The 60,948-nt window shown below is 38.0% G+C and overlaps 5 protein-coding genes across 7 annotated transcripts; 2 read left to right on the top strand and 3 right to left on the bottom strand.

The window, feature by feature from the left end:
• Positions 1–4,463: 4,463 nt before the first annotated feature.
• Positions 4,464–7,833, bottom strand: apip (APAF1 interacting protein). Of its 2 annotated transcripts, none has more exons than XM_057345012.1 (8): positions 7,601–7,833; positions 6,795–6,849; positions 6,480–6,574; positions 6,314–6,362; positions 6,102–6,219; positions 5,714–5,849; positions 5,405–5,572; positions 4,464–5,320 (listed from the first exon to the last, which is right to left on the bottom strand). In XM_057345012.1, the coding sequence occupies exons 2-8, from the start codon at positions 6,846–6,848 to the stop codon at positions 5,221–5,223; spliced, it is 720 nt and encodes a 239-aa protein (XP_057200995.1). In that variant the 5' UTR covers position 6,849; positions 7,601–7,833; the 3' UTR covers positions 4,464–5,220. The 2 variants fall into 2 exon arrangements, with proteins under 2 accessions (XP_057200995.1, XP_057200986.1); XM_057345003.1 differs by having other exon boundaries at positions 4,465–5,320; positions 6,480–6,580; positions 7,601–7,832.
• Positions 7,834–8,341: 508 nt separating this feature from the next.
• Positions 8,342–11,922, top strand: cd44a (CD44 molecule (Indian blood group) a). Its single transcript, XM_057344988.1, has 8 exons — positions 8,342–8,528; positions 9,332–9,497; positions 9,617–9,756; positions 9,840–9,914; positions 10,423–10,746; positions 10,943–11,029; positions 11,121–11,199; positions 11,294–11,922. The coding sequence occupies exons 1-8, from the start codon at positions 8,459–8,461 to the stop codon at positions 11,475–11,477; spliced, it is 1,125 nt and encodes a 374-aa protein (XP_057200971.1). The 5' UTR covers positions 8,342–8,458; the 3' UTR covers positions 11,478–11,922.
• Positions 11,678–26,098, bottom strand: slc1a2a (solute carrier family 1 member 2a). Its single transcript, XM_057344964.1, has 10 exons — positions 25,832–26,098; positions 19,296–19,431; positions 18,266–18,419; positions 17,644–17,894; positions 17,265–17,397; positions 17,054–17,180; positions 16,556–16,789; positions 16,229–16,423; positions 15,279–15,413; positions 11,678–15,034 (listed from the first exon to the last, which is right to left on the bottom strand). The coding sequence occupies exons 2-10, from the start codon at positions 19,419–19,421 to the stop codon at positions 14,776–14,778; spliced, it is 1,614 nt and encodes a 537-aa protein (XP_057200947.1). The 5' UTR covers positions 19,422–19,431; positions 25,832–26,098; the 3' UTR covers positions 11,678–14,775.
• Positions 26,099–26,644: 546 nt separating this feature from the next.
• On the bottom strand, positions 26,645–32,751 carry pamr1a (peptidase domain containing associated with muscle regeneration 1a). Of its 2 annotated transcripts, XM_057344924.1 has the most exons (11): positions 32,445–32,751; positions 31,257–31,433; positions 30,975–31,100; positions 30,748–30,862; positions 30,381–30,598; positions 29,389–29,577; positions 28,983–29,174; positions 28,832–28,898; positions 28,511–28,740; positions 27,929–28,263; positions 26,646–27,792 (listed from the first exon to the last, which is right to left on the bottom strand). In XM_057344924.1, exons 1-11 carry the CDS (start codon positions 32,575–32,577, stop codon positions 27,208–27,210), a joined length of 2,367 nt encoding a protein of 788 aa, XP_057200907.1. In that variant the 5' UTR covers positions 32,578–32,751; the 3' UTR covers positions 26,646–27,207. The 2 variants fall into 2 exon arrangements, with proteins under 2 accessions (XP_057200911.1, XP_057200907.1); XM_057344928.1 differs by lacking the exon at positions 32,445–32,751 and having other exon boundaries at positions 26,645–27,792; positions 30,941–31,100; positions 31,257–31,400.
• Positions 32,752–40,535: 7,784 nt separating this feature from the next.
• On the top strand, positions 40,536–42,411 carry fjx1 (four-jointed box kinase 1). Its single transcript, XM_057344973.1, is given in 1 exon segment — positions 40,536–42,411. A coding segment is annotated over 1 exon segment (1,221 nt). The 5' UTR covers positions 40,536–40,666; the 3' UTR covers positions 41,888–42,411.
• Positions 42,412–60,948: the final 18,537 nt, after the last annotated feature.

The following is a 60,948-nucleotide window of genomic DNA, read 5'->3' as shown; positions in this document are numbered from 1 at the left end:
CACAACTAGTTTGCCTCTCTCAAAGGATTCTGGGTAAAGGGCGTCCACCTTAAGAAAACAACGACCACTTGTATTCTGGTATTGGTTGAAAACACGCTGTTTGTGTGTTTCGTTAATAGACTGTCTCACAAAACCTACATGAAAATCCCCCTAAGCACTTTTCATACAGAGGGAATCTGCTCATTAATGGTATCGAATTGAATTTCAGTCAGGGCACCTGCGTCCTTGTTAAGAAGCGAATAGCAAAACTAAGAGAACATCATGAACAACAAATTGGAAGGCAGGCACAGACCGAGAGACTGCAAGACTTATTTGTCTCATGTTATGTAACACAGGGTTTATTTCAATCCTGGTTTATTTCTGTGTCTCGAAAAAGTCTTCGCTAAATGAGAGTAGCATTCTATCTCTCCCTTGCCGCATAGCAGAACTCAAACTACGATGATGCAAAAACTCTTTATTGAATAACATAACGAATAATAAAAATGCGTTCACAGAAATACTGAGTTCTGTGACAAAACATTAAATGCAAAGATTAGCTAAAGACATTATCTTTCCCCATACGGATATTAGAAATTTAAACATCCAAGATGCTACTCATTTTCTACTCTCTGATGGACAAACCTGTCTAGATGCCTTTTATTAATAACTTCAAAATCAAACGGATGATATCCGTGCTGACAGATGCTGAAGAAACCAATGGCAAGACCATTCCTGTGACTCTTTCAATAAGTTAATATTAGAGCTGGAACCAAAGCCTCATTGTCATTCTAGGAGTGCTCAGTGTCTCCCCTCAGTTGAAAACCTGTTCCGATAGGAATCTCCCAGCAATAGCCAGCTATTTCTAAGAAATACAAAGGGAGCGGTGAGAGGTGCAGTGGGCAGGCAGAAGACAGGGGATAAAAGAGAAGAAGAAAGAAAGAACAGTCACCTTAAACACACCGTTTACTTGCCAAAGCGAATATAACATTTTGTAGTTAATTATTATTTTTACTTGGTGCGTTATTTATTTTTTAATAGTACAAAGCTATCTTGACCGGTCAACGTTTCACATGTTGCATGGTTATGGTTTTTATGCAATGACTCATCAGATATACGAAGATCGAATTTGGATTCAGAAAGTCAACCATTTGCAAAGCTTGAACTAATCTAAAGATGATTCTGTTGTTTGTTCCGTCTCCTGACAAAATTGTTTCTCCTCACAATAAACACTCCATATGATGTGATAATGCACTGGAACAGACCCTGATTTCTTTGCTATTTTCCTGACCAGGTGAAAACCTCACATAAATGCCAGGATGTCAAAAAAATCTCAGCTGTTGTTTACTTGTGTATTTGTACTTGTATTTGTGTAGGTTTAAACTGTTTTATTGCTATGCAGGTCTGAGTCATTGTTCACCCAAATACATATTTTTCACTCAATGTACTCTGTTGCTATGGCTGCCTTTACGAAGCAATGCGAATATTACATACAATTGAACTACACTGAGAGTCATGGGATTGAAATCTCAAAATACTTCGACAAGAAATCATTACACTTTCATTTGCACACTCCCAGAGAATTTTTTTTAGCTTATTTGGTGTCTGTTTTAAATAAAAACACAAATCTTGAGCACACAAATGATTTCAGACCGTTAATTCACACATTTGTCCCGATGGCTTTAATGGTCAGTGCTGTATAGCTTGTTTTACTTAAGTGATGTTTGGGATAAAAGATGTTAGTCTTGTAATTGTGAGAACATAGCTGGTTGATTCAAGGCTTTGAATCGATGGAACCTAAATCAATCAGCAATTGAGCATGTGTGCAAAACAAGCAAAGCCAGTGAAAGAACCTGGGATGATCGATGTCTCTAGAGACGCCGCTCAGTGAGAGCTGAATACTCCGATTTTCCACTGCTAGGCATTGACGAGGCATAGCTGAAAAAGTATTGTGATTACCCCCTTAATGTATCCCAGTGCCCTTATCCAATCCACTAGATTTCATTTTTTTTCCTTATTTCTTTTTCAGCAAACCAAGCAATGACCTTATCAGAACTTTATAGCAAAAAAAGCATATCCATGTTGCCTACCTTGTGACTTGGGTGACTCAGATATTTCACACTTCAACGTGGCTGACACATCAAAAAAGTCCAGTCTGGAAAAAAGTTATAATCTATAAGAATCTCTCATTGTCATTCAGACATGACCACCTACTTCTACATATACAGCCTAAAGATAAAGGAACAATTCACAAAAAAAAGTGAAAATTCTGTCTTCATTTAATCACCCTCAATTTGTTCCGAATCTGTCTAAACCCTAAATGTCTTTGTTCTTGTGAACACAGAGCAAGATATTTGGAAGAATGCATGTAACCAAACAGCTCTTGGCCACCATTAACTATTTTTTTTGTAAATTTCTTTGTTCTGTTAAACACAAAAGAAGATATTTTGAAGAATGTAGGAAAGCAAATAGTTCACTTTTGACTACCATTGTAATTTTTCCTACTATGGTAGGCAATGGAGGCCAAGAACTGTTTGGTTACAAGCATTCTTTCAAATATCTTCTCTGTGTTCATCAGAACAAAGAAATCTATACAGTAAATGACAGAATTTTTATTTTTGTGTGAACTGTTCCTTTAAGCAGCTACATTTACAATTATTCATTTAACACAAGCAGAGCAATAAGCAGTATGTAATAATAACAATAACTTTATTATAGCACCTTTTAATGAGCTTCTCAAAGCGCTTTACAAAGTAAAAATCTAAGCATGTACATATGAAACTTAAAAGAAAACAAAAATAGATGCTGTATATCAACAAGAGGGGAAAAAACACTCAACAATGCAAGAATTAAAACACTCAACAATAAGCTTGCAATAAAATAAAATATGTTTTTAAAGACATTTTAAAAATGCCAATTTCAACTGGAAGTAATAAAGTTAACTATTTAAAAGTTTACTCAGACTATTCAACAATGTTTAAAGGAGTCTTAAACAATACACTCAAAACTGAACACATGCGAGATATATCCCTGCTTGTTTTTCTACCATGCCTTACCTGGCTCTCTATACAACTGCACTCTACATCTTATAAAAACTGTCAGAGAAGGTCATGTGTCTCAAATCAATAAGAGCAACTTACCTACATGCTGTATACGCACAGTCAAGTTGGAAAAAATACTGGAATTTGGGTGACTCTGGGTCACTGTGGCCATGTTCACCATTTTCATTTCAGCCCACAGCAGACGCTTTTAGTCTTTTGATAAACAGGTTTGGTGGTCTCATAACCTTCTGGCCAGGATATTCAGGTCATTAGACACATTCCGCTCGCTTGGATCCATTGAACAGTGCAATTTTCCCTCAGAGAAAAACATATATATATATATACACACACACAAAGAGAGAGAGAGAATTAGTCGTCCATCTAGATGGTGGTCACTGGGAGTTACGCACAAAGATAGCAAATTACGCTTGACCCCCGATTGTCTGCAATACGTCCCTGCTGTTTTCAACAAGTGCCCAAAAATGTCCTTCATTTCTACAGTATGGAAGCGCTATGTACAGTAGCTCCAAGCATCAAATCATATTTTTAGCTCGGAATCAAACATATGAATGCGCCTAAGATGTAATCCATTTTTTTCATATTGACACTGATGTATAGCTTTTGAGTTTGACTTGCTCGGAGATCATTCTGATTCTGGTTATAATTGGAGCCTTTTCAACATGTTTTGTTTGTCTCAAATGATCTGGTGTTACTTTGTTTCCAATGAGCAATCCAGTATGATTGAACTTTTCATATCATATCCGATGGCTGTACTGGTCATTGATATTCTGTCAATCATACTTTGATAGCTGCACCAAAAGTGTCAATTAGATCTGTGATAGCCTGCAGCAGCACTGCAAGATGGGTCCTACAAATTTCATCACATTTGGATTATATTGACAAAGCTCATGTGTGACTGATCAAACGTGTTCAATAACAACAGGCACTCCTTTAGTGATGTTAACTGCAGCAGCAGCATATGGAGGACACCTGCCACTGAGTGGGCCTAAAACATCCAAGCGGAGTTGAGACCTAACTGGCTTCAAGCAAATGCTGGCAGCTTGCGTGTTACAGGACCCTTGAGAATAATGTTCATGCAAATGGATGGGCAGAAGCACATCAGAAAATGAAAGGAAATAACATGGTTGCGTGGGCTCCCTCACACTAACTTATAGGAGCCATTTTTTGTGTGCCTATGCTACAGCATAGTTTGTCCCATATTCCTCTGACACTCATGCCATTAAATGTACATTTAGTAAAATATTCAAATATGTTTGAATTGCAGTGTGTGCCAGAATTCTTAAAGGTAAAACAAGTAAACTGGGACAACACTGCCACCTTCTGGATATTCTAAATTTAAATAATCCTATCTTTTGCTTCCTCAAATAATGTGCGTAGTAAACTCTGCTCCTGCCACAAGGTACAACAAACCAAATTTACATTAAAAATACTTAAACAACAATTGTTTATTTATTAAATAAATCACCACATATACAGTCTTTGTTTGTGTAGGATCAGTTTAGCCATTCATATGATCATACAGACAGAGCAGGCAAACAATGCTACTTATGTGGAACATATGTTGAAACGTGAAGAGTTCATTTGCAAAAACAGATAACTCAGTTAAAAAAAAAAAGTAATATCAATCATACTGTAGTTGGGTTGTTACACGATAAAACATGTTAACGTCACAAAAATGTGACATTTTTAAAAATGGAGTTATCTGTTTTTGCGAATAAACTCGTGTTTTAAACTTAAACTTTACGTTTTTTATGCCTTATGTTCAAATATTATTTTCATTTCTTAATGCAGAATTGCTGTGGACTTGCATTGTAGCCATAAGCCAGGTGACCAATTTTGTTTGCAGGTAACTGTTCTTTACCTCCACATGATAAATTGTTGTAAAGGTCATTAAAGACAACATCATTTAACTGGTTTGTGAATGTTTTCTCTCAAATGACAACCCCCCTTTTTCAAAAAGAAGGTATTTTGGTAGTAAAAAAAAAAGCAGATAACAAATTTTGCAAACGGTAACAGAACTTTCCCCTTTGCACGCATCTGCACATTGCAATACTGCTGTACATATGTTTTTTAAACAGTCTGTGTCCAGATGTGGTTCGTTTTGTGTGTAGTGTGTACTGTAAGATTATGTTACCGAAGCAACACTGTTTACTTTATTCTGTTGATTGCAGTGGTTTTAATGTCAAACAATGCCTTTAGCTTCAGTAGGAGGAGCTGAAGGGTCCAGACCACACCGTTTCATTTGAACAGCTATGTCAAATAAGTAGTCATAACATTCACACCTGAAAAACAACAGAATGCAACATAAATAATGCATTTACACACAAAACACAGTAATTATGTGTGCATTTCACAGCCAAACTCACATGGTTTTTGCTTTCTCCCAGGTCTCTCCCCAAACGTAGACCCCGTGTCTGCGGACCAAGACAGCACAGGAGTCAGGGTACATCTCCATGGCTCGAGCCATGCGTTCTTTCAGGTCTTTCTCTTCCAGTGTGTTCTCAATAATTGGAACAACTAACGTGTCATCATACCTGGGTGGAAACATATACAGTAAATATAAAAGCATAGTTGTAGATGCTACTTTATTTGTCAAGAACAGTTAAAGCATTACTAATGTGAAATGGCAAAAGCGTTACAAATTACGGATGAAGAATCTCAGCAGGATGGCCAACCTGTAGTTTGTGCCCGAGTTTCCTTTTCGAATCCCCTTGATCATCTCTTCATGTGTGATGCGGAATTCCTTGCCAGGAAACATAAGAGTTGTCATGACAGCAGCTTTTGAGTGTGTATGGATAACTGCCTGAGCTCCTGTGACGGGAATAACAACTTGAAGAGTTTGGTTCCAAAATGAGATAACTCTGTTTTTAAAAAATGTAAAAGTCTTGTTTTTTTATTGTGCATTTCAATGAATATCAATCAAACTGCTAACTAACACAACAAAACACAATAAAAAAATGATGACATAATAAAAAACAAACAATAACAGTGTCATCTCATTTTGGCACCAAACTCTTAAATACAGTACAAAAGGTGAACAACACTTAGCCTGCTGACACGTACCTCTCATAGTGTATGCGTTCATGAAGAGGGGCATGCATTGGCTTTTCTTCAACTTCTTCTGTGGTGGTGGACAGCTGATGTCCTTCTCATCTATATCACACACAAATAAGTCTTCTGGCTACAGACAGGAGCAGAGTGAGAGTGAGAGTTCTAAGGTGTTCTTTAATGATAGATTACATAAATTGTAAAACTAACCACAGAAAAAGTCTTACCTGTATCCTCTCCTTCTGCACACCAGAGGGAGCAATATAAATGTGTTCACTGGGGGAAGAAATGGTTATTGTATTACATAAAATACATCAAACACTTTTGAAACAGATCAAATAAACATTGCAGAACACGGTGGATTTCATTCCTAGCGTAAGAGTGATGACTAACCCATGCCGCAGGCTTATTCCGCCCCCTGTTCCAGTCACCCATCCCAGTTTATAGAAGAGTCTGCAGAGCTGTGGGATAAGCACGCGGGGATGATCCTGATCCTCAAAGCACAAAAATCAGATGTGTTACTGCACGTCTAACTTTAACCATTTAACCCACATATATACTCCTGATTACATCTTTAAGCTAGTTGCCTCAACAAGAAGCAATATTATAAGCTTCTACGAAAGCAGGCAGATAATATCGAGCACTTTGGGGACTTTGTTGCAGTACAAAACAGGACACGAACATAATATTGATCAATGTAACGGTTACCTCTATATCCTTTCCGTTGCACTCCCCGTCAATAGTACTCATGAGCGACGACATGCTTAAAACACAAAAATAACACGTATCACGTAAATAAAAGTGAAGACAGAAAGTCTATAAATTATAATAAGGTGTAATAAGTTATAACGTTTCGTGGCCAATGCTTGCTTAAAACTCGAGAAGGCGGAAGCCGGAAGTGCTCTCAACTGTAAGAAATAAAAGCCCCCTGAAAAAAGAGGGTACGTGCCTAGGCGAAAAATACTTATTTAACACTCTGAAGAAGGAGCAAATTGATTAAATAAAAACAACAAATTATAATAGTTTCACTATCGGTTGTGGAAAGGTAAATGTAAATTATTTTGTAAACAAATATGAATATTAACATTAAAAATGTTTTTGGACTGAATGCTAAAAATGTAATTGGAACCCGTGTAGGTAACGTTAAGCGTATAATAGTTTGCCCATGTTATATCTTATTCCAAATATCAAATTTATGTCCCAATGTAATTAAAATTTGAATAGCCCCAAAACATTGTAACTTTTGCTGCTGCCTAAACAAAAAAAGCGAAATACTATCAAAAATGAATTTTAAACAGAAGTTTGTCATGTTATTATCGGGAAATGCATGTTTTTTACTTCCCCCTCCACCCGCAAAATGAAATCCATCCTTAATTTCCCAATCGTATAATGACGCAAACAGGCTATTATGAATGGCCCACTTCTTCTTTGCTTTTTTTCTACAAGATCCAACATGAAAAGCAAAACAGTAGCAAGTGATTAATCTGTGATAGTCTCGATAATCTGAACGTTACCTCTCACTAAATCCTTGGTGTTTCGAGTCCGATCTGTGGCCGTGGCTTGTTGGTTTTGACTAAATCCTTGCTGTTTCTAGTCTTATGAAACTCTCACCCTACATAACCTAACACTAACTATCTAAACTACCTATGATTCTTAAACTTGCCAAATAACACGGCTGCGTGATGACGTCAGACTCGCAACACATAGGAACCGCGGCCACTCTCCTTAAACCCAGTTTGAAACAGGAAATGAACGTGTATCAGCAGCGCACAAGAGGGCGAGGACGAGGAGTGTTTCATACACCTGTGCCAGCCACGCCCCTGCAATGTTCTCACTGACTCATTGTACTCCAGGCAGCGCTTTCATTTTAAACGAATAAGGATGAAAATTATCATTAGCAACACATAACCAATACCATAAAAACGCGTTATCCTCTAAACAGTTGTAAGTCAAACATATTAAAATGGTTTTATTTTAGGTCATAGAAACAGTACAAATAGTGACACATGCGCACTCACAGGAAATACTACAAAATGAATGAAAATGAAACATACTGTCTAATGTAAACTTAGTTTTGTCAACAAGCAGACCTACAGTAAATACAGTATCTCAAAGGGTAAAGGTGGACAGAATGTAATTTATGGTTGCAAAGACATAAAGAGAAAGGAAACACAAGAGACAATAAAAAGAGGGTGTGTTCTTCATAGCCCCACCCATCATCACCAAGGACTAGTCTGAGTATATAAAGCAGTAAACTACAGCCATTCAAAGAGAATAAGCACATTTGTTGACTCTGAGAATCAAGGTTTTATCACATTGAGCAAACCAGCAGATATAGTTTACCTCTTCTGTTTCAACACACATTACTGACCATGTGGACTTTGATACTGGTAATGGTTGCTACTGGATTGCCAGCTATATATCATACAGCACCAGTTCAGGGTGAGTGATGCTGAATCTATTACCTCTTCATTTCCACGTTCCTCTGCTGGGTCACCTTTGTTGTTTACATTTGGTGTGTGAGTTTACGCATTGCATTCTTGGTTAAGATAGCTGTTTTTAATCTCACTTTGCAAACTATGGGGGTAAAGACAACCCTTTTCAAAGTATTAAAGTAGCTCTGCTGCTTAGATGTCACTAATGATTGTAGGCTACATAATTAAAAGCCGAAATTTGCCTTAAACACAAAAAGCATCAACTGTTGAATGGTTGTTAATGTCAGCACAAAAAGATATTTCTTCCTTTCTTGTTTATGCTTTGTGTGCAACAATGTAATTTTTGTAGATAAATTTGGTCATGACTTTTGATAAAAGTTAAATTCAGGGTGCCTATAATATCTTGTGCTGGAATTAATCCAGCATTATTTCTTTGTCAGACTGTAACTTTGCTACAACACATGAATCTGTTCATCTACATAATATATCATATATACCCCATACATTGCATCACTTTTTCCTTCTTTTGCACACTACGGTTATTTGATCCATGGATAGAGGTCTTTAAAATGTAGATTATTCGCAAAGATGCGTTACAGATGTGTGCTTATGTCAGGAAACGCAATGAATCATTACCCTATTAAGAGATTTATATAATGATACCTAATACTAAGTTGATACTAAATTACTCTTCCTTCACACAGAGCCTACATCTGGCCTTCATTCACCAACTAATCTATAGTTGATCATACATGGAAAAATCGAAGATTTCCTGTCTTTGAATATTCACACGAATTTCTCTCTTGGCAGGGCATAGTGGCAGATGCAGCTTTGCTGGTGTGCTCCACATCGAGGAGGCCAGCAATTATTCTTTGACTTTCCAGAACGCTTTGGAATTGTGTCAGAGTTTAAGCTACAGACTGGCAACACAAGAGCAGGTCATTGAAGCTCATAAAAAAGGGTTGAGAATATGCAGGTAAGCAATCGAATACAATAGTCTTAGCCCAGAGCAAGACAAAAGACAAAAGCACTGCATTTCGTATTGCCTTGTGGGTGTACTTGATTTTTGAATTAACTCCGCACCTTTGTTTACAGATACGGTTGGATTGATGGTCAAAATGTGGCATTTCTACCACACAGTAGTAGTCCAAACTGTGACTCCAGTTCCACTGAGGTGACTTTTCATTCTGAAGCAGCAGAATATCTTTCTGATGTGTACTGTTTTAACCCATCAGGTGAGCGTGGAGAGGGCGTTGGGTTGAAAGTGTGAATTAGAAACAAGCCGTTTTTGAGTTATTGTATTATTTTACCTCTCTAGATCCGTTTGACGTAAGCTGTGAAGACGCTGTCAAGTCTGCATCTCAAACATCTAGTGAAAACTCAGTCAGAACAGGTATGTTTGATGTACTGGAAAATCAGCAGTGATTTTTTAACAGTTACATTTTTGTGGTATGCTGTAGTTTTACTGGGAAAAGACTGCTCATCGTAAAGGGCGTGTATTTTGCAAGACATGCTGCGGGCATACACTTCATTGTTCTTTATCCAACCGCACCTTTTCCAAAAGATTACTCATACCTTTAATGTGAAGGTGTCTAACATGTGTGAAGTCACATCAAGCAGTGAAGCAGATACAAAAAGGAACTACTTTCTTTTTAAAGGAAGTGACTTGTTTATAATTGCTCACATACTTGTAATTCAATTGTACACATGTATGCTTCTTAAATTTGGGTGTATATGTGCATACTAAATATCTCAATTCACAAATATCTCAATTCTGTTTTTTTTTTTTAAGTACAAATCATGCAGGTTTGGAACAAAATAAGGATATGTAAACATAAGGATGTGTAAAACATAAATCATCACATAGCCTATAAACTTTTTTTTTCTTCTTCTTTACAAAGTTGGAAAACGAAATGAAGACATTCTAGAGGAAGCCCTTATTGAAGGCTTCCTAGTAGATGTGGAAAAGATTGATTTGACAGACACACAAGATGCCAAAGGTCCTACAAACAAGTTCCGCTTTGTGAGAAGTGCTGTTAAACCCACTGTCTTGCCTCCTGAAGAAGAGGGCAGTGGATCAGGATTGAATCCTGGATTTCCTGATTTTAATCAGTTTTCAACAAGGTCAAGCACCGTAGAGCCAGCGGAGAAGGAAACTTCTGAAAACGCTCGTGAGGAGGTTATAATGGAAGGAGAGGGTTCAAAACAGGATACCAGTCCCACAGGTAAAGATCTGAAAATACTTCACCACATTAGATGATTTTGGAAATGAAGCCATTATGATATTAGTGGAGAAACCGGTATGAAAAATAAACTCTGATTTGTTTTCCTAGTCTTTATGTAATTCTAATCAAGCACAATGCTTTTAATTATTATTGTAATGTGGTACATAACTTCTAATTACAAATGTATCTTCCACAGATAAGAGAGGACGAAACAATGTTGATAAAGTGTGGAATTCTGACTCCCCTTCAACACCATCCACTCATCAGAGGAAAGGATCACCTTGTAAGTTCATGACTCTTCATTCGATTGGCATTACATTAACTTTTTGATTAATCTTTCATATATTTATTCTCATTTTTTGTTCTTACTGCAGCTTGGCTTGTAATCTTAGCAACCAGTGTGGTTTTTGGAGCAATACTTTGCATTTTTGCTGCTATTGCCACTAAGGACAAGTAAGTTTGCTTAGTTTTGTTCTTTGAATACACTTGTCATCAGCCTTTGTACCTCAGTTTCAGTTTACTGAGTGTAACTCTCTCCGTACTGTAGGTGGTATGGGCCAAGAAAGAGCAAAAACAAAATGTCTGAAGATTATAGTAAAGCAGGAACTTTGCCACTGTCAGAGAAGGAGAAGGAGATAGTGAAGCTGAGCGCTGCAAATGTGCAGAATGGTAAAACGGTGGACTTTCATGTTGCCAGTCTGGACGAGCATGAGAGAGAGTATTTAATGTAACAGGTGAGGCCATTGGACAAAAAATTGTGAACGTGGGATGCCTGAGCTTTGACTGAAGCATTACCATTTGATTTAAACCAAAGACTGCTTAAAGACGTGACACTGTGTACTCTGCAGTAGTTTTTGAATGCACTGATTTTTTTGCTCCCAGAGGTATGTTTTTGTGCAATTTAATTTTACGTTGCCCCAGTATTTTCATCCTTTTTACATTTATTGTTTTTTTTAACTGCAAGGTCCAACTGTTTTTTTTTTTAATTGATTGGTGGTTTGAATAATATGGTGAGAAAACATTTTAATAAGGTTTGTCAGCATGCGTTTGTAAGTACTGTGTACTCTGTGGGATATGATACATTTTTAAATGTTTAAAGAAACTGCCACGTCTTCAAGAAACATCTGGTTTGTATCGCCTTGTTAAAATATTTTAAACCTTTGCAATTGTAAAAGACATTTATTTGAATACAAATTTTTAATTGTCTATTCTTTTAGTTAGTTTAAATGAAATTAATAAGTGAGATGTATAATCATAAAGACATTATTGTGCGCAGAAGCAAAAATGCATTTACATAAAAAAACAATGGAAATAAAACAAAATAGGCCATTTAGACAAGAAGCATTGTCTTTATTTACAATTTGTAAGTATTTTATAGAGGAAAAAGACAAATTTAAACATTTCAAGTTTGGTAAGAAATGTCTTTGAATTTAGTCAGGGTTGCACAAAAAAATTGCAGGATGGAACATATACATCCACATTATTCTAAATACAACCTGCAACTAACACAAGAGTTAGTTGTTGTGTCAAGCCCTGCCTGTATAATAGGTCTATATTGTGTATACTTCTTACACTACATTTTCTTTGCACTTTACATGGCAGTAGCAACCCATAATGATTAATTACTTGACTTTTTCCCCATAGACCGTATAATTTTCCCTGATGTCATTATTACAGTTTAACAGTACACAATATTTAAAACACAATATCATAATGAATTGAAACAAAAATCCTGAATTGTGAAAAATGAAAAATGTGCTTCCGTATAGTGTATATACATACACATTTTAAATTGTCATTCTAATGTTTCTCAGCAATCTGTTCTACGTGAAGTGTACCGTATATTATATGATAGCTACTCAACCTGTTACTGAATACATGACTTGCCTATGTTTTTAAAGTGATGAAAATTAATACAACAGCTTCGTATGCATGAAAAATATCTAAATTATGACAACATACGTACTGTAAATGTATTTATTTATTTACACAAAGTGCTAGGAGGCACTTTAATAACAAAAAGAAAGATATTGGTGCAAAAGAAAATGTTGATCAAGTAACCAGGGACTACCAAATAAATGTTGCAGATGTAATAAACTTATTTCTTCTTAGATTACATGCTAACAATCTCAGCTATTGTATCAATGACAATACAGAAATAATCCATTCAACTGGACTTAATATCCGAGTATCCAAAAAGACTATTATAAAAGAAAATGGAATTGCTCTTAATGTTATTATAGTCATATAATGTGTCATGTACTTTTCTGTCTGCAGAGTTTTGCAGTGTGTCTTCAAGGCAAGATTACAATTTAGCAAATAAATACATAAATCTCATAACCTACACACAGTATGAGCATGCAAATGAAAGTCAATTCTACATGTATAATGACACATACCGACACATGCATGTGCACATAAATGAAAAAACTGCATTGTATTTATTTGTCCACCACAGTACATAGGAATGTATGGTCCCAAGAGCTTACAGAAAATAAAACTTGGCTGTCCCTGCAGATAGACATCGCCACTTAACTCACTGTATAGGCTACTCCATGTCTCACCATGCTGTGTAATTACTGACGTGGAATTTACGTCTGATAGCACCTAAAAATAACTGGCTGCATTTGAAGGGAAACCACTATTTCAGAACCTCTAAGTACTTGGTAAGCTCTTGTAAGAGGCTGATCTGCAGTGATGCCACCAAGGGTTAATCCAGTCAGTGTCTTTAGCAAACAAGCTGCACTTCTCTCCTGTTGCCACTAGTTATGCTCTAGAGTCAATCTGTGGTCTCAAACTGGGTAAGCTATTCCAATATTTCATGCTTTATAAGCCTTAAGGCAACAGGTTTCAGACTGATCATCAACCCGATGTTTATGTGCTTTCATGCTTCGACCACTCTACCACCCTCGCATAAGGTTCATTGCAGCCCATTATCAACCCTGTGCACCCATCCAGGTGAACCACCAAGAGCACTAACTACTGTAAATCAAGCATAATGAGATCGTACAAAAGTCATTGCTTGTGCGTGTGAGAAATGGTGTGGTAACTTCTGACTGTTTAAGAGTATAAAATTTGCATTTGGTATGTTGTGGGACTCAGGATAAGGCGGAGCTGGATCTGTGTGCCGTGTTACTCGTGAATCCATGGTTCCTCCTCAACAAGTGAGAACTCGACAGGGTAGCCATTTGAGGCCAAGGTTACCTGAAAGCAATTATCAGGGACAACTAACTGTTGGACCAAGGCACAGTCTAAATGCATTCAGCGCTGCTAACTAAACCGTTTATGGTTTGGAGCAGAGAGTCCAAGTAGTTTCATATTTAACAGCACAATTTATATCAAAATTCACAGAAATGTACCCACCACAAGAAAGATCAACTAAGCTGCAGCGGGATTCCTTAAAGAATGCTGAAAGACTGCATACAGATAGAGAGAATTATTTGGATTATATTTTTATATAGAGATGAATCTCTATCCAAATTTAAGGGGTTGTGGAAAAAGTGCAATGCTTGCTACTGTACCACACAGACCTACGCGTTTGTGAAACACAGGGTCAAAACTTCTACTCAGTTGCAAAAAAGAGGAATAACATCGGAATAAAAGAAAAGAAAAATCACAACATTCATGTTCAATATTTGTCTTACTAAAACACAATTACTTATCTGTCAAACTTAACATTTCACTTATGAGAAATGAAATAGCAGCCTTCGTCAACCAGAGTTTCTCCACCCCCCAAAAATATGAGGTGCATGTTAATACATTGTACTGTTCGCAGCATCGTCTCAGCTTTCATTTTCAGATGTGACCAGCTTTAGTCCTCATACAAAAATGAGAAATATTCTTAATACAGGGGAGAATATGGATAGGCTTTTCTGCACAAAACCTGCTATTTCACCAGCACCAGAACAAATAAATCTGACATTATTTATCCATTCCTTCCTTTTTTCATTTTCATCAGGCATGACCTTAATACAAAAGTGTAAAAAAATGTATATGGTACATACATGTAAGGGAACAAAAAGAAAGCATCTACATACAGGTTTCTATGTCTGTGAGACTGTAATGTACCTTGCAGTCATCTATTTGGACCTGTTGACAGGAGTTGTGAGACACATGTACACCATGGTTAGTGTTATTCTCAAAATAGGATTGTGTCTTGGCCATCTCAAAGTCATCTGTCCTCATCTGCTGGGCATCGAACATGTCAAGCTCATCTTTGGAGAGGTGGTACACGATGCCCGCTCCGTACGAATCACCGACAACATTGACTGATGTTCGAAAACGATCCCTGTTTTATAAGGTGAAGGGAAAACAAAGACAGGTGCCATATTGCTCAGGGCTAAAAGTCTCCAAATGCCATTAGGCATGCCATTGTACTGTCATGATAAACAGGAACAAGTCTTTTACATGTACAATTACTTCACAGGAGGTTAAACTGGAGACAATTTATTAATTTATTGCCAACTATTACTTAATATAAAAAGTATGCACCATTGAAATGGCATTTAAAAGGTAAGGTTGGCTTAACTTACAGTAACCAGTCGACTGCGACTAGCAAATTTATGTCTTGAGTTGGTAATCCCACAGCAGTTAAAATCAGAAGCATAGTCACCAGTCCAGCACTGGGAATACTGGCTGCTCCTACACTTGCAAGAGTAGCTGTAAGACTGCAAAACAACAATATAAACACACATTTTATTTGACTACAAGCTTTAGGAATACTACATTACTCATTTTCATCTTCTGAAAAAGAAATATAAAAGGGCTTTTTAAACTTACTGCTTCATGTTGGTACTTGAGATTATCAAGTGATAAGCAAATCAACTAGTAAATCAGAATTTTTTTATCACATGCATTTCTGTATCTAGCAGCAGAGATGCCCAAACTTTTTCCTATGAAGGGCCAAAAATTAAACTTAGACTGAAATTATAGGAATAGTTCACATTCAATATGAAAATTCTGTCATCATTTACTCACCCTGTTAAATGTATCATTTTCTTTCTTCTGCAAACACAAAAGAATACATTTTTTTAAATGTTGGTAACCAAAAACCGTTGGTCCCCATCGACTTCTATTGTATGGACACAAAACCAATGCAAGTCAATGGGGACCAATGGTTTTCTGTTACCAACATTTTTCAAAATATCTTCTTTTATGTTCTGCAGAAGCAAGAAAGTCATACAGGTTTGAAATGACAGGAGGGCGTGTAAATAATGACAAAATGTTCATTTTGAAGGTCAACTATCCCTTTATATTGTACCGAACTGTATTATTAGTTATAATATGTGACACTGTGTGTCACAAAGCACTTTGAAAAACATTAAATAAAATATTCACTAAGTGTAACATTCAATTCTCTGAAATGTATAGAAATAAAAATAAATGTCAATGCAGACCAAATCAAAGGCCAACTTTGACCCACGGGCCTTAGTTTGGACATGGTTTGGACTCTGATGTACAGTATCTGGACATTCTGGCTTACCTGACTGTAACAATCTGGCCTGAATCAAGCTCTATTCCATTCATCTGGGCAATAAATATGGCTGCCACGGCCTCATAAAGCGCTGTACCGTCCATGTTGATTGTTGCTCCAACAGGTAGTACAAAACGGGTCACTCTCTTGTCGATGCCAAGGTTTTCCTCCAGACAGCGAAAAGTTACAGGTAATGTGCCAGCACTGCAAAAAATGCATATCGACTACAATTTATAATCATAACAAAAATAATCATAACCCATCTTGATAAAAACATCAGTACCTTTTTTAGCTTACTGTGTGTATCCTATAGAAATAGGATGGGAAATTATTTACCTAGAGGCTGTTCCTAAAGCAGTGACCCAGGCCTGGAAAATTCCCATAAAGAATGAAAACGGGTTTTTCCGAACAATAACAAAATATATTAACGGTAGGAATATGGCGCCGTGAATGAAAAGTCCAATGATGACGGTGACCATGTACATTCCCAGCTGCTTGGCCACCATCTCCAGATCATTAATTGAAATAATCTTCCCACAGATCAGACATGCAATACCAACGGGGGAATACCTACGGAACAGAGACGCACAGTATAAGAAAGGTACTAACCAGTACACTAGGAGCTAATAATGATCATTAATTGAACAACAGGCAATAAAATTAGCCAGTTTTATATAGTTAACGGCAAATCATTTCATTCATTCAAATCATTTATACACTAAAACATAATGTTAGCCAATAATATCTATAAAAATTAGGATGTCCAACATTACTAGAGGTAGACAGTTAAACTCATGTAAACTATTCTAGTTATTATCAATCATGAAAGCTGACCACATGATCATGCCGACAAGCCTCATAACAATTTCATTGAGGACGTTGAAGAACTCAAGCATCATCTTGGCTTTTTCTCCCATCTTTCCCATGCAAATCCCAAATGCCACAAAGAACCCAATAATACCTATAAAACACATATTGAAGCCATGTTAACAATCATACAGTATATACAGTGCATGTGCAATGTTATATCAAGGCCATCTAATACCTAACACATTCATGCCGCTCTTGAATTGAAGCGACTTCTTGATCACATATTTGACTGCACCCTTGGTGGCATTTCGTCCAAACCGAGTTGGATGTGGAGGAGTTACTTCTACCTTGTTAGTAACAGTCTGGATCTACATAATGAAAGAAAGATGAAGAGTTTAAGAGTATTATTGTTCTATAAAGGCATCTAATCATAATGAAAGAGACAATTAACAAATTAAAGAGTGCTTTACGAATAAAACAATGGTTGAAATGTACTGAAACGTTAGGTTATGTTTTGTGTATTTTAATAAACAATTTTGGGAGCAGCAGTGGCAGTGTGCTGGTTTTTGTTACTTAATACATTATTACTTGAACTAAACATTTGAAGTACACACCTGCTGGAAACAAGCCTGAACAAGATTTTCTGGAAACAGATTTCTGATGAGATCAAAGAAGGCATCTAAACTGGACACCTCGTCATTCTTTTTCCCTTCTCCTAGGTTTGCCTTTAGTTTGGGATTTCCAGGGTGGATGAGCAGCACCAAGATAACCCCCAACACGGCTGCGATGATGGTGGTAGACATGTAGTAAACCATGGCCCTTGTGCCTAGACGGCCACTGGATTTTGAATCCAACCCTGCTAGTCCTATGAGTTACAAAACAGCATTTTTAAAATGTGCATTTGCTTTTGCAGCTATATTTATATATAAGGTGTATATGAAGAGTTTGGTTCCAAAATAAGATAACTCAAAATCATGTTTTTTTATTGTGCCTTCCAATTAATATCAGTCAAACTGCAGTTGGTTTGTTTTGATTTAAGCCATATATACAGTAACTCAACAAAATACAGCTAATTAACGCAATAAATCACAAGAAAAACATGATAACATAATAAGGATCTCATTTTGAAACCAAACTCTTAATATATCAATATAGCATGTGAAGGTAGATCAAGTAAAGCTGTATTGTGCTGCTAGCGTTGCTTAAGGTGTTGAGCAAAGTGTACAGTAACAGTACCTGTGATCAAACTTGAGATGATCAGAGGCAAAATCAGCATTTTTAACATCCTCATGAGAATATCACCAGGAAAGGCAATGATCATAATGACATCAGGGGGAAGTGGGGATGCGTAACGCAGTAGAATACCAGCTACTGAGCCTGTAATCACGCCTGAAGTACACACAGAGAATCACCATTAACATTCTGGTACAGAAATGGAATATTTTAGCAAAAATATAAAATTGAACTTTTTGTGAACTTTGACTTGGATATGAACTTTGAGTGAGGTAAAACCCCTTATGCAACAAACAAAGATGTGGCTGGGTGGGGTAATGGTCATTGCCATTGGATGTAGTGGCTCTGAGCTGGCAACATAATGGTTGCTTGAACACGATAAACTAGTGTACCAGTGAAAGAGATTACTGAAACCCATCACTATTCAACTATGAGCAATGCATGATGACTGTTATAGTAAATGGGCCTGATTTGCTTTGGTAAAGAGCTTTTGTAAAATAACAAACAGTAATATCTCTGTCATAGTATCTCTGAATATGTACACATATTAGCCTATAGAAATAATGATAATAAGATTATTTGAGATTTTATAGACCTTACTAGAGATGGAATTAAACTGTGAAGTTTCCCTCCAATACTTGAAATCACTATACAAACAATGGCAAAATAACAGAAAAGGTCAATCAGCCGTATACAGATCATAATGATCTTAATGTCTTGTTTGTAGCTTGTTCTTGTTCAAATAGTTGTGTAGTTTGGGATGATAAACTGGTTTGTTTGCTTTACATCGTCCAATTACAAGGCTTGCAATTCCATTTAAAGCCACAATTTTCATTTCAAATCGGAACTGGATTGACAAAATGTTTAATTGGATATACACAAATTAAAAAAGCCTGGTGGGGAGGCAACATGCAGTATTGTTCTCTTGCTAAAAAAGGATACAAACAAAGTTCACAATTTAAAAGGCAAACTACAGCATGTCTGAATGTGTAAATATCACATAGACAAAAACACTGAAGTACAGTAACTTTCCAAGAATTGTGAGCGTTAGAAGCAGGTTCTTCATGAGTTTGTCACAGATGCCACACGAGGATTTCTCAGGTGGTGAAGGAGTATCCAGATGATTCTCATGCATTCTGATCTCTACTTGCTTCTGCATTTCGTTGGCACTGGTGGAGAAGAGTGGAGCATAAATGTTAATATAAAACATCTATTCGAGTACAGAACAAGCTGTTGTGATTCTTTCAATGATCTTTTGATGCAAAAATCCTTCATTTCATTAATGTGGACATATGGGCATTTTCAGTATGTTTGTTCAAGATACATTTATGATATGGGCTGCATGGAAATGCTGATCAGTTCTTTTTCATTTTTTTTTTGAGCTTGTTCAATGTTGAAACTTAAAAATAAATAGCTAACTAAACTTAAAGTACTTGTCTAGGTAGTAAAGTATGATAAAATATTAACCCCAACCTAGAGTCTTCCACATGATGACGTCATGATAATTTAAGATACTGTACCATGGTTCATGACCGTTCTGTCATTACCTTTACAGCTGAAATCAACTATTACAGGCAGTCATGTCACATGACATTAGTAGTTTAACTATTCAGTCGTCTGGATTAAAAGGTTCTTAGAAATCATCCCTGCCTCTCCAACAGAGATAACCTTGTTTGGTTGCATAACTGCTAGGTTTCAGTAGTTAAGCACATGCATGCAGCACTACTGCAGACTGTTGTGTTGATGTCCAGGTACCAAGTACCAACAAAGTTGTTTATCCTGTCTATCAATGATGTCATAAAAATACAGTATACGTATGACCATAATATTTAACATATATGGTAAAGGAATTCTGTAACAAATGGACAAGACTAAAAACACATACAAGCACTATAAATGTAATGACCAACACAAAGAAACAAAACATATTTCGATAACATATTGTCCTGTACATTGTGAACTCTCAGAGCTGGGTTCAGGCTCATCTGAACAAGATTCAAAATCTGAATGATGCCAAGGAATTCAGAGACTGTCTGCTACACACAGGTTAATAATAGTTGCAGTTGCATTGTATTACACGAGAGCAATTAAGAAAAGATTTCAACAAGTGTTTTTGTTTACAGTGTAAATAATAGTACATAGTACATTTTATTTATAATAGTAAATAAAAGTAGTTAAAAAAGCAAAAAAAGTGACTGATAATGATTCATTCTGCCAAAAGCACACAACTTAATTGCTTAGACCCAAACATTTTACAAAAATGCATAAATTAAAACGCTCCCCCTATCATCAAAGGCCTCCGTATCCATAACAAAGAAAATCTCATTGGCATCAAGTTTGAGGTGAGAATCCAAATCATTTGTTTGCAAGTTATTAATAGATGAAAGTGCTTAACACTTGGATCTCTTTAAAAAAAACATTTAAGACATTTAATGAGTGTAGAAATGTTAAAAATACATTACAACATTATTAAAGAAATGCAAAGACACCAGGAAATTCCTGCTGATTTTAAAATCCAATTTTCATTTGCGGCAAATAAATGCAGAGCGCACAATGTAAACAAAAGGAATTAAGCTTGGCATATCAAACGTGGCAACAAAGTTCAAAACACAGTACATCCAAAGTTCCCAAACACATATGACAACATTACTTGTCATCATTATATCTTACCTGTTGTGGTGCAGTTATTAAAAAGAAATCAAATGTTTGAAAACAGTATGTTATACAGCCATTAACTATGTGAATGGCTATGAATGAAACTAAGAAAACAATTTATCCATCGGGGAATCCAGTCCAGGTCATTAGAAATTGCAATACAACAAAATTCGCATCACAATCTTCTCCCTCTTTGAATTGGTCTTATCCCACCATTAGCACTAGTGAAATGGGCAAAGAGATACTGTTAAGGGCTCCCGGGGCAACAGCAGGGAGGAGTCTAGTCCTCAGATTATGTGTAAGTAGCGGCTAATATGCTTGAGACTCCTTGTCCTCTCTGTCTCATTGTTTAACCCCCCTCTAACTTACTTACTTCTCTAATGAGCTCTGAATTGAATTAATGGAATCAAAGACTGATACATGACATAAACACAGACTCGTGCAAGCTGTCTAGCGATAGCTTTCACTTGAAGACGGGTTAATAAAGTTGAAAATTTGTACACTTTTAAAACAAAGTTTTAAATCTGTAATTGAGATTTTAGTTTCAATAATACAGATGTTGTCCTGTGATGACCTGTATGCAGTATGCAAATGCTGGTCCAGCATGACAGAGATAGGCAGGGTCTCATGACCTCTAAGTGCAGACACATTAGGCTTTCGTTAATATACCACTTCCATCCCATCAAAGAGCACATGTGGCCTTTTCACTAATATATACTGTATATATATATATATATATATATATATATATATATATTGGTCCAATTAATGACACAAATCTGTGGATCTGTTAGCTATTCTTTCACCCGAGTATAAAACTGTGATTAAGATTGTGTGAGAGAGGAGGGTGATGTATGGCCACATGCAGGTAATGTGCACAGGCACATGGTCTCACATCTGCTGCATGCTGCGACATCCCGACTGCTGTCCAGCACACTCCTCAAGATCATCCACTTGACCAGTCTCTAGCAGACAGGTGTCTAAAATTAACTAATCTGTCCTGAGCCTTTCTAATCCCAAATACATAGACATGGTTCACACACAAACACACACTCAGGCACGTGTGCTTTATGTTCACGGCCTTCGCTTTATTACTGTAATACATTTGTATACATAGTATTGTATTGGAAATCTACAGCCTTGATTACACTGAAAAATTTTTTACGCTGAAGTTACTTAAAAATATAGTGCATCATTTTTGCGACCAATTTTTTAAGCCAGTTATACATGAAATTTTAAGCAGCATTACCTAAAATTCTTTACTAGCCATTGCTTAAATTTTTGAGTAGGAAAGGGATTTTGCTTAATTTTTTCGGTTGGTGTGACTCACAATTTTAAGTTGTTTTTACTAACACATTTTTGTTATTTCTACCAAAAAAGTTTGGTTTACCCTCATGATAAAATGTAAGCTCATTTACATTAAGAATTTTATGTTCTTAACACCTAAAATACAGAAACAATGGACAGCTGTGAAATGTTAAAAGCTTTATTTTTTCACTGAATGAATTTAAACATGAAACATACAGCAGTTCAGAAGTGTAAATTTCATTGTACAACAAAAACAAATAAACAATACTAAACAACAGACATTCTGAAACATTATAACAACAGTAACCATCAACATGGCTAAGGCTAGTGGTTTTTAATGGTTTTTATATTTGTGGTGTTGTATGCATGAGTGTGTATGTGCGTTTGATAACAGTGTAGAGTTATGTTATTTATATAATGTTTGTGTGTGGTCTTGTATGTTTGCATGTTACGTGTGGTGTTGAGCTGGATATGGAGATCTGGAGATCCCCCCCTCTGGTGATTACTGTGTGCTCTGAAAGGTTGATTAACTTCACCATTATTGTCCTGAAACAAAACAATATGATATTAATGTATAATATAAATTTAGAATAGTATAAAATATATAAATGTACATACTGATAATTAAAAGAATTTAAAGAATCAATAAGAACTGTTATGTTTCACACACAGGTCTGCTGCGCGTCGGATGGTTCTTGGCCTCCACGTCGTGCATTAAAACCCTTTAAGCACGGCTAGCTGTGGAAAGTAGCCAAAATCTTTACTCAAGTAAAAGTACAAGTAACTAGAGAAATTGTTACTCAAGTAAAAGTAAAAGTCACTATTTTAAAAATTACTTGCGTAAAAGTAAAAAAGTATGCAATGAAAAAACTACTCAAGTAGCTAGTTACTTAGTTACTTTGTATCTGATTATATAGGCCTACTACATAAAATTAATATTAACGCCAATATTTTAATATTACATTTTAATCAATATTTTTAATTATCATAAGCAGATATCTTTGCAATATACTAGAGAGACTAAAGAATAGACAAACACAGAAGAGACAAGCATTTCTGTAAATTTCATATAGTCCTGATGTCAATGTAGTTTACACAACTTATTTAGAATAATAGACCATTTCAAACTAAAGCATGAACTAAACTCAGAGCATTTCCTAAGATGATCTAGAACATCTGCAGTGCTCTCTTAAATGAAATACACATTTTTGAACAAAGCTCATGTTTTCTCGTGTTGTGTCACGTGTGTGTTGTGAAACGCTCTTACTTGTAAACAAACAGTAAACAGTGAACCACACGCCCATCAACAAGTTTTCTTCCTTCTGTTCTTCAAATGTATATTTCTGCAAGCCCACGTCTCTGTGCCTGACAGGTAACGCGCATGTTGCTGTGTCTGACGAACAGCTCGCGCGGGTGCGCGCATATGGCGGGCATTTATCATTGCTGGCAAACAATATGACACATTTGCAGTTTTGATTGTATAGATATAGATTCATATCCACCTCATCCAACGCTCTTTGTGTTCTGCGTGTTCTTAAGTTTCGCGCTACGAGGAGTGAGTAATCCTGCTTCAGATGATTCAGATCGTGCTGCGAACTGAACAAATCATTTGAACTGATTCATTAGCCTATTCAATTGGTTTTTCCCATTGTTCAATTAATGCTTTCAAAAGAATCGACTCAAAAGAATCGATCACTCGGGAATGCCCGTAAAAAGAGACGACAACCTTGAAATAAACAACGCGTTTTAAAAAGCATATTTTAAAATGAAGGAACGAAGGAACGTCACGCAATGTAAGTTATGTAACGGAGTAAAAGTACAGATTTTCTATTACAAATTTACTCAAGTAAGAGTAAAAGTACACACTTTTAATTTTACTTAAAAAGTACATATTTTCCAAAATGTTACTCAAGTAAATGTAACGAAGTAAATGTAGCGCGTTACTACCCACCTCTGCTAATAACCAGATTCATACGACTTTACTAAAAATTACTTGCTGTGTTTACTCATTATTTTAAGCAAACCGCAATCTCAATACATTTTGTAACATTTATAGCAAGAATTTATAATGTGCAAAACTTATTTTTTTGAGGAAAATCAGCATATTTAATTGAGCCATATTTACTATGGCCATGAATCATTTTTTACAGTGTATGTGGGCCTTGTGTGTGTGTAGAATGACTTCCCTCTGCTGAAACCGTTTAGCAAAACTGATGTTGGAAAAGTTTTCTTAGTCTCTGAAGAGACCAAATGGCATATTTCATGGCAACTATTCAACTCCAAATGTTAATTTACAAAGAAAAATAAAAGCTTTCACACACTAAAATGATTCAGGCTTTTAAAGCGACAGTTCACCCCAAAATGAAAATTCTATCATCATTTACTCACCCTCTTGTCATTTTAAACCTGTATGAATTTCACTCTTCTGCAGAACACAGAAGATATTTTGAAGAAAGAAAGAAAGAAACAGCACCGGCACCCATTCATTTCTATTGAATGGACACAAGACCAATGAAAGGAAATGGGTGCCAGATAACAACATTCTTCAAAATATCTTCTTTTGTGTTCTGTGAAAGAAAAAGTCATACAGGTTTGAAATGACAATAGGGCGAGTAAATGAAGACAGAATTTTCATTTTTGGGTGACCTATCACTACAACCGAGCATTTTGGTAGGAAAATATCTAAATGAGATCAGTTAATTGAGATCTGAGACATGCTAATACATCAAGGAGCATCAATCACAAAGTCACTGTAATGAATCAGCATAAAAGATGAAAATGTATAATATGTGACCCTGCCTGTGAAAACCAGGCTAAAGTCGGAAAATATAATTCTGAGATAACGAGCATTAAAACTGTATTTTTACAGAATGTTCTTTACATTATGTCGAATTATTTTATGTAGAAAACAGTAAATCACAAAAAAAATACTTTCAGGCAGGGACACATATTATATGACAAATAAGATGTGGTGAAAACCAGCCCCATTACCTGAACCATACACATTATACCTTATATATTTAAGTTAAAATTGTTAATGCTACTGTGTAAAGGAAATACTGTTGTAAAAAAGCACATTATTTGTTTTAAGTGTTTGCAAGCCAAATCTTTTTGCATTTTGTTCATATAGCAGTGCTTTAAAAAAAAGATCGCAATACACTACTTTTGAGTTCATTATTGAATTTTACTCTTAAAAATGTGATTAATCGCGATAAATCAGAAAAGTCATGCAATTAATCAGGATTAAAAAAGTCATCGTTTTCCATTTAATAAATGTTCTCAATATGTTTCAATATATTTACTGTCACTTATTCATTTCTGTGTCCTGCAGCCTACACGTATTGTTTTGGGATTTAGGTGAAGCCACTCCCTTTACCTCCCAAACAGCTACACTGCAATAGTTTAACATGTGATGTTTAACATGATGCTTGAATCAGTGTTAAATCAATGTTAATCAAAACTCAGTGAAGGCATTCACAACACAGCTTTTTTCAAAAATGCTTTTTGTGAATAAACTGTGTACATAATTGACATCACGCTCAAGCAGCCTGCTGCGCTACTTTCAAAGGAAAGCCATTTTAATTATAATGCAAATTAGTGACTCACCTTTACAATTCAAATGTCGTTGTACAGCATGCAGGTGCACAGAAAGAACTTTTCAAGTCGAATCTGTTGGGTAAGGCAACACATTAATCTTCAAAAAAATCTTTTCATTGTTCCTCAGAATATCTCCAGAAAACAGTTGCATAAACAGACAGGTTTAACCAAGCAGCTTTGCCTAGACTTGCTCAACTTCAAGATAAGTATTTCATAACCTCCTTTCACTGTTGACATCAAACACATTCTGTAAAAACACTTCATAACATTAGCAAACAGAAACACATACATACAAGAAGTCATGTGCACACGAGGTCAGTATCCTACCCTGCAGGTCACAGGTAGTAGCAGATTAGTGAACCTCTACACCCTCTGTTTTCAGTTGCACGACATTACTGAAGAGCTTGGAAACAGCACGACTCCAGTTTCAAAGGAGATTCCTGCCATCACAATCCTACACTTAAACACTGTACACAAACGTTTACTTACATTGACATTTATGTGCACTATTTAAAACATGTACAAAGGATTATTATTCAATGTGTATAAGATCAAAACAATACAAATATGAGAGCCTGCAGCTACTTGTCACATAGGGAAGTCGTCACAAGGGACTATATCTTGATAACAATAAGGTCAAAGCCCAATTATATAATCATGTGTTTGCTCTATTGCTTTTGTATGTCGCTACTTCAAAACCTTAGAATCTTCCGTAGGACTCCTATCCTCCAAAATAAAGTGTCAATATTTTCAAATTTTTGCTATACAGCAGCTGTTCGGTAAACAAGAGAACACAAAAAACCCTACACTTTTACATTTCATATATTTACATCACGTACTTTTGTATTTTACAGCTGGTTGCTGATGTTGCTCCAGGTGGTCTAAAAGCTAACAAAAATCCTCTTTAATAAAAACACTGAATACCACATTGTGTTCTTTAAACTTTGTTTAATTAAATGCATTTGAAATGACAAATAATCCCAGCTTTGGTTGATAGGGCTGCACTAAAGACAAAAACATTTATTGTGCGAAAAATGTGAGCACGGGGATGTGAAATTAAGACTCGAAGAAAGGCCGAAGGCAAGTTAAAGCCTGTAAACCCTGTGACTGAATTCATGAGGAACGTTGCCTCTGCATTTGACGATGCACAAACATATCCTCACATGCAAGGGCATAAACTAGTTGTGAAATCTCAGGTTCCACATTTTATATCATTGATTTGTTGGTTGAATTCTGATATGTGCGATATCATAGTCCACCTCATATGGCTTCATAATTAATCAGTCCTGTCAAAACAATTAAAAAACAACAAAAACTTAAAAATACATCATCTCCATATACGTGATCTGGAACAAGGATATAAAATATCTTTTTGATAAAAAACTCTAGGTAATGTTCTTCTCAATCCAGGTTTTGAAGTTGGCTACTCGTGTGTAGATGGTAAACAAACTTTGATTACATCCTTGTATATCATACCCGAAGCTCACCAGCCCCAGCAGTTCCCAGTTGTGATGGGAATCAGTTTCCCCTGCCCTGCTGGGGAAAAAAGACTGAAGGCCTAGGTTAGGCTGGGTATCTGCAGAGGGTGCAATGATGATTCCTCCAGTTTCTGAAGGGCAGATCATGGACGGGCTGAGCGGATGTTGCCGTCCACATAGCATGTTATCATTAATGCTGACTGAAAGCCCGTGTCTGCTGTACTGTTTCTCGCATTTGACCACATCAGCGAATTCTATCAGTCCGGTCCTAGCTACATCCGAGTCTGCATTCGCTGCTGACCTGCTATGGCCTGCTATGGGCCAGCCAGTGAGGAAGGCCTGCTTAGCGGTGACCTCGCCACCCTGCACATGTGGGAGGCAAACTGGGGACACGTATTCACTGACTCGAGCTTTCTCCACCAGCTTCAGTAAGGCCAGGTCGGAGTCTAAGACGTGTGGATCATAGTTCGGATGGATCAAGATCTGAGAAATCTGTGTGGAAACAGTAAAGATGATTAAGTACTAGAACTAATACTAGTTCTTTTATTATTAGTGCTTGTTCAAGACAGACAACTCTGATGTGGATTTCTGTGAGGATGGGACGGGAGTGTGGTGCGAAAGCTCTTACCTGTATGTGCTGTAGTGTCTTACTGTCTCTGAGGTCATGTTTTCCCATCACCACATTTAGATCATCTGCTCTGAGAGGTTCGGTCCGTCCAGGCTCCACCACACAATGGGCAGCCACCACGACCCAGTGCTGGTTCACCAGAGCTCCACTACAGATGAGCTGCCATCTGTGGTCTTCCTTCACCTGCTCCTCATCTGTTGCAAATGTATCGCCCCGTCGTTTGGTTCTTCCCAGAAGATGACTTACGTGATGGAGATGAGAATATAGGGCAGCGTGCCATGGCCAGTGAACCTCTGTCAAATTTTGGGGACTGGCAGGCGACAATTTCCCGCATACTGAAAAACCCATGAGAATGAGTTATCAGATTTCTTATTAATTTTCTATTTATTTACATTCCTTAACAGAGTAGCAGCTTTGGTATAAATGCACAATTTTTAATTATAAAATGACCCATTTAGTATTATTGATTATTACATAATACGAGGAATTCAATTTGACCAACTAACATCTGTCATTGTATGTATAAAATATACGAATAAATAGGAAAATATGTTTCACTTGATGTAAATGTGCTGCCCCCACCTGGTGAACAAGAAAAATGACGACCACTCCACTTGCCAGTCTTCAGACACGTGCGACGGGCACTACCAGAGTGCTTGTAAAGCACTGAGACACACTCATATTCTATACTAGAATACACATGCTGGAAGGTTGGTGGAAGGTCTACAACAACACTAAAGTCTTTCTCCTGCAAGCCTGCTTCAGTCCCTGCCTGTGCGGATGCAGAGTACAGCTTGTGGACTGGGCTTTTCCTGCAAAAAAGGGGGGCTACATGAGGGTCTAAATCATATATAACCAGCATAATGATTACAAGAATGCCACAAAATATTTTAAAATGTCTACCTGGAAGGAGGTTGGTGTTTTACAATCTTCTGCCACACAAGTTTTGAAATTTTAGGTTCTTTACAGGCTGTAAAACAGATTGTTTAAATTCTCAGTGGGAGGATTTCATACTGCATTTACTGGAAAATTGTTTATGATGTAGGGCTGGTACCTCTGACACATAGGGGCTGACTGCCACTCCAGGTCCCATTTATCTGGCATGTTCTTTTCGAATCCCCGCTGAGAATGTAGGTATTGTTGCAATAAAATTCCACATGTTTGATTCTGCCGTTAGAGTCTGCAACCTCTGTGAAATATCCATTGTGGAGTTGTTGTGGAGTGGGACAGTCTTTTATGATCAATTCTGTAATTAAACTAGAGTTGTAAATGGCCATAGAATAAATGTGATTAAAAGGCCTCTTCTAACAAAACAGACTAGAAGTGATTACAGCATTGCACACATAGATTTTCCCTTCATTTTAAAGAACAGCAGACAATCTGTATTCTCAAGTTCAACGAAACATTACTTTCAGGCATACATGCACACCTGGGTATGATTGAAAGCAACATCAATCTACCTTTCATGCATACAGGAGCAGTTCCACTCCATGTGCCATTGGGTAAGCATGCCCGCTGTGATGATCCCTTGAGCTTGTAGGGTTTATAGCAAAGATACTGCACTGAGGTGACAATATTGTCTTTGTACAGTAGGAAGAGATCTCCGTGTGCAGGTTTTTGGGGGGTTGCACACAGAGGTGGTGCTTGGCCTTGTGAAAAGCAGTGAAATAGTAGATGCATTATGTAAGCATTAAAAATTAAACCATGGCATTTTTGCTGAGGTTTAAGTGTTTAAAGTGGCCTGAAGCCCACTCAGCAAGAACAAGGGAAGGTCCAAAAAATTTCTAGAAACAACTTTACCTCTATAAGGAACAGGAAAGGCATGATTCCGGATTAGAGAACAAAGTTATTTGCATATTAATAATTTCGAAACTAATTTTTATGGCAAAGGACGATTTTTAAACGGATATGCAACTAAGCGACCGTGCATGTAAAATCTGAATTTTTTTAACTGCAAATGTAACAGGAAATTCAGTGTACAGCACAGAACGATCGGCGTACGACATCAAAGTACCGCGTGAGTGATTTAAAACCTACGAACCAGTCTGCTCTCGAACCGTTCTCGTGGTAGTGTGATGTCATAGGTCCATAACTCTGCGCAGCACCGGACACACGCTTTACGTTAATCTGACGTCTGCGCCGCCATACCCGCAGTCAAATATTATTGGTTAAACATTAAACATCCTCCCTCTGATTGGCTGTGGTTGTGTCACGCCGCGCAACAGTTTGCTGTTTGTTTAGTGTTCGCAAATTTCGACCGCTACAACTTTTACCAAAAAGCACAAACCGATACAAACCGGTTGCTGCGACGGTTAACTGTGGTAAGCAGTGGTTTCATTTCATACCCGACGGTAGTGCCCTCTTCAGGGAATTTTTGCGTAAATGTTACCCCTCCTAATTAATATTCTCGGCTTTCAACTCATGAAAAACTTGCTATCGGTAGATGTTGTACCTGAAACCTCCTGGAATGTTGTGAAAAACCCATCATAGTTATTGTAGCCGTCTGACACAAAACGAATATGAAGGGAGTTTCCAGAGCTTTTGACTGGCGGAGGGCTATCTTCCCCGCAGTATCTGCCGATTACAGGTGATTTTGGATTGTCTCCATCTCGCACCTCCACGTAGTCATAGCGACAGCTATGGTCATACTCCATGCTAATCATAGAAAACCTGAAAACGTGTTGAGAACACTAATAACATTGAATATTACATTTAATATCAATATACTGTTTGTGTTGGATTTAAAGGGCGATTAAAGTTTTTTTTTCAAAATGCAGTTTCTAAAACTAGAAATTGCTAGTTAACATAGTAACATTTACCTGAGTTCAACTGTTGCTCCTTGGCCAACTTGTAGCGTCCATTCACACTTTGCATTAATTGGATAACTCTCTAATATCACATGGCCATGTGGTCTATGTAGAACTTCTCCACATGCTAAAGTTGGCACAGAACATATATCTAAATGCATTTATATATTTGCGAGAAGCAAAAGCAGTCAAACTTTCTACTTACTTTTAGGGATACTAGAAAGGACTGTAAAACTCACTGAGACAATCTCCGCCCGACCACCCTCGGCGGCAGGCTGTGCAGTACCTGCCTCTGATATAGAAATCATCCTTGGCCTGCCAGGTGCCGTTATTGCAACTCTTGCAGTTGTCAAAAATGCTGCAACCTTAGTGAATACAGAAATAAGCTTATGAAAGCTGCATGTGGAAAACATAAATACTTGAGGCGAAAAGCATAAAAGTTGAGCTGAAGCGCACATGCTCGTTTATATAAAATCGAAAGGTCTGGAGTTTTGCATTTAGTTAGTTGTGCTCCTACTCACCTTGGTGTAGGATGCAGGGGTCACACTCATCTAGAGCATTTCGACAGCATGGTACAGCGTAACCCACTTTCGTTCCCTGAGATGGGCACTTACATGAAATCTGCTCATACTCGCAGCAGGTACGGCACATGGCGTTCCACTGTGGGCCTGGGCACTTATCCTCCTGTGGCCTAAAAACTACATCAAGTGCAGTGAAACTCAACTTTGTGGATCTTTCATGCCTTTTTTGAATTCATGTTGTGAATAATGTAAACTAAAGGGTGCTTTCTTCAAAGGTGGTGTTCTTTGTGCAAGATTTGTTGAGAATGTCGTGGGAAGAATAATTCACCAAAGTGTACTTTGGTTCAGTTATGGAAAATCATTATTTTTTACAACCCGTCAGCGAATGCTGATGTGATGGAATGTGAGGGAATGTTGTGCCAGAAGAAAATGCTCTGAAATTTTATAAGATGCTGTTTAGATGGCCATATCCACATTCGGCCATGTCGTGACAGGTTCTATTTTTGACAAACATATCTGTTTACTTAACTTATAGTTGTAGCCTGAGAACTTTTTCACGCATTGATAGTTTTGCTGTGAGCCTAACATAGATAGGAAATATGTGATGTTGGTAAGTCAGCAACAATACCATAATTATAACTGCCCCACTGATTCAGTTTTTCTGTCTTTGACTTTCAGTCTTTCAGTTTTAGTGTAATTCTTGTACATTCATTTTCCAGTAGTACCCAACAGTATCTGATGTCTGTTTTTCTCATTTGTGTGAATGAAGGTATGTAGAAAGAGCTGTTTGTGCATTTTAAGCTCACGTTTAAGTGCTGATCAAAGAATGTACTGTATTGTAATTTGTTTTGTAATATTATCCAATACCCAAGATAATTACTCTGATTCAAAATTCTCAGCAAGTTTTGAAAAGTAAGAATTGTTTAAAACTTATTAAAGAACACATCTGTACGGCAGTGCATTGTGTTTTCAAAGCAACAAAGCTTCAGTGGTGTAAAGAATAATGAGCGTAACCTACAAAACAACATTAAGAGCTTTTAAAAGGACTAAACAAACTGTCACATAAACCCTTTTTCCAGTTGCTGTGGCATTTAAATTACACGGTACATCACTATAACATACTGTTTGTGTCAGAGAAACAGTCATTACTCTTCAAAGGAAATGTTCCAGTTCTTACAAAATTCTTACCATTTGGCCAAGATGCCCCGGTGCTGAAGAGCTGAAGAAGATAAAGGATAGGGAGCAAACACAAGCAGTATCCATGCTTAGGGGACATCCATATCCCTGTGTTCACAGCCAGCTGGCCTGTGGGAAATAGCATTCTTCTGCCAACACTTCGGTTGTGTCAAATGAGCTAATGCAACATGAGGCCAGTGATTAGAACCCCCTACTCTCTCTCTCTCATTCACCCTTCTCTTTCTCTCCCTGTCTCTCTCACACACACGCAGTTTCTCTCTCCCTACACTATTTTCTGTCTCCTATTCACTGTCTAATTTACAGTCTGCTGCACTACTCAAAAATGTTGGCGTGTTGTAAGAACCTTGCTTCGTTGCAAGGGGAAACCTTTAACCCATTCTTCCACCATGTTGTTTTTTTCTATTTCTTAGACACAGTTACTAAGTTACTTCAAAATATTTGATTATTGTCTATACTGATCTGTAAACAAAGCAAGTTGTTGCAGCTGCTTGAAACAGAAAGTGAACTCTGAAGCAGTCAGACTCTTATATAGTCTATGTACATATATATAATGCAGGGTCACTGTTAGACAAAAAATGGAATGTAGAGAAAGGTTTATACAAATGATACATTTTTACATTCTTTCATTTTGAGAGGTCTCTAGGGAATTCTTCCTAACCCCTCTGTTTCTCTATTCACCTCGCCCATTTCTTTCATGCTGACAACTTTCAATTCTGATATGTGAAGTCCTTTAGTATTTCGGTTTGAAGGCAAGGAAAGAGTTGTGTGTATGTATTCTCTAGAAATGGTCGTGTAGTACAGAGAAAGAGGAAAACATTTCCCTCATTTGTTTTGCATTGCCATGGAGACAGAGTTTCCCAAATACACACATTCTGTCTGAATAAAGAAAACCCTTGAACTTTTGAATGTTGATGATTATCAAATGCGTCAAGAGACACATGGCACGAATGATTTATGAAATAGAAAAACTTGCTTTTAATAATCCAGCTGGTAAACAGTAGGTGACCTCACTTACTGTATCAACTTGTAGAAGAAGTTTCCATAATGCTAATTTTCCACAACCAGATCGCATTATACCTACAAAAAGCTCTGTCTGTTTTTTCAGTTTTGTTAGTTGTTTCCACCCAACCAAGGTTTTCCATATAAAAACCTCTAATATTTCTGCATTTTCCAAAGTCAGTGCACGCATCTATATCTTGTATTACAGCTTAGCATGATTGGTGATTGTCTGCAGATGTTTGACGGTTGTATTTCAATGTTATTATAATCATCAGTAATTATTAAGTCAGCCATATTAATGTTTCAGTCCTAGACACAGTGATACTGTAGACCAGTGGTTCTCAAACCTTTTCTTCATAAGGTCCCCTTAGGGTGCATCACTTGCGACAGCCCAAATAGAGACTTATAATCTTAAACTTAGAATTTTTATTAAACCGAAAGCATATTCAGTTATACAATGCTGTCTTATTGTTTTGATGTTTGATTGCATAAAATGTAATACATTTCTATATTTCATAAAATGCCACAAAATCTGTGGTCCCCTGGATCCATCTTAGGTCCCCCCAGGGGGCCACAGCCCCCAGTTTGAGAACAACTGCTGTAGACTAGTAACATGAGTACAGGGCCATAAACACAGAGGGAGTTGATTAAATATTCCCCCAAATGTTAAAGGGATAATTCACCAAAAAATGAAAATTCTGTCATCATTTACTCACTCTCAATGTGTTCAAAACTGTATAAAAATCTTTGTTCTGTTAAACACAAAAGAAGATATTTTAAAGAATGTGGGAAACTAAACAGTTCTGGGGCGCTTTTAACTAAGTAGTTTTCCCTACTATGGAAGTCTATAGTGCCCCAGAACTGTTTGGTTACAAACATTCCTCCAAATTTCTTTGTGTTCAGGACTTCAGGTTGTAAATGGTAAATGATGACAAAAATGAATGTGTATGTGCTAATATTTAATAATGTTTGTGTAGTAGTTAGTTGTAGTAATTAGTTTGATTAACAATAATTAAAATATTTTTAAGCATTTGTACATGGATAAATCAGTATTGTTCCCTAATTTTGCCTATACTAAAAATGTACATAGTGCAGCTATACACATAATCGAATGATTCATTATTACAACCTTATTTTTGTTTATAGTATCTACAGTTCCCCATCAATCACAGTGTAAATGACACTGAAATAAATAATTAAAAATATGACAGCAGGGGACTGTAATAACAGATTGAAACCCTAAACTTGCCTCTGGTTATTTGTGAGTTAGTCAGCTACTGATGAATAGCACCAGCACTGCTGATGATGGTGTGTTCTGGTTAGCATCTTGTGCTTGAGGGCAGTCTGAAGGGAAAAGGCTTTTCCTTAAAATATTCATGGCCATTCTGGACCACGTTCTCTAAAACATGTTTTTCAAATGTTGAGATATATGATGGTAACTGATGCCTCATTACTTTGGCACCCACTTTGTGCAGAGTATTTAGTCAGAATAGTTTGTCTCTGTTCATTTACTAGAGTGCCTGTGGCACTGTTCTTAATTGCATTTACAAAGTCAAAAAAATCTGCATTGTCAAATCATTATAGAATACATTTCAAAGAGTATTCTTTTTTTGTCAAAAGTTTACCCATGCATTTGGATGGTTCCAAAATAAGTATTTTGAGAATCCCTAATAGTGACTTTGCTCAATCTAAGTGAATTCAACATAGTAAGGCAACACGGTCAGAATTAGCTACAGTATTGTAATATTGGCTCAATGTAATGTATTACAGGGCTCTAGAGTGCGACCAATTTGGTCGCACGTGCGACCGTATTTCTCAATGGTGCGACTAAAAAAAATATGAGGTTGCACCGGTGCAACCAGCCGTTCGAGGTAGAAAAAAGTCTCTGCGACTCTAAAAGTCTCACTGTGATTCAACAACAGACACACATTAGGCCCATATCGTCTAAACCAATGGGCGGACCCCACTCTGATTGGCCGTGGTCCAGATATTCCTGTACGTGTGTGTACGAGAGGTCGCGTTAACCGAAAATTCTCTGTCATTGACAGATTTTTTTACCAGTGACGGAAAAATCTGAAGGCCGTTCGTCCGTCATTTTGACGGATTACAATGAGGGCAATTTGTAACTCCCCGTTTCCCTTCATTAGAGCGTGATATGCTCGCGAAGGGACGTGCGTGTTTTCACCTGTCATTGTTACTGACTAGACATATGTAATGCGATCTGGGAAAACCTTTCAAAGTAAACCACATAACATGAAGAATGAAGGAGTATTACTGCACATTTCCCGCCAGTCCTGTGTAAACTACGGCATGCAAAGTTTTTTCATACAATGTTTTCTTGAGATGACAGAGCTCCCCGTCTGCAGCACCGGGAGTTATCCGATCGCAAAACATACAAGGGATGATCAAAAGTCCAGACACTATGCATATGATAAACAACGTAAAACTTGCTTCACTGCTTATTAGTTGTTGTCCATAATGTTTGCGAGTTTCCTTGTGTAGTGATAATGGCAGAGCTCTCGTTCTTTAAGAGCCTATAGGCCCGTCAGTTAAACAGAGTGGATGTAGCGCGGATGATGAGAGAAGCTGAAAAGAACGATTGACAACTTTTTTGTGAATAATGTTAAGTTAAGGCCTGATCCGTCCGAAAATCAAAATCAATGCTCTGACACGGAGCCATCAACCTCCCAGGTTATGTCAAGCCCTGGTCCATTTATCTTGAGATGTTTTAAGTTTCAGTTCAGTGAAGCACTTTAAGCACCAACACTTTTTCAGTAAGTTACCTTTCTTGTAGAATTGTGCTTCAAATAAAGAACTTTATGTTGACCAGATTGTTAGTTAATCATTTACAAGTCAATTTTGCCTATATGGACAGCGATTTAAAAAAAAAGTGAACTGGTAAAACTGCGGTGTTAAATGTGATGCGGTCAAAAATTTGGGTGCACCTAACTTTTGTGCTGGTGCACCTAACCTTTTTTCTTAGGTGCACGTGCAACCAGTGCAAAAAGTTAGTCTAGAGCCCTGTATTATCTTAATGATAAAGACTTGAACAAGTTATTTATCCGTTTTTCTATTTTATTTTACAGAACAACCTGCTAGATGACAAACAGTCTGGCTTCAAATGTGTCCACAGAGGATGTACTGAGTTTCGTCACTGAATCCTTGCAGCTGCCTCTAGATCAGCCGTCCTCATTCTCCTGGACCTGTCTGCTGCCTTGCACAGTGAGTCACCAGAACCTTCTGTTTATTCTCTCTGCAATGGGCATCATGGGAACTGCACCTCACCGGTACTTTGAAGGGGAGTGGTATCTAGACATATTCACTGGGGTTTCGGGATCATTGCGTCGCCCTTCATTTATTGATATTTACGGTACAACCTCGCTGAGCCTAATCATTACTTTTTCTACCATTGCTATGTAGTAGCATAGCATTTGCTACACTGTACAGTATCTGTACAAATAATTGTTGTCCTTTTTGACAATTTGAATGCTACAATGAAAGAACACAACAGACCTCCCCTGTCAACCTAAATAGCCTAACATTATTCAACTCTATTCAATTTTATTTATATAGCGCTTATTACGATGTGCATAGTTTCAAAGCAGCTTTACAGAAAAAAGAAAAGCACAGAAAGAGGTAGAATACAGTACAGTGCATGGATTTGAAGAACAATCAAGACCATTCTAATAAAGCAATGTTAACGGAATTTACCAATTCATAAACTAATCTCGTATTGTTACAACACTGCAACACAACATTGCCATACAGCTTGGCTCCACAACACAACATATGCTGGTCTTCCTAGCAGGTGCGGAGCTTAAAGGTGGGGTGCCACAGTGTTTCATGCATTCCGACATCCTCACAATGTTAAACGTGCTGGCTTCTAATGCTTGACATGGTCAACTTGTCAAAAAACGAGTTGGACATATGACAAAGTATTTCTGTGCTCGATACACTCCCCCAGCGTTCTAATAGGTTTCGGAATTGTTTTTTAGAACATGAAAATCCGTTTCGTAACCACTTTTCTTAGTCCCTTATTGGACAATTCTCCCGGAAAAGCACGCCCACGCACCAACCCGCCAGAGTTAGAAGAAAGAGCATGCCCACGTGTCAAACAGGGAGAGCGGAAGAAGGAGCATGCACACACGTCGACCAGCTGGGGCAAGAGAGAGAGAGAGCAATGTGTTCGCGAAGTTCATCTGTGTTTGTTTGTTCACTGCATTTCGGTGAGGAATGATATTTAAAGGGGTCATATGGCTCGAATATGTGTTTTTCTGTGTCTTTGGTGTGTTATAAGTTGCCCATGCATGTATTAGACATGTAAAATTGCAAAAATTAAAGTGTCGGAACAAAAGATGCATTCTATCTAAAAGCGAATGCTCACCCAGACCTGCCTGAAACGCCTCGTGTAACCCCCACGAATGTACGTCATTTTGTGGTATGACTTGACTAAGACCGCCCAAATGTATACGCAAGTAAGGTGGGCGTATTTCTCATTGTATCGTCACCGCCGCAGCCATGTCGTGGAGACGCTATGTGTTTCTTTGCGAAAAGAAAGCCTCTTTGTTTGCCCTTCCAAAAGTTGAGACAACTAAAAATGAATGGTTACATTTTATTTACAATACTGTTCCAGAACAGTACAATCCGAATATTCAAGTGTGTGCAGCGCATTTCACAGATGATTGCTTCATGAACCTGGGAGAGATCAAGGCCGGCTGTGCACGAAAGCTTTGGTGAAAAACTGGGGAAATTCCAAGCATTACAACTTCGCAAGGACAGTCTGGCGTTTCAGATTAGCAGCCTGTAAGTATATTTTCATTGTAAAAGACTTTGTTACGGACTATCGCGAGTTGAGCTTGTCCTGTGTTTGTGATCTGCAAATGCAGACAAGCACGCAACGTGAAAAAAGCAACATCAAACGAAGTCCTAATAATCAGTAATTATGTTCCAACTAGAGGCAACAAATTTCTTGTTTATAATGGGGTTTATTGTCTTTGTTGAGTCGCGACGAGACATGGCGTAACACTGGTTGATCACTAATGGCAAATCTTTATAACGTCATATATAAAAGGTAAAACAGCTATAGTTTTTAACTATTTAACATAATATTTTTTTTAAACTTTACCAATCCTTTACACCCTGCTCAAGTCGCGCTGGCAAAGTTGATGTATCGGGCCCTGGCTTGATCATCTTCAGATTCGGGCTCGAATTGATAAGGAAAGTACCTGTGACATTTTATCACCTGTCAGTACAATTGCTTGGGAACATGAGGTTCCGAATATGGTAAGAGGCGTTACATTTCCGTCACAAGCTTGCAGTATTCGATCAATCACTACGCACTGGTTAACTGGCCAATCATAGCACACCTCGCTTTTCAGAGCGATGAGCTTTGTAAAAAATCTGCGTGTTTCAGAAAGGCGGGGCACAGAGGAGATACAAACATGCACGGTATGTTGAAAATACAGCATTTTTTAAACTTAAATCGTGTATGCACATTGCATTACATCGAAAACAAACGATAATATTCGTTTTAGCCCTGTCATTTGACTCCGGTGGATATATCGCTGGATTTGGAGATTGTTTGAAACTGATAGATGGAGCGGGCCCAGCGCTAAAAGATGCCGGTGTTCTGTTCTCCAATTTATGCTACCCTGTCAAAATTTGCTACCTCCATACAAAACAGGACTAACCCCTCCCCCAACTCTTACACCTAAATTACCCCTTCCCCAACCCAATCACAACACCAGGGTAGCAAAATTCTATAGGTAGCATAAATTGACAGAACACCGGACATGAAACCCACGCGGTAAGTGAACGTGAGTCATATGTCTTGGCAATGGGTGCGCACGTGCTTTAGTTCCACAACCCCCCCCCCCCACATGCGTGCAGAAGGTCGTCTGTTTTTGGATATAATCGTACAGCTGTATCTGTCTTTTATAAATGTGATCGCACAAGACTCTTTGAAGATATGATGTATGCAATACTACTCTATAGGTACTCAAGATTATTATGAGATTGGTAGAAACTTTGTGTGTTACGTCCACTTTAAAAATCAGTGCGTACAAGTATAAGTGATGAGTGACAGAATGGTTGCAGGGGGAGGAATTAGACACAACACCTGCAGTTTTTCATGTTCCATGCCAGACATTTTGGGAACATGAGCTGACCAGCTGTATGTCTGGCTTCCAATAAACAGTCAAAACAGAATGACGGTAATCTAGTTTGGCTCACGCAAGACAACAGATAATGTCATGATACTACATCACCACACCAATCCTTTTTTCAGGCCAGAATTGTGTTACGTATTAGAAATACCACTTTTGAAGAAAATGTGTCACTTTAGAATCAACTGGTGTTTATATCTCACTGTTGTAAATGTTGCAGCTGCAGTAAAATCAAATAAAATTAGTAGTAGTAGCGTTATCAGTATTATTAGTTATAGTATTTTTAGGAGTACATTAGCATAATAGATGGCCTTAAAGGGATAGTTCACCCAAAAAGAAAATTCTGTCATCATTTACTCACTCTCTTGCCATTGACTTGCATTGCATACAATAGAAGTAAATGGGTACTGCCATTGCTTGGTTACCAAAATTGTTTTGTGGTCAAGCTGAAGAAATAAAGTCATACAGGTTTGAAATGACAACAGGTTTGAAATGACAACAGGGTGAGCAAATGATGACAGAATTTTTTTGGGGTGAACTATCCCTTTAAAAATGAATTGGTCTACAAGTCACTAAACCGGAATTTTACATCAGTGAATTTTCCACATAAGGAAGAACAATTTTAAAATCATTCATTTCATTTTTTATGACAAATACTTGTCATAAAAAAATTTATTACAACCCACCCCCATGTACTGTTTCAACCCACTGTGGTACTGGGGTAGGTTGCAACAATAGCACTCTTTGTACTTGACAACACTGTACACAGTTTAGGAATGTGTTGTAGATTTCTAAACCTTGGTGCAAATATTTTACAACAGCCCCTGCTCTCTCCTCCATTCCCCAAGAAAATTACAAAGGACATTTGACAAGTCTCATGATTGGTCACATGATTTGCGTCTACGCAATTGTAGCTGTAGTGAAGTGAACCCAGTGTGTGTGTTGAGGATGAGAGGGGAGACGTCGTACAGAAGAGGAGTGTGTTACGATTATCTGTATCCATTATTATTATATGTAAACGACAGAAAATACTAAAGTGAAAGGAGGCAAATGGAAAGCGATGGCCAGCGAGCGAAATGGACTAAAACGCGTTTTGAAATCATGAAAACCGGCCAGGTAAAATTGTGCGCATCACTGTGCATGTGTCTCGGAATATTTACCTGGATAGGAAATATAAAGTTGGATTTTTGGTCAGCATATGTGCAACAAGCAACCGAACAGTCTTCCGAAGTTTTATTCTCGGTTGCAAATGAGCAAAGGCAGGCGCCAGTGAGTCTTGGGTTGCGCGATAACAAAAGTTTTAACATTTCATCTACTAACACAAAACTGTATAACGTTATTGAACAGCGAGTGTTCTGGAGTGCGTGGCTGGACAGTTATTCGACGGCTGTTTTCGACGAGGAACACTAGAGGAACTGGAGAGAGCAGGCTCGGGACGCACGGGTAGTTTTACTGGAAGCGGGTTGCGGCAGATCCACGAACCGCCTGGCCACGTTCGCTGATGGTACCAGAGCATGTGTGCGATACGGCATCGACCCGGACCAGGTTCTAGGCGAAACTCTGTCGTATTATCTGGCGACGTTACTTGGGATTTCCAATCTTCCGCCTTTGGCTCTCTCCAAACTGGACATGCCCGGTGAACAGTGGGCAGCCGTTAGACAAAACATCGAGGCATTAGAATGGTCGCCAAATGCCATTGTGTCTCTCACGAAGTTCATACCAAACGTAACCGGAGTGTTTATTCCCTTACCTTTACGAAAACAGCAAGGAAGAAGTCTACAACTCTCCCCTGAGACTGTGTCCAATATGACAATACCAAATCTGGTAGAACTAATGCATTGGACTGATCTAATTGTATTTGACTATTTAACAGCCAACTTCGACCGAATTGTAAGTCACATTTTCAGCCTCCAGTGGGACAAGCGCGTAATGGACAGGGCGACCAGTAACCTTCTGAAAACGACGAACGGAGATTTGGTTTTCATTGATAACGAGGCAGGGCTTATTCACGGATACAGGGTCCTCGATCTGTGGGAACGTTATCACAAAATACTGCTGAGTTCGTCGTGTTTATTTAGGAGAAGCACAGCCCGGCGCATAGCTGAGATGAAGCGCTCCGGTAACGCCGCAAAGTTGCTCTTTGAACTGTACCTCACAAAGGAACCCCTTGCACGTGAGCTGGGGTCTCTGTCAGAAGAGCAAGCACTCACATTGCAGAACAGGATTGATGTAGTTTACAAACATATTAAGCAGTGCACCGAGATCACGTAAATACCTCATTTGCGAGTCAGTATTTGTGCAGATGTGCTCATATTTCCACAATTGTAGGTCCTGTGATTGTTGTCAGCATTGTTACTTTGTTGTCTTATGTGATTTTTATAGGCTGCTGGGCGCAACATAGGATCTTTAGTTTAATAAAATTCTCAGTTCTTGTAAGTTCTTATCCTGATAGTAAAGCATGATGGAAAGTGAATAAGAGGTTATTTTCTTAGTCTATTTGAAAAGTCTGCCCTTATACTCTGTGATGTTGATAAAAAATACATAGTTTGGTTAAATGCATCAAGGCAAGTGCTGTATGTGTAAACCGTGAGATCCAAACAGTGGTTGAAAATGTTTAACAGAGGGACAGGACTGCGGCCGACCGTGTATAATAAAAATTATTCTTTACAATCAAATGCCAGTGATGACTATTTATTGCTAAACATTACAACAAAAATTAGAGTATTTGAAAACTTTGTATTTTATAATCATGTAACGGATCTCCGTACTATTTTTGTTAATCCCTTTTTAAAATGTTATGTTTTTATTTTCTCTAATTCATACTGTACTTACAGTAAAGTAATTCATACATACAGTATTGCTGACCATATTTTTTTTGTGTAACAACAATATGAGCAGAGAAATGGAAACCAGTTTGCAGGAAATGCAAATCTGGTTTTAAATTTTCATTTATATTATCAAATCTGCCAATTATCTTTGGTTCCAGATTCATCTCATAAATCAGATGTGATGTAGGCAGCAAGGGCTGTCACTAAATATTATAGCACACTTTCATGAAACCACGACTCAGTGCCAGAAATACACATTTAAAATGTAATATCTTGCTTTTGAGTCATGTGAAAAAAATATCATTCTGTGTGAATTATAATGAGAGAGGGGGTATTGCTATCTGCCAGGAGTGTGCTTTCCTGCATTTCCCCAGACACCCTCTGTCCTTCATAGCCTGTGTTGAGGAGTGTTCGGTTTCAAAGGCATTTACAGCTTTCATCAACATAACACAACCTCTTTAAGCTATTAAGGGATCAGGATCACCAACATAGAGCTGAACCTTTTACATACACTTTTAGAACAGATACCGTAATTTTTTTCTTCATATGTCATGACCGGAAGTCAGACAGCATATATCAAAGGTAAATATCATAAAACTGAATTCAGTAGCTGAGAGGTCAGAGGTTAAGAACGGGAGAATGTTTAAATTAGATGAACCACCTGTTCAAGCAATCAGTTTTCGTACCAGTCAAACCACACAATGCCAGTTCAATGTGTTTGCTTTTACAGTTTGCGATAATATGTTACAGAATCTTCTTGTTCTGAAATGATAACATTTATGCATTTAGCAAGCAACATGCAGTGCATTTAATTAGGCTGTATTTTATGTAAGCTATACATTGGGAATCAAACTTATGACCTTGGTGTACAATGTTGAGTTAAGGGAACATGCTGATTTGGTGCTGTATTTGACTATACCACAGGACATTTTTAGTTTACCGTCATTGGTCTGTGAAAATTAATGCACACTCATTTTGTAAACATATATTCCAATGCTGAACAGAAGCTTAAAAAAGTAATGCCTGGAATCCGAGTCTGCAGCTAGCACTGTAAATATTGTCTTCTAAAGCAAGATTAGATTTTAATGGCCTTTGAGACAGGGTCTTATTCTCGTATTCAAATGAACATTTGAAGTGTGCTTACTGCGGAGGCTTTTTATTTTACAGTGATGTATGGCGCAGCTTTCAGGCGACATTTTTCCAAACTGCAACAAAAATGAGAGCCATTCCCTGTTGGGAGGTTGTCATATGTGGTTAAAATATTGACCCATTTCCCCCACTGTGGAACACAAATAATTTACCCAGCATCCACACAAGAAGTCTTCTACCCATTCACTCTACCAGCACTGATGGAACCGAATAGACCCCATTTATAATAATGACAAGTTGGTGGAAGTGTTGAGTTCGTTTCAGTTAGATCACTATGCACCATCTATCAGAACAGGCGTGGGAGTTGCAAAATGGCGAGGTGGGCGTAAGTGTGGACTTGATGGAGAATTTAATGGTCCTCTTTTTCAGACTTTTCACAACTCTGGCTCCAGAAGTGTGGACGTGCCAACTCAGATTTTTGAACCAAGTTGATTTTAAATGTAGCTACAAATTTTTTTGTATCTTTAGGTTTTCATTTATTACTGTAAGTAAAAAACTATTTGTCAAAATCTCTGTGGCAAAATGCACATTGCTCAGTACAATCGAGCAAAACTTTTGCTGATCAATTACTTTAGACAGAAAAATCTGTCTTTAACTACCCACCATTGTGTCATTTGAAACTCCTGTTACTTTTCCCCATGTCAAAACTGCTATTTTTTTATACAATGAAAGAGCACTGAGCACAGTTTCAATTTTGCTTAGTATATTAGAAATCACCTTTATGTCTGAATTTTAATCTGTGTTCACTTTCAATGTAAAGACAATTGTTTACTATTTTTCCATTTTATATAAACAGCTATTAAATAATCATAGCAATAGTTAGTCATGTCATAGGCACCAAAAGGAGGCATGCATAATGCCCTTGTCTAGTATTGTTTTGCTTTTAACACCCTCCTGGACATGTTCAGTGAAATTATTTTATACGTTTTTATACGATTTCTTAATTTTCCAATAAAATTGCCAAATGTATCCGTGTTCCTCCTCTTACAGACATTACAGCAAGGATATTGAGTGAAATGTATAGTCGGTATACTGTTTTCTAACAAACATACGCTTTCAATTTATATACTGTCATGGCTCTGCTTCCTTAGTCATGTTTTTCTTGGTCCTGTAGCAGAGCCATGACAAAGTCTTTGGTTATGTGTGGAGAGAAACTTATTATTGTCCGTTTGACAATAATATACATTCTCTCCAGTGTCTTGTCATTGGCCCCATTCCTCTCTTTTCCTTGTGATCTTTCCCTGAGTGTTTAATGTCCCACACCTGCCCCGTGTAATTATCCCTCGTTTGTCTTCCCTATATATACCCTCTTGTTTCTTTGTCTTGTGCTCTTGTATTGCGTTGCGTACGGTGTACTGTGGTCTCGTGTGTGCTTGCTGGTGTTGCTACCCGTGGTCCTGTTCGTGTTTTGTGAGTTTTGTTCATTGTATTATTTAAGACGTTTGGTCGTGTCATTTAGTTTAGTTTTACTGTTCTTGTTTTCATTTTGCCCCCTCGTGGGAAGTCTTTTGTTTTCTGTTTTTTTCTTTGTTTTGTTCATTTAATAAATATTATCTGTTAACCCCTTCACTGCCTGCCTGCGCTTGGGTTCTTCTGCCAATTTCCCTGACAATATACGTTGCTATGGAAGAACAGAAGCAAGGCAAAGTACTCCATAGCATGCCTGCAGTAATTGGCATTTCTCTCTGTCGCTCCCCAGGCCCTATTTTCCCACCGCACTGAGGAAAACGGAAGAGCCATAAAAATAAATGGAAGAATGGCACAGCACATTCCCTCCCCTGTGTTTCTCCTCACTGATCTCAAAGCACACTCCGTACAGAAGAGAAATGACTCTTCCACGAAACTTTACCAGCCCCAAGACACAACGTCCTGTTACATTCTTATGCTACAGAAAATATAAAGTCGTCTCTTTTCTCTCAGAAGTAGTAATGGCCTCATTCTTATGATAGATCTCTCTGTCTACATCAAAGTGCTCAGCATATGTTTTAATAAATTCTCAATATAAATAAACATAATTATAATATTTCAGGCATTAAAACACTCTTTATAATGTCGCACTATTGGGCTTGGGTTAGTGTTGGTTCTACATGTACCCACCAGGTGGTGCTCTTTGATAATGGAGTGTTTATAAATGTTGAAGGCTTGCTGACCTGGGGGCCGTTCTTGGTACCTCGCTAACTCAGTTAGCTGGATTTGTTTGTTGATGATTTCGCATGATCTTGGATTGTTCGGTTCTTCGACGCTCATCCTGGTCTTGTTGTCTTACCAACAGGTCCTTTAGCTTAAACCTGCTCGGGAGCAGGCTTATTCATATAAATAGGATTAGATCGCGGCCATGACACAGTCAAGTTGGCTTCATTCATACAATAGCAACTTGTCGCACACGGTACAGAATAAATAGAAAGAGCTTTGCGAATTTAACATGTAATTAACGCAATGTTTTGCTTTTAGAACAATATTTATTGTAATATAATATATTTAGAACAATTTTTCATTTTATTTACTGTGAAAAGTCTTCACTGAGGACCGAAATGAATGAATGAATGAATGAATGAATGAATGAATTAATTAATAATTAAATTAAATATTGTTTTCTTCTTGTGAAGGAGATATTTGCCTATCAATTTGTTGGACCTTCATATTTAATATATATAAAAGCACAGACAGTGCATATGTACAGTATATACGTTGCAGGGAATTTATAAAAAATTGAGTTTGTCCTGCCATTTGCAAATTTGTGGTATTTCCGTCTCTTAAGACCCATCTTAATAAATATTATATAAGGGAACTAAAGATTCTACTGTCATGATCATCTCAATGAGCATTGTGTCTTGATTGATATCATAGACTGCATCAGTGGCCTCAGGTTATTTTCTAAAAATAAATTCTAATATTTGCAGGTAATATTAATTTTAATATTAGTAATAGTATTAAGCAAAATGGAATTGAATCAATAAGGAAGCTGACTGATCAAATCTCTTAGATAGTGTGTGACCTGTGCACCTACACACAGTAAAATCGGCAGTGTTAAAAAAGGTCAAATTAACTCTCACGGTGTATATATACTCACTTCGAGAGTGTGGATTATATATACACTGTACGTGTTAATTTGAACTTTTTTAACACTGGCAATTTTACTGTGCAGTATTACCAACACTGAAGCAAAATGACCTGAATCTGCATGATTTAACAATCTTCAGTCACACACATTTATGATAGGACTGTGTTTGAAGACATCATTCCCTGACCCAAACCTGTTACACTGCAGCTCTAGGACAGGATCATGAAATGACCTTTGGGAAACTGATAGGATTTTAGTGTATAAAAAGTCTAAGGAATGAACCACGTATCAGTGTCATCTTTTACCTGCAATCAGAGATGTTAGGTCAGTTAACAATGTTAGAAATAGTTTCTAAATCGCCAATCTTTTTAAAATGAAATCTCCAGTTTTAGGTTTGTGTTCTTTATGTTGTGAAGGTCAATGTATTGAAGTTTTGGCTTTTTTGCATATATTCAACCTTTAAAGACTTAAAAAAGTGTATACATGGATGCGCCTTCTGCCTTTTGTGGAGAGAAATCAATAATACATTAAAAGCACAACATAGCACATTAAAATAGCACAACAAAATCATATTTTCCTCATCTCTGTACCACTTTTTTGTGCAGACTCAGCAGATGTGCCTTTCAGATGATTTGGACTCCTGCAACTGCTGCTGAGTTTATCCAATTTAAGAAATGTTATTAAAATGGACAGTCCTCCAGACACTTTCCTCAATATATGCAGTGAACACTAATGGGTATAAAACACTTTATTTTGTGGGGGAAAACACCATCTCATTGCAATGAACCACTAAAAAAGAGAATTTATAAAAAACAAGAACAATGTTAATTTATCAGTTATACAATTTCAGTTTACAACTGCTTTAAAATGTAATAAATATCTCTGAAAGTAATCTGTCTGTGCATTGTTTTAAGTGTTCCTGTTATTTTAAAAAGGTTTTAAAATTTGTCAATCTTCAAGCAGCGGTAAAAAATATGGATGTAAATGTCTTTTGACGTAACAACCAGCCAATAGCAGCGCTGCTGATCACTGCGATATATGCTGCCGTTCCAAACAGTGCGTGAGATCGCAATGATCCCAGACAATTTAATCCAGATATACTAATCATCAACAACAGGTGCGTTCGAAGAACCAAATTAATATATCATATAAAATCATGATTAGTGGGATTAGGTCATCTCGGATGTTTCATTTGATCTTGGATGTAGTAAGTGACGTACAAAGAACGGGCCTCTGACCTGCACTGATGTGCCATTCTGCTAAAAAGTAAACAAGACAATAAGGATTTCTAAAAAAATCAATAAGGATTTCACTTGCTGTGCGTGTGTTCACTACACTCTGGATGGGTAAAATGCAGAGGTCACATTTTGGGTATGGGTCACCCTATCTGACTAATAAGTCACTTTCACTTCACTTTCACTTCAAAATTGTATTTAAAGAATCTGTCATAGGTCTCGCATGGCTGCTACAATCAAAAGCAAATAGTGAAATAAAAACAGATGTATGGTTTAATAAAAACAGTTATAGTGCTAAATGTGTCAAGATCAGAGGAATGTTTTATCAAGTCCTATTTATCCCCTCATCCCCCTCCTCTTGCTTAGACCCTCTTGCACCTTGCTCTTAGGAATCTCTAAACAAGGGAATGCCTCAGTAATTCCCTCAGGAGTGCTGGTACTTCCTCCTGCATTTGCCTTAGAGCACCAGGTGATGCAAATATTTTGTTTCCCCTGTGTGCCAAGAGTGGCCAGCGCAGTCTATATGCTCAGTCAGAGCTTATTGTAATGGGTAAGACCCCCCCACTGAGGGACAGTCAGTATGGACCACATTTTCACTATTGCAAACAGCAAACATACTTTTCCTTTACTGCTTAACAAAAGAGAACAAGGAAGAAATGCTAATCATCTGCCCATCAAGCTACCGTGCTCGAGGCACTGTTTGGGGCCTGTCAGCAGTCTCTAAGGGACACAGAAGTGATACACTTTAATATATTTGCAATGTGTGGAGCATGTGCTTTATTTTCGCACCCAAAAATAAATGTATTTGTTCACCCTCATTTCTGTGAAATACAAGAGAGGATATTCTGAAAATATTGATCCTTTCTGTATTCCCCAAAGACAATAATACTGGTTGACATTAACATGAGGGTGAGTAAAATGATTTCCATTTTTTGTTCACCTGCTCACAATTACAAGCTTTGTTGTGATGTTGGGAGATTTTTTTTCTGTAATTTCTCTAATGCACACCTGACTCCTTTGCAAATCTGTGCACTTTACTCTGTGGAATGCTCTGACTTGTTGGAGGTCATTTATTCAGTTTTTTCTATTTATTATCTAAATAAGAAAAATCTCTCAATCGGATCGCCTGTGCATCAAAAGAGCAAGCAGCTCCATTCCAAACGTCTGTGAGCTCAAGCAGAACTTTTTGTGCTGGTCAAAATCCCCCACAGGGGAATAGTAAGTGAGTGGCACACTTTCACTTGGCAAAACAGCAAACATACCTTCCCTTCTTTGCCACACAAAAGGTTACAAGCAGGAAATGCTAATCGTCCACCCATCAAACTATCAGAAGTCTGAGGTGATCTGCTCTGGTAACTGTCATCCCTGCAGAGCCACCGGGCTTCTGATGGTTTCATCTGCCCTGAGAGAGAGACATCCACTGAGGCACAAACAGAGACTAGGGATCCTAGAACAAAAAGTCCCAAGCTCCAGGCATGTGGGTTCATTATTAGTATGCATGCCGTTGTGTTCTCCCATTGACTTTTGCACTAGGGACAAGGCCAGAGAAGCACTCTTTTATTAAGCAATGGGGAGCTTATGTTATTCATCTGTGAATTGCTTCATTACGTATGCAGGCAGATGAATGTTATCTCATTATCACTGTCTGTCGATGCATTAAACGTGTAGAATGTTATATATGGTAACACGTTGAGATGGACATATATTGAGTTTTAAAAATGTATGGTTACTTTACTATAGTGCTGCTGACTGAGTTTACTGTCATATTTATATATGTGATTACATATACACCACCGTTCAAAAGTTGAGGATGACTTGAAACATTTCTTGTAATCTTAAAATCTTTAAGATTTAAAATGATTTTTGTACACAAAATATAATTGTGCCAACATATGATTGAGGTTTTGAAATGCATGACTTTAATTGAATAATGAAGAAAAATCAGCCAATGGAGACCAGAATACTGTAGGTGGGAATTCGTTAATACTATTAAAAAAGAAACAAAAAGTTTTTAGCTAAATGGTGACATAGTTAGATTTATTTTTAACAATTCCTATCGTAACATCCATAGATTCATAGTCTCATACCGTCCGTCACATTCCTTTCAAAACCTCAGATTTTTCAGTTTTTCAGCAAATAGAAAAAAATGTACTTTGCAAACGAGTAAATATATACATATATACTGTATATATATATTTATACCACGGGGCTGTTGAATGCTTTATTCTGATTGGCTGACGAACGTTCGACGGGTGTGCATTATTTTTCAGTTAAACGCACACCTATGAAGGTGTTCCAGGTCTGCTGACCGCATTACAGTTCCATATCACTTCGCCAAGTTTAGCCTACTGTCCACCAGTGAATATGTATTTAACAACAGACATAGTGACAGGCAAATTCCATTGTCTGAGAAGAAATAACTATTAATATTTATGGACAGCATGAACATTTGAACAACAATGGCGAGAGCACTGTACAGGACTGTTCAGACGAAAAACTAAAGCATGTATTAAAGGTAACGGCAAACTACATGACACAATCAGCGGGTTAAAGATAAAACACGAAGCACAAAAATAACAACAACAACAACATTTTAAATTCGTCTGTGGAATGGGTAAACGGGACATAAAACACGCAGGAAGCTTTCTATGCCACTGCGAGAACCGCAGCTGGCGCAGAAACCTCCATGTCACTTTTTTCTCTTAATACTTTTCTTATACGACAGGGGTGTTAAATACGACGAAAACAAATCAAATATACTGTAAATACTTGTCTTTTCACTCTCAGTGAAGCAAACGCGTGTGCATGTGCACTGTCTGTCTTCCTCTCAATCTCGGAAAACTGCATGCAGGCTCAAGCAACGCCTTCAGATGAGATGCGTAAGAAATTAGTCCTACCAGCAAGTGCATTCCGGGACAAATACCATACAAATGTCTTGAGATAAAACATCGTAACAACGTCTTGTGGTATCAGAACAACGTCTTGTGGTGTTGTGACCGTGGTATAAGCGGAATAATTGACTCCGGTCCGTTCAATTATCGAAAGTTAATGCACACCCGAGGTGTAACGGCCACTCCGCTTCGCGTCGTGGCCGCATTACCACCTCGGGGTGTGCATTAACTTTCGATAATTGAACGGCCCGTCGTCAATTATTCCTTACATAAATAAAAAATAACTTTTTAATGGGTAGAAATTGCAAAACCCTGTGACAAACTTAAAGGTTGACTAATAATAATGATTTATGGCAAAAAAATAAAAATAAGGAAATATGGTGATACAAGGTTTCAGAAGGACAGCAGCGATATTATAAGTTTACTACAGTTCTAGCATACACATATTTATAATGTATCTTGTTCTTGTTTTTTGGTTGTAGGTTTACCAGATGCAAATAGATGAAACTAAGTTGTTATTGACATTTATTGACGCCATCCCATAATAAACGCCTAATACTTCAGTATCTTTTTTTTGTCTATCTGTCCCACTTTACCTGTGTTGACCTTATATTATTGCATATTCATATTTCAGTTTTAGTTTTTAACCAGCGTCTTTATATCCCCATCACAGCAGGCTGTTAATGCGGTGCCTCATGCTAATATTAGGCAGCGGTGCTCACTCAGTCTCACTCATTGTGTTCTCGCTTCCATCCAAAAGCCTGAAAGTTTTTTTTGCTCTCTATTCCTTAATCAAATCCCCCGTTACACCCGCCACACACCCAGCCTCAGGCTCTAGAAACTCACAGAGACAGAGGCTGCACGTCCCTATTCAGACACACACCGCCATCCACAAAAGCGCCAGCAACCCGCAACCCATCCGTCACACTGACACCCCCCCGGTCCTCCGCCGCCCTCTGCCCAAAACAAGAAAAAGATTCAGGGCAGCACACACTCCACTCGCATGGAATTCGAACCACCCGGCCCGCGGCCCGCTTTTGTCCTGTCCTTATTGGGCCCCCTGCACAATGTAACCAGGGAGGAACAGAGAAAAAAGGGAGTGTCTGGGCTGAGGCATTGGATCCGCCCTCACCAGCCCTCTTCTCTCTGGTCACCAGCAGCATCTCTTGTGTGAGGCTCTCAGAGGGGTTGGTAAGGCCTGCCCCCCATTGCGCTGATACCACAACAATAAACTGGTGTCCATTCACAGTCAGAGTGGCTGTCTTTTACCGCATCGAAAATGTCCACAAAAGTGATGCATTGATGTTGAAGAGTCTTAGTTCGGGCTGCTTTTGACAGTGTCTTACAATTCAGCAACCTTAAGATGAAAAGTACTTTTCTTACAGCGGTGTGAATGTTATTGTGCTGCTGTCCCACTTGAGTCGCTGCTGTTTTGGCACTCGATCAAATTCACGATTAGTATTGACATTTTAGACACAGACAAGGCAAGACGGCCATTCGTATTGGGATGCATCATTCAGCTTTATTTTTCTGCTTATCCTTCGTTTGTGGTTTAAGCATACAATGGTCAAAACATTGCATTACGCTACGTATTAGCCTCACAGATGTAAATACAATAATGCAAAGTTAAGCTGATCTTTCTCAATTTTGAGAACCCATCAGTAATCTATGAGATGATTTTTCAATTTCCCCCTTTTTCGTTCCCCGTTGCTAAAGTGGACAGCCATTCAGAACGAGCCATGCGGAATGCAGGGATTCCGCCAGCCTCACGCCCTTTTCTGAGCGGGCATGTGCCACTCCGACCGCAGGGGCCACAACCTCAAATTACGCTGCATCCCAATACAAGAACCCCGCTGTGCAGGGAGGGGAGCAAACAGAAGAGTGGCACACACTCACATCAGCGGGACTGTTTGTAATTCAGTGTTTGTGTGTGGGTAAAAACAGAGAGGCTGTATGATTGGCTGGAAGGGAAATTTAGTTTGGCCTCTTTCATGACCGCTCTGATAAAGCTTTCTTCAGGATTTGCTATGGTTGTCTTGTCCTGCTGCAGCTGTCCTTTAGGAGAGAGCGAGCGCAGTGAAAAGAACCGGCCTTGAGGGACCAGAGGTAAAGCAGGGTTGATGGGGTTATATTATTCAGTATTGTAGAGCATGACGCCTCTCATTAACTAATATTATTTAGTGGAGTGAACGCAAAAGATAAAGTGATTGCAGTTGTGATGAATGCAGAAAGAAGAAAGGCGAGAGTGAATGAAGGAGAGGGAGTAATAATTTTTCTTTTACTCTCTTTTTGTTGTCAAGTTTGTTTTAACAACAATGATTGAGTGGGAAAATTAAAAGAGTTTTTTTTACTTTTAACTTTATATTATAATTGATCTTTAACTATTCTCAGAAAATGAATATTCAAATATGATATTCAAAAACTGTGGCCACGTTTTGTGATGTGGCATATGTTCAGTCATTTTTTGTAACTGCTTTTACATAATAGAAAGTGCACACATTTTGAGAATGCCATCACTTACACTTCTGAAACCTCATATCTTCATTTTTCATGTTTTGTCATAAATCATTATGATTAGTCACCCTTTATGTTTGTCACTTGGTTTTACAAATATCTAACCAATAAAAGTGCTTGTCAACTTTGACATATTTAATCATTTAAACGTGACTAAAAAACTGCAAATTCGGACATCCGATGTTCTGAAGGACAGCGACAATATAATATAGCTGTATCTTGTATCTGTAAGTGAACAGATATTGTCTTGTACCGTTACTTACTATACCGTTATGTTTTATCACAGATGATGTACTGACCAATCAGCATCCATTACCAGAACTTTATGTTTTATAATAAACTTTAATATAATATAATATATCTTATATTATAGTATAAGATAATAATGTATTTTGTTTATATTGTTCATACCGGTGTTGTGCTTTTTTTAACTGCAGCGAATAACGTTCGTAGTGCATGTTGAAGAACTAAATTTGTATGCTGTGTCACTGTGCGTGTGTGTGTTTGTGTTTCTGTGATGGAGGTCATAGACCAGGGCATGCATTGAACTGGAATGGCCTGCAGGGATACATGTTGCTAGGCAAAGTGCACTAGCTCAGTTGGAGTTGAACACACAATGCAGCAAGGCCCATTGGTCCTGATGATAATAAATGAGGTGCCAGGGCATCTGTGATGTTCAGGATCTCAGAGAGCTTCACACCATCCACGCTGTCTGCCATTTAATTCATCCGAAGTCTTTTATTACTTCGGGGGGTTACAAACAATGGAATGCCTTTGAAATGGCCAAATATTAATTTATTGAGTTTGAGTTTGTATTAAATGCTGTTTGTTTCAAAACTGTTACAAATATAAGTAACCTTTTTTTATTATGATATACCTTAAAAATAAACTCAACAGTAAGAAGTGCTTCTGGTGATATTGAGTTGCGCCTGGGCGTCTAGTCTCATAGCGGTAAGCATCTGACAATTTAATATAGTGTGTGTGTTCACAAGTAAAACTTTTACAGTTACAGTTTCAGTCTAGCTCAATTCAATTATTTATCCGACGTTCCTAATTTACTCCTCATTTTCACCATAGAACTGATTCTCAAACAATAAAATGGTCAGCTGACCTGTAGCCTCTGGCGTGGTTAGTGTTAATGGTATCTACGGCATGCTGTCCTTAGGGGAAAAAGTCAGCCCTCCCGAGTGCTGTAAACCATAGACAAATCTCTGCGGCCTACTGTCAGGGGTCACGCTGGCCGCACGCTAGGGTCAGCCCGTGACCTCTTTCCCTCCGGCTGAGCCTAAGGTGCCTTTCTCTCCAAACAGTGGTGTAATTATCTCCTTATTGCGGGAGCGCAAAGGCCTGATGAGAGAGAGATTCAAGAGGGCTTGTCAAAGATGAGAGGCTTTAGACGCGTAATTCTCATCTCTCATTAGTTGTGGCCCCTTCTCTCTCCTGCCCATGGGCACACAAAGAATCTCTGCTCCCCCAGCTGAGAAGGGCTTCATCAGGGACAAAAGGGAGTCCCTTAGTCCCCGACTAGAGGACAGACCGGGGCAGGAGGTGGAACAGCAGGGCCTATACCTACTTAATCCCAGGGCTGTAGTATAGGGACATGACTTGTGGACTAAAATCCACCTCTCAGGGTCTTAGAGCGGTGGCCACTCTCAGCAGTGTTTGGAATCCCTTTTTGGAGTCACAGTGGACTTTAGGGATAATGTACTCCCCAATAGCCACTACTGACTGAGCACTTGCTGGGCAACCTTGCCAAGACTACGGGATGTGTGAAAACGTGTTAGACTGAAAAATTGTCTTGCTGAGACACTTCCTTTTAACCTCGGGAGTTTTTGGCTAGGGGTTCAAAAGAATAAACCGCTAGTTACCTAAGATGGATTTACTTTAGATCTTAAAAATGTGTGAAACTAAATACAATATTTTAAAAATGGGCCTTGCCAACGCACCACATTTTTTTATTAAAAATTGTTTACAAAAGGTACAAGCCGGTTGTATACCAGTCAGCACAATGAAAATGTGATGTGTTCTTTTATCATACATGTCAGTTAAGTTGAAAGTCATAACTATCCAGGAATTTTATTTCAAGCAGGCGAGATTCTAAGAAAAGTAAAACTGGTTTGTTTGCAATTTAGATTAAATTCAAGATTCTGCAAGGCTATGTGTATACCCAAAATAGACACTTGTTCTGTCTTGTTTGCGTAGCTGCATGTTTCAGTTTGTCAAAGAAGGGCCATAGATCATGATAAACTTTATTTCTTTATTTAATATGTGTGCAGTAAAATATTTTAAAGCCTAATACATTTAAGCGAGAATGTATTGGTTGTGGATATGTTATTTGTGATGTTTATCATGTTATTCTGCATGGCTGCATACGGCTGCGAGCTGGAATTTGTGAGTTCCAATGCATGATGCCATCTTGCAAGAACTGCTAAAAACCACAGTCCTTCATCATCGCTTGCCTGGCGATGGTTCCTCAGCTAAACGTTTTCTCATGCTAATCATGTTCTTTGTAGTTGAGGGGATTTGCTCTGTGGAAGCTTTGTCCCCAGTCCAACAAAGAGCCCCCCCAAAGTCAAGCCCACTGCCATGCTGACACAAAGATTTGTGGTTTGGGGAGCATGTCCCCTGTGCTATTCATTCTGAACTCGCCCCCCCAAAACTCCTCAAAATCACTCCTGTACTTTCCAAAGACTTTACTGAATATGTCACATTCATCAATGATGTATCCTGGTTTTTATTAATGGAGTTCTGTGTCTCAAAATGTGTGGATGTTTTCCCAAAGGAATTGCCTCCATAAATGGTTTTGGGGGGGTTGTGATGTTTCATTTCAAGACGGAAGAAAAACTTTTCATATCTATAAACATTTGGGGAGGACATTATATAACATAAATTCAGAAGAAAAGTGTATTCTCAAATGTAGCTTTTTTGGCAGGCAGTCCAACAGACAATAAAAGGTGCATCAATAGGATTTTTGGGGCATTGCAGTGTCAAAGACATTATTACATTTCTAAACAGAGAGGCTTTTTGCCTGCTTCTCTTTTTGTGCTGTAATTGGGTTATTGGTGTATGAGCATTATAAAGATGCATAGACAAAGTGTGAAGGGGGAGTTAGGTAGGGGGACAACTATACAAAGAGACCTTTGCCTTTACCGTTTCTAATTGGCCACCCATGGCCTTTAACTATTCACCTTTCACATTTTCATCCAAAGGCCAAAAGGAAAAAGAAGGTATTTATATGCTGAGGACTGGGGCTGCCAGCCTGGAAGAGTATTTGTAAACACATCTGATCTCGCTTTTAATATTTGCTTTTTTTACTTTTATTCAAATTTAAACTTTATTTTAATGCTTTGTTTCTATGTCTTTAATTCTTTAAAGTAAGTTTAAGTTATATGTTATACATTAGCCTGGGGTAAAGGGCTTTGTATAGACCGGATGCACGCGCCTTGCCCGGAGTTAACTTCCGGTCTGTGTTTGTTTATCGGTCTGGCTAGTGACTATTAATAATATAACTATTTAGATATTGTATTTAATTTCTATTAATATTAAGTTCTATTAAAATTTTATTGTATAATAATTGTATTTAATAAACAATTTGCTTAATTTTATTGTATGTTAATTTTATAAAAAAAACTATTTGTTGAATGGGTCGTGTAACTTTATCGCATTAAGGTTGTAACAATTCTTCTAGTAACCAAAAATAATACTCGCTAGATATACTTTTAACTTGCAAGCTAATGTAATTTACTTGTTATTTCTTTTGCTTGCTTCCATAAATAATCTACAGGGAATCTATTCCTTGCGGATGTGTACCAGAAGTTAAGTTTGGGCCTCAAAAGTGCACGCCCAGTACTGTTTGTTTATGTTGTTGCTTTGAAACTGTCTATAGATGCATTACTTTCAGTGGTCCTGAACATTTTCATTGCTTGGGAGACTATTGAATAGTTCTGAATACAGCAGAGAAATTATTGGATTATTCTTTTCTTTTCTAATCTGAACGTCCCTTTAACCTTTGGACATACTATCACTCCTTGCTTTTAAGCTTTCTCTGAACAGCTTCTGAAAGATGTGAGAAAGATGATCCACTTATTTCATTTACTAATTAGCATCAATGGCATCTCACCCCACCGCTGGCCTGCCGACCTCTTAACAGTCAGACTGCATAAAAGACCATTTTTATTTATTTACCCAGAGAAAGTGACCAAGACAAAGGTAATTTGATTGTCAGACCCTTTCCATATGGTTGCAGACCTGTGCGGTCAACCAAAGCCCCAAGAGACCGGCCGGGTTGTTTCACTGAACCCTTGCAAAGTGTCACCCCCCCTAAAAAAACCTTAAAGCAAACACACTGAATCTAGTTAAAAAGAAAATGAAGCAAACAATGTGGGGAGAATCAACTGACCCGCAATAAAAGGCTCTTAAACAAAAACGGTTTTGAAATGGTCAGGGAAAGCTGTGTCTATTCTACACTACAGGCCAGGGCTGGTGCAGAGAGATAAGAAATTGTATTGATGAAAGAAAAACAAAGATTTGAGAAAAAGCTTGACTTTTGTCCTATCTTCTCCATAATTGTCAGGCATTGAATTAACATGGCCAGATGGCAAGGAGATTACAGACATTTAAATTCATACATAAAGAACTATTTGATGATAATGAATTATAAATGTGATTCGCATGTCAGACGGCTCGGGTTGTTTCTACCAGTACCTTCCAACAATATTTTTCTGTTGAACTTTTATCCCCATTTTATCGCTATTCTTTAGGTAAATTGAGTTAATGAAGTTGCATTAATGCTATTCTCATTTTGTTCATACTGGGCATAAGATACTGAAATGCTGCCCAATGGAGCAGTTTTAATTGAACCTCTAGAACGACGCACGTGTGGTTATGTGACACCAGAGCATAAATACAGCTCTATTGTCGCGGGCAGATCATTGCCTCAGACTCATTAAACCTCCCCACCACCTCTGACTATGAGGAAGCACAGCATCCTCTTTACCAAAGAGCCACAGGGCCCTGGGTACCGGTTGAAACCAAACAAGGACGCCATTACTCCTCACAATGCTCTGAATGGGCCAGCGGGGAGAAGGGCAGTCTGGCTGAAACTGGGGAATGTTTAATTAAACTTTGGAAAGGCTTGGAAGTGCATCTGCACCAAATGACCCTCCAGCTGAAAAGAGGGATTAGGCTGATTGAGAGAGCAAGTTCATTAGAGAAGCACAGGACGAGCACTCATGAGAGAAGGCCGACTGTGTGACTGCGTAGGTATTTGCTCGCACACACTTTTTACAATTGGCATAGAAAATATACTTTTGGAGTTTACTACTACTAGAATTTGTGTATATGGAGACAACACACACACGCACAAAAAATGTTGTTTCTATTAGATAACAGAAAGACTAAATAGTGAAAGTATAAAAGTGAAAGTCTTCTGTTTTTTTTATTGTTCTTCCAGGTAATTCTTCCTTAGAGTTTTAAAAATGAAAATGCAATGAAAAGTCATACTTCAATATGACTTCTCATCAAATTCTGGCCTTTGCTCACTTTTCAGCTCTATTCTCATACGATGTGACAACAATTGCCTTGGGGCCTTTTTTATTTAATTTACGAGAAACATCTAGAAATGCAAAAGAACTATATACTTGCACTAAATATACACTATTTGAATGCTTGTCTCCTGAGATATGAAAGAGCAGCCTCTTTTTTAAATCCCACAAGAAAACAACTTATGTACCAAACTATTAAACAACTGATGTGATACATTTTTTTGTGCTTTGTAGGGTTATTGTGAATGTCTAAAGTGACTTCCTAAACAATTTCCCCCTCAGTAAGCTCTACCCCAGGGGCTCACAGCACCACACAAGGGTAAACCTTCCTGCCCTCCTGCTCTCCATAAAGTTCGCATGGCTTTGATTTTATTGGCCACAACATACATTCAAAGGTAACAGAGTACTTGGATATTAAGTGTAACTGCAACATCACTCAAGATAATTTCAGCCACTGTAATGAACAAAAGGACTTTGTGTCTTGTGCTACTTTATAGATCATGTTTATCTTATTTTTTAATAAAGGCAATAACACACTGTTTTCCTCAGAAGACTGGTGGTCTCCAGGCATTTTTCTTTAGATGTATTTTAATGCAGGAGGGCAAACATCTGTGCATAGATTCTGTCGTCATTGAGGAAATTAGCAGGGAGTACGGCGATTGTTGGAGAACTGTATTGGTGTATTAATAATTAACCACTTCCCCCTTTGCTTCCTCCCCCATCAAACCTCTCTCTGCTGACATTTCCAGGGACTGGTCTCCGTAGGAGGATGGACTTCTTCATTTAGAGGACAGGACAATGCAGTTCACTGCTTTTGTCCCTTTGAAATCCTGCTGGGCCTCAATATGGCCGGTCAGGGATCAATAGGGAAACACAATAGCTGTTACTCCGCAGATTCACTGGGCCTTTAAAGAAGGCGCAAAGCAGACAACATCCAGACCGCATGGTGTCTGGGCCACACTAGGCAAAAATGGAGAGATGTAAAGAGTAGCAAGAGAAGGAGTGTCAATGGAAGAGAGAGAGTGTGTCAGGCCGGCGAGGGAAAACGGGTGGATGTGGCACGTGAGTTTGTTTTGAACTGAACTTGGATGGAAGATCAAAGGATTGAATACAGAGAACCTCTCTTTTTATCACCCTTTAGCAGATGCTTTTATTTAAAGCACCTTCGTGAATATACTCCAATACATTTTATTAATATGCAAGCTTTCTGGGAATCGAACCCATGACCTTGCATCTGTTGCTAGCACCTTAGACTAGCATATCAGTTGATCATAAAACTACAAATAAATCAAAGTAAATCTTTACATTTAGCAAGAAAGTACGTAACCTACTCTGATGCACTTTTGAAAACTTTTTCTCTGAAGAACAGATGGCCCACATATTATTACGCGCTGAGCTGGTCTTTGGTTTACATTTGACAGGATGTGATTTCTTAGCTCAATCAAAGACGGCAAGAGGCCTGGCCCGAGTCCATTGTTCAAGCGATTAGAGCATGAATGGAGTCTTAAAACGCAGAACTAGTGCAAGGAGACAGCATGAAGAAGAAAGATAAGGTGAAGGAATGCAACGAGAACAACCGGCCCCTGGTCAGTGGGCCCCTGCGAGGATCTGGACTTTGTGAGCTTAGTCTCTCGCCATGTGCTACGATGCAGGGGTTTGCAGACGATGTGCTTTCTGCCACCCCTCAACTCAACTGTGAGAATGGACACGCAGCAGGAAGTCTTTTCCCTTGCAGCACAACCCCATCTGCCACTACTGATTGTAGAGGGGCCAGGCAATATAAGAGGCCGCAGACGGATGTGATAAATGACACACATAGAAATTCTGCATGCTCATATGCTTAAGTCTATATAAGCACAAACATGGTTGGATATCTCATGAGGGCAGTTTTCATCACTTATGTGAAATACATATTGAAATGCCAAGTTGCTTTGAGACAATTGGTGGATCTCTTTTTGAAACCTGCACAAAATGTAAACGTGTGGTATAATGTTGACATTCAGGGCTGTACGTTAACTTTTTTTGCACATAGCACCAATGCTACAGAGGTTTAAAGTTTTGTAGCACAGGCCAAACAGTTGTAGCACATACATCTGTTATCATCTTTAAAA

This window comes from Triplophysa rosa, linkage group LG1 (assembly GCF_024868665.1).
Source record: "Triplophysa rosa linkage group LG1, Trosa_1v2, whole genome shotgun sequence".
NCBI lineage: Eukaryota > Metazoa > Chordata > Actinopteri > Cypriniformes > Nemacheilidae > Triplophysa > Triplophysa rosa.
Note: the sequence above shows the minus strand (reverse complement) of the source record. Positions and strands in the feature narration are given on the sequence as shown.

Coding starts and splice junctions, on each gene's coding strand:
- cd44a (XM_057344988.1), top strand. CDS start 8,459: ATGTGGACTTTGATACTGGTAATGGTTGCTACTGGATTGCCAGCTATA. Junction 9,498..9,616: donor AAAGGGTTGAGAATATGCAG/GTAAGCAATCGA, acceptor CTTTGTTTACAG/ATACGGTTGGATTGATGGTC. Junction 9,757..9,839: donor GTACTGTTTTAACCCATCAG/GTGAGCGTGGAG, acceptor TTACCTCTCTAG/ATCCGTTTGACGTAAGCTGT.
- apip (XM_057345003.1), bottom strand. CDS start 6,848: ATGTCGTCGCTCATGAGTACTATTGACGGGGAGTGCAACGGAAAGGAT. Junction 6,581..6,794: donor GCAACGGAAAGGATATAGAG/GTAACCGTTACA, acceptor TTGTGCTTTGAG/GATCAGGATCATCCCCGCGT. Junction 5,321..5,404: donor TGGGAGAAAGCAAAAACCAT/GTGAGTTTGGCT, acceptor GTTGTTTTTCAG/GTGTGAATGTTATGACTACT.
- slc1a2a (XM_057344964.1), bottom strand. CDS start 19,421: ATGCAGAAGCAAGTAGAGATCAGAATGCATGAGAATCATCTGGATACT. Junction 17,181..17,264: donor GAGCGGCATGAATGTGTTAG/GTATTAGATGGC, acceptor TGTGTTTTATAG/GTATTATTGGGTTCTTTGTG. Junction 15,414..16,228: donor GGCCAGATTGTTACAGTCAG/GTAAGCCAGAAT, acceptor GTTGTTTTGCAG/TCTTACAGCTACTCTTGCAA.
- pamr1a (XM_057344924.1), bottom strand. CDS start 32,577: ATGCTATTTCCCACAGGCCAGCTGGCTGTGAACACAGGGATATGGATG. Junction 31,101..31,256: donor CCCCTGCATCCTACACCAAG/GTGAGTAGGAGC, acceptor GTATTCACTAAG/GTTGCAGCATTTTTGACAAC. Junction 30,863..30,974: donor GTCGGGCGGAGATTGTCTCA/GTGAGTTTTACA, acceptor TGCCAACTTTAG/CATGTGGAGAAGTTCTACAT.